Genomic DNA, 70,610 nt, shown 5'->3' on the forward strand with positions numbered 1-70,610 from the left:
GACAATCATTACAGGAGACAATCTGCAAGTGACATTCTCACCAGTGCTCACTCAGGAAAGCCAAGGATGAGATGCATCTGATCTATCTTCAGATGGCTGCCAGAGCACACAGGTCACTTTGCTTTGTGGAGAAAGAGAGACACTACTGCCAAGTTTAAATGCCTCCTCATATGGGACGTGTGTGTCTTAGAATAAGGGAACTCATCACTCTGGAGAATTGTCTCTGCAACCAGGTATGACAATCTGGAAAAGTAGCTCAGATGCATTCTGAACAGATAAACAGGGCCATATTTGAAAGATTCAGAAAATCAGTAACAGAGATAAAAACAGAAGCCAGACATCCCAGAACTACACTCACATTTCATTTGCTTCCCTAGAGACCAGATGCACAGCTTCACAACCCCACCAGGAACAATTCTCCTGATCAACCTGTCTCTTCCATGACCACAGGAAGATGCCAGCTGTGCTACTGAGGCATGTGGTCACTTTCCTGCCACTGCTGAGCAGGACAGAGCTAAATAAATCCCCTCTGCTATCAGAGCAGAACAGGTACAAGCAGCTCTGCAGCTGCCATGAAGAGACAGCAAGGAGCAAATTCCTGTCTTAAATGCTGATTGCAGCACAGGGGGAAATAAACCAAACATGCTGTCCATCAAGCAGATTACATGAAGGACAGGAATATCAAGACAAAAAGTCCACATTCAGATACCTGTTGACTGAAGTTGTTCAGGAATTGCTTTGCTCCTTACTACTCAAACTTGGCACTGTTTGAGGGTAAGAAAACCCTGATTCAGCCAGACCAAAGCACATGGATGAGAACTGCATCTTTGTGGAATGGCATCTTGCTTCCAAACTGAGATTTCTCATCAAAACACCCATCTGAAAAAGATTCCACTCAGATGAAAGAAAAGCCCCTTTTGAATTTACTTGTCCCAAGTCATGCAGCAGAAACTTGGCTCTCTCCCAGCCTCCACAACACTGCCCTTGCCACTGCACTGGATCGTCTGAGCTGCCACCAATGGGTGTCTGTTTGTCTCTCCATTTTTGTGGAAAACCCTCTAGAGAAGTTGTGTTCAGCACAATGCACAAGTAGACATTTTTTATCCTAGAGCATTTGTAGGGAAAGGAAACAATCTGTGGCATTGGTCATTTCTGCCAGACAGTTTTTCCTGAGGAAGAGGCATGCAAAGCTTGCCATGTGCTTTGTCACATCTGACAAAAGTGCTCAGTACCGTTTGCCAGCAGACAATGTGGCCTGGGGCTCCTCTGAGCCATCGTTCCTCTCCTTCACCGGCTCCTTGACAGATGGGCCTTCAGCCTTCTGGTTTTCCATCCCCGACAAAGACACAGAGAAACCCCATCAATCTTTAGAGTATAAAACAGGAAATTCCCTGTTGAAAACACAAGTTAAAACCAGGATCACTGCTACCAAGGCTTAGGGAAACATTTCCTAACTTACAGATGAAACAGACCAGAGATTCAGTGATGCCAACTCTTTGTTTTCAACAGCCCAAGGCAGGTCATGGGTGCTACCAGACTCAGCAGCAGTCTAAAATCCCAAATTCCTTAGTCTTGAGCAGAAATGGGAATAATGCAAACTGGCAGGCAATGAGTGTTCGTGAAGGAAGCAGCAGAACAAACTGGACTCTTTGGGGGTTGGCCCAGTGTGTTGGAAGTTGCTTTGGTTCAACACTCACTCTCCCTGTGCCTGCACAAAGGCAGGCTCCCTTCTATAATGTCGATAGAAAAAATAAAATCCCTCCCCCCCAAACAAACAAAGGATTTTCCCCTGGATGCTGCTGAATTCACCAAGCTTCTTCCAGCCCCACATGGCTGGACAGCAGGGCAGTATTCCCAAAAGACAGACAGTCATTGTAGTAACTAGGATTGACCTGGACATCTTTTGTAAATTTGGGAATTTTCTTGGCACTACTACTTCCAGTGTCCTTTGCAAAGACTCTGTTATCTTCAGAAGCACAATTCTCACTTAATTGCTTTACAGGGGGCAGAGTAGGGAGAGCATGGTGGGGGTTACTCTTAAATGTAAACCCATTTTCTCCTCTTTCCCTTTCCTCTTTGTGACCAATATTTAAAATATTCAAAACCCCACTTTTCCCTAAAAATATCAGTTCCTTTGTGGTCTGCAGATGAACAGGCTGAGGATTAACAGCTCATTCCCAGGAGCAAAATGATTCAGCAGAAGAGGAATGAGCTAAAGACAGATTGGGTATGTTTGATCTCATATTAGCAGAGGCAATACTTGCACAAAGGAGACATTTCTCCTGCCCAGCACTTACTTTCTTCTTAATTCTTGTCAGAATATCTTCCAGGTCATGGGGGGAAAGAGATTGTTCCAAAAGTGTTGTAAATTGTTGATGATTGAGCAACATCTTCACCATCTCCTGTCCATAATGCCTAAGGAAGGAAGGAAGGAAGGAAGTGAAAGAAAAGTGAACAAACACAGGAAGAGCGTAAAAAGAAAAGGCTGATACCTTAAACTCATCAGGTGCAATCCCTGCATAAGAAGGCATTGCCTACTCAGCAAAGAGGGAGATTTACCTCACTTGACACTGCACAGTGCTGTCAGCTGAACACAAGAGGCAAGAGGAGAATGTGGGGCCACAGAAAAATACCATTTCACTCTGAAACTGGGGGTGTGCTTCTGTGGCATCAAAGCATCCCAGAGACCAAGCAAAACACATCTGCTTTGTTGTCAGAGCCTGTTAGCAGTGTCTTGCTGCCATTGCAAAATAATTTGCCTTTCTTTAACTGGCAGGGAAGCCAGGAAAAAACACCTCATGCATCCTCTTGATAATTCTACACTCTGTGTATGCACAGGGACAGCTAGTTGCTCTGGTGTTCTTGGCAGCTATTCATGGGAATTTCATCACCAAAGGAAGGGGATTTTGGTGGTTTGGGTTGATTTTGCCACTAGGAAACCACAGTTTTCTTCAAGAAGAAATGTGGACCTCACTAAGCCACAGATAACAGCATTCTAGAAATCTGCAGAACAGGTTTAGAAAGACTGAATATGTTGGCTAAAGACCCCTGAAATATTTCTAGCAAAGTCTGAAGTTAATGGGAAATGGATGTTTGGGATCCTTCAGTGATGGACATTAGCCAACACTTTGGCTTTGTGTTGTGCACCTAAGGCCAAACAAAAGTGTTGGACTGGCTGATCTGAGCTCTTTTGATCTCAGTAAAGAATCCTTCAAGCCACAGGAAAAAGGTGGCAATGTTGCTTTTTGCTGGCCAACCTCAGGTTTCCCAGCACAGCCATTTGCCCAGGCAGCCCAGAGCAGTGGTCACAGTGCCAAGGCTGACAGAGCTCAAGAAGAGTTTGGAAAATGCTCTCAAGCACATGGAGCGACTCTTGGGGTCACTGCACATGGCCAGGAGATGGACTCGATGACCCTGATGGACCCTTCCAACTCAGCATATTCCATGATTCTATGACCCTTATTCACACCGTGAGGTAACTTCATATTCCCTTTAGTCTCCACTCTTGTGTGGTTTCACCTTTACAGCCAGACACAAAGCGGCTTTCCTGTTTTGGGAGGTGGAATGAAGATCATTACTTGTGTCCTTGTGGCAGTCCTGAGCAAGCTTCCCTGCCACGTGTGGCAGCCTCTCAGCCCTGGGGGTGCCTGCGAGCTGGGTGACTCCAATTCTCTCCACCAGGGACAGGAGGAGTTGGGCCGCACACTCGCGCACCGGGGCGGGGCGGCTGCTGGGGAGGAGAGAGCAAACCCTGGGCACAGGGACAAGGAGCAGCGGCAGCGCCGGCCTTGGCCAGAGCTGCTCCCTGCCCTTGCTGGGGGAAGGAGCCCGGGCTCTCCCTGCGCCTTCAGACACCTGCACAAGGCTCTGTCCTCAGCTAAACACAAAGGTAGCATTGCACACTAGGCCTGCCTGCACGGAAGAGGGAGGAATTCAGTCTCCCTGCTCTGTCTGATACTCAGTTTCTTTCACAGTATTTGCTCGGAGAAAGATTAAAGAAATAGATGACATATGAATAATTTAGAAATTAGGACAATTGATGCTGACCCATCAGAGGACACCCAGTACACAGAGCTACAGCAGGACTGAGGCTCTTTCCACCCATTTATCCCCAAATCTGCAGACCTTTGGAAAACAACAAATGCAGGGAAAACACGTGGTGGGCTGTGAAGTTGCAGAATATCCAGCAATGCAGCCTGTTTCTGCTGTGGGGCTTGGCAATGGATCCATCTCAATGTTTTACCCTATTGCAAAGCTGAGGAAAGGGTGGCAGGCAGTTTAGCCAGGCTGTCCTGCTCTAGAGAGTGTCTCTTGGGAACTATCAGGCCCAGCACCAACATTTAAGGCAGCATTTGCTCCAACTGTCCCATGGCTGTCAGCCTGTAGAGGTGCCTGTAAAGTGATTCATCTTCTAAAGGCTAACATGAAACATCAGTTTGCATAGAAAGTAGAGCTCTAAGCCAGGACAGTCATACAAGACTCCTTTGGCAGGAGCTGCACCTGCTGTGCAGGCTGTGCCACACCCAGCAGATTGTCCCCCATGTGCTCCACGCCCCAGCAAGGACCCTCCTCATTTCCCAAGTTAGTGGCATCATGAGGAGACATGGTTTTCCCAGGGCCTCTGTGGTTAGAGCTGTGAAATACCAAACACTGCTCACAGCTGCAATTGCAATTGCCCCTCTGCCCACAAAAGCACAAGGCTCTATCCTTGGCCTTTGCAGGCACTTTCCCTTCCCCATCAGTCACCACATCTAGGAAAATCTGACAGACTGGGAGAACTCCAGGGAGCAGCAGGAAGCTGAGTCAGAGGAGCTTTAGTTTGGGTATCAGGAAAAAGGGTTTTTCACCCAGAGGGTGGCTGGGCACTGGAACAGGCTCCCCAGGGCAGTGGTCACAGCACCAAGCCTGACAGGGCTGAAGGAGCATTTGGACAGCAATCTCAGGAACTTGGTGTGACCCTTGGGCTGCTCTGGGCAAGGCCAGGAGCTGGACTCCATGGTCCTGATGGGCCCCTTCCAGCTCCCCATATTCTACACTTCTGTGATTCTGAGAACTGATGGGCTGCAGGAGGGCAGAAATAGGTGACGAGAGGACAGAAGTGAGGTTGGTTGGAGAATCAAGTCACTGAGTTCATAGAAGATGCAGGATACAGGAACCTTCCCTCCAACCATTCCCATTCTCTGTCTCATCCCTTCTCCCTCCCACACACACAAAGGTGAAGAATATCACTAAAAGAAGAAGAACCTACTTGACTCCCATGTCCATGAGAGCAGTCATTGCTCGTGCAGGAGTCACATTCTCCACCAGGATCCCCAGGGTCTGACTGGCTGCTTTCTGAACAAATTCTGGGGAGCTGGACACCATCTGGAGAAGGACCCGAGCAACCTCATCCACCTCAGAGTCCATGTCCTTCTTCAAGGTCACAGAGAGCTCTTTCAGAGTGACAATGGCAGAGCAGGACACCTTGGAACGGAGGTTGGTCACCTGGGGAAGCCATGAGGGGAAACATAAGAATTACGTTGGAAAGAAAACCAGTTGCCTTCAGGAGAAGTCCCAGGAAATGACAACACATCCCACTGTGTCCAGGGGAACATACAAGTACAGGAAGAGCAGGAGAGCACAAGCACAGAAAGGCACTTACTCTGGCACCAATTTCTGGCCTCAGACCTGCTCACTGTGGGCCTAAAATAAAAATTTCATTCAGTGTTCTACTTAACACTTCTAAAATATCCACAGCTTTCATTTTAGGTCCTTTTACTAGAAAATTAAAGCAAGGGCTGCTTTCAAATCATCAAGGCACAAGTCATAAAGATAAAAGAGTCAGGTGCTCCTGTTCCAAAAAGCAACACCAGCAGTTGAAGCACTCAGCCAGGAAACAGAAAACACAGGCTCAGGTCTACAGAATAATTTGCATTGTTGAATTACAGCTTGGGCAGAAACTGGGACTCTGGGAAATAACATCATCAGTGTCTCAATTTCTGCCTTTGCACTCAAAGATGAGTGTCAGATACCCGACCTGCCAGTAAATACAGCTGCATGTGCCCACAGATCCTACAGATAGCTGACAGAAATTAGAAATATCAGGTCTAAAACCAGAAATGAAGGCAGACCCTGAGCACACATAGAGATGAACAAGCACATACCTACTCTACACACCGTGTATGAAGTATGGGGGACAATTCAGAACAACGTTCTCACCTCGCTGGTAACTGCCAAGCAAACCTCACGGAGGCTTCAAAGCAGGACCTTGAATGGGACCCAGCCAGGTGTTGGATGGTGAAGAGTCCCTTCTCGTTCAGCTCCCTGAAAGGCAGAAGATTGATTTTTCTCTCCACCAAGGCAGCACCCTCTGAAATGAGCAGCACTGGGACAGGTACATAGAGGTGTCAGGGATGGGCAGGGGCATTTGGAGCCTGCAGTTGCTCCTCAGCTTGGCCCCTCTCCTGCAGAGGCTGGTCCAGGCCAACACTTGGGTGGTGCTCCGGGGCCTAGAGTCAGGGGTGAGGTACCACATCTGTACCAGCTGTGCAGCAAGCCCGACGGTACCTCCATGGACGGCGTCTGGGGACCCTGGTCGCAGGCTCTGGCTGCAGAGACCCCCCACTCCTCCGGTGAGCAGCCATCCCCTCTGCAGGGTGCTGGAGCAACAGCAGGGAGGCACCCACGCCTGGGGCTGCAGGGCTGGGGGTCCTGTTGTAGCAAGGTGTGACTCCCAAGTTTTGGGGGGCCAAGGGGAAGCAGCCCCCTCCCTGTCCTGGCTCTCCCTGCCCAGGAGACATCGGGCTGTGCTGCAGAACCCCTCACCTGCGGCACGTGCGCTGCGAGCGGGGCTGGGACCCTGCAGAGCCCCACAGCTCCCACCAGCTCCTCTACCGGCCACCTCCGAGCGGGGCTGGCACAAGGTAAGGGGCATGGCAGGCAGGTGGCACCCATGCAGGCACATACCAGAGACCACTGGTCCTGCTGCGTCCCAATATCCCACACTGGGCCCCTTGCCCATGCCCTGCTCTGTCCTGCCCTTCCACCACCAATCTCATACCCCCTCACCACATTGCACCTCCAACTACAAGCAGCAGTAGCTTTCCTGGGGAAGAGCAGGAGGACTGCTGGCTGTGGGTATGCTTTGGTGAGACTGACTGGCTCCCCACTCCTCCCACAGGGAAGATGCATGGCAACAGTGCGATGAGGTAAGCAGGGCGGCACAGGGCACCTATGCCTGCACCTTCCAGCCCAAGGCTGGCAGTGCCATCTCTGTCCTGGTGAATGTCACCAGGACCCACATGCTGCCCACACTCAGCTACTTCAAGGAGCCCTTTTGGCTGCACCAGGCTGGTGAGTCCCAGTGCCACCGCAGCCCCTGCTTGGCTCACAGGGGACACAGTGTCCCCTGTCCCGTTTCACAGGAGCGACAAATGCCTATCCCCAACACCAGCAGTGCTCACAGATGCCCCACAGCTTGTGCAGGCAACAGCGTCGCAGGGCCGGCTGAGCCTGCAGTGGCTGCCGCCCCTGGAGCTGCCTGCAGAGTAGCTGGACTAACAGGTCCGCTAGGCCATGGAGAACAGCCATGACTGGAAGGCAAGGCCTGCCCAGGGTACCCCGAGCAGCGCTGACCCCTCCGCTGCTGACACACGGCAGGCGCGGGGTCGGGCCAAGCGGGACCCGCCCCTTGGTGCCAGCCCACAGCAGCCCTGCCTCCAGCTCGGCTCTGCCCCGCAGGTCCTGCAGGTTCCGCGAGCAGCGAGGAAAGAGGTCCTGGACCTGCGGCCAGGCTCCCGCTACCCCGCGCAGGTGCGGGCCCGGCCCAGCGGGCCGTGGTACCGGGGCAGCTGGAGCGCCGGGCCCAAACCCGTTGTGGTTGATGCCGTGGCCGATGCGGGTAAGGGGCAGGGCTGGAGGCTGCGGCCGCAGGAGCCACACGGCTGACGGCAAGAGGCGGACAGTGCTGGAAATGGGGAGGGGGGCACGGGGCAGGGGGCTGTGAGGGGCTCAGAGATGGTGGCTCTGGGAAAGGCTACAGTTCCGGCATTCCTCCTCCGATGCAGGCTGGCTCATCCCCAGTGTTACGGTGGTGCCGCTGCTCTTCTCAGCAGCGCTCCTGGGGCTGCGCTGCACCTTCCCCTCCCTCTACAGGTAAGGGCTGTGCCAGGGGCAGGCGGGGGGGTCCAGCACCAAGCCTGGGCACCTTGCATGGGGCATTAGGGCACCTCAAGTCTGAGGGTCAATTCGATGCCCCTTCCTGCGTAGCCAGCAACATGAAGCAGAAACTCTGGCCGCCCGTTCCTGAGCTGCACCGTGCTCTGGGCAGCTTCCTCCAGGAAAGCAGCAAGCACGGCCAGGTGAGTGGGTGGGCAGGGCGACTCAGCTGCTCCCGGGGGCAGCTCGAAGGGCAGCCCCTAACGCGTCCACTCCATGTCGCCCCAGGCCATGCCTTCGACAAGCAGCCGCCGGAGGAGACCGTCCTGCCCTGCCTGCTGGAGGTGCTGCCCGGCCCGCGGCGTGAGGCGGGCCCGCCGCCGGAGCACGCTGGGGGCTGCCTGTCCAGCACCGACATCGCCAACCAGTCCTACCTGCTCATGAGCGGCTGGGAGCCGCGGGCAGCCACGACCGCCCCCACCCCGCCATAAACTCCTGTTCCCCCCGAGCCCCGGCCTGGTTCCTCCTGCGCCGCCGCGCCCCTGGCCCGGATCGCCTCACCTTAGCAAGAACGCCCCGCCCTGGTCCCGCCCTGGTCCCGCCCTCGGTCCCGCCCGGTCCCGCCCTCGGTCCCGTCCCCGGTCCCGCCCCCTCACTTCACGAGCGGAGCGCTCCGCCCCGTCCCGCGGCTCAGCCAATCGCGTTGCGTCGCGCGGCCGTCGCCGGGCAGTGCGCGGCCGGTGGGTGTGAAGCGGCCAAGCGCGGCCCCGTCCGCCCGCCGTTTGAAATGCTGCGGGGCGGCCGAGCGGCGGCGGCGCCGCTGAGGTGAGCGTGCCACAGGGCCGGAGAGGCGGCCTGGAGGCGCAGTCCCGAGCGGGGAGGCTGTGGTGAGGCGGGCAGGGGAAGGGAGAATGTCGATTATCGGAGGGAGCCCCAAAGAGCGGCTGGAAGAGGTGCCGGCTGATCAAGGAGCCCCGAGGAGCGGAGGGAGGGCGTATCGGCTGACGGAGTGTCCCGAGGAGCAGCTGGGGAGAGTGGGGGTGTGCGTTGGCGGGGAGGAGCGGCCGGAGCGCTTGCACGGTCCGGTGGGGGGAGGCCGGCGGGCCTGTCGGAGTAGGCTCAGCCCGGCCGGTGGGCACGGCTAACCCCGCCCGCCCGCAGGACCACGGCGCAGTTCCTGTTGGAGGCGGACCTGCACGGGCTGCTGAAGCTGGACACGCTGATCCCGAACGCGCCGCCTGCGCGATGGCAGCGCAAGGCCAAGGAGAGCGGCCCCGGGCCCAGCCCCGTCGGCGTGTCGCCCGTGAAGCCGGCCAGTCGCTCCCACAGCTCCAGCAAGACGCCGTCCACCACAGCCGGTGAGCGCCGGCCACCGGCGGCCGAGGTTGAGTGTGGGAGCCTGGCCCAGGCTGCTTGTCCGTAGCCACGGGGCTCTGGGCTCCCTGCCACGCTGCCCTACCGGCTGCTGCTGAGGCAGGAGGAGGTGGGCTGTGCTCCTGACAGCCACCCACCTCCTTGCCAGCATGAGGGGCAGAGCTCTGAGCACTGGGGCTGGCGAGCTGCTGTTCGCCCAGCTGAGCCTTGCTGGCACAGCTGTATGCTAGGACGAGTGTGGGCAGGACTGTCAGCTGACAGCTTTACATCCTGTGAGCGTTTTTGTATCTTCCCCTTATCTCTGGACTCTGGAATTGTTGCACTAGACCCAAGGAGTTGCACCACACTGTCCCTAACCAACTTGGTGGCAGGGAGGAAAATATAAGTTAGTTGTGACTGTGTGGCATGAGACCTCAGAGTCCTACTTGTCTGGTGGGTGTGATGTGGAAGAGTGTTGGGTTTGCTCCTGTGAAAGCTCTAATACAGGCTGTTAAATAGCTGTAAGACAATATTTTCATACGTGAATGCAGGTAAATCTGGATCCAAAATTCAAAGCTACCCCACAAAGGCGGGGGGGATCGCTACATTCCCAAACGCAGCATTATGCAGATGGAGATGGCAAATTTCCTCCTAAGCAAAGAGAATGACCCTGCTGAGGATTCCCCTACCAAGAAGGTGAGCGTGTTGCTAAGTTACAATTACTTCAACAACCCGCTTCTCCTTCCTGCCCCTTTACAGAGCAGTGAACAGTAGGTTCTATCAAGGGGGCACACGGGACTGACAAGTCCCAGCCATCACTACTTGCAGCTCTGGGCTTCAGGAGCCTAGGATGAGACTGAAGCTGTAGAGACTGCCATGCACTCTAAGCCTATGCTGCTTCTGGTAGCAAAATTTAGCTTTTGACTAATGAGGCTTTAAAATGTAGCAGGCAACACAAACACAAAGCTGTGAGCCTATGCAAAGTGAAACTGCTGGTGGTAGCTATTCTAGGACAATGTCTGCACAGGGAACACTTCTGGAATGTTTTACACTGTCTTCTGAAATCTGTTTGTGAAGCATTTGGTCGCTTTGTGGCTGTGGCTTTTCGCACTGGCAATGACACTGAATTTGCCATTGTGTGAAAATGTGAGCAGGACGATGTATGAAAGTGTGAGGAAAAACTGCTTTGACCTGCCTCTGTGTGACTGACCCTTGCAGCACAGGCAAACATCTTCAGATTCTAAGAGAAGGGGACTTAGGTGTCTGTTTAAATTGCAGTGTGGGACTTGTTTAAATGCATTGCACTGAGGGTGATTTGTCTCTGTAGGAGCAACAGAAAGCCTGGGCAGTGAATCGGAATGGTTTTGATGTAGAAGAGGCAAAAATCCTCCACCTCAGAGGAAAACCACAGAATGCTCCAGAAGGTATGGTACAGGCTCTGTGTGAGCTGAATCAGCAGGAGAGATCAGGTCAGGGGAACAGCAACACAGAGGCTCTGTGTGTGGTCACAGGAGAAATCAACTGGTTTCTGAGAGCTGTACAGGCTGGAGTCTCCTTTCTTAAGGCTCCTGAGGTCGAGGGAGGGCATAACAGTTACAGTGAATTTATTTAGGAGAGTTGCTATGACTGCCAGTTGGTCACCTGTTAGAGGGCTTGCAAGGGTCTTCAGGGTGGAGAGAGAGACGAGAATCTTGACCTCATGTTCAGAAGATTTGATTTATTATTTTATGATATATATTACATTATTACTATACTAAAAGAAATAGAAGGAAAGTTCCCAGAAGCTAGCTAAGCTAAGAATAGAAAAAGAATGAATAAACAAAGGGCTGTGTCTCAGCAGAGAGCGAGACCCAGCTCTGCCTTGAGTGGTCAGTAAATCCAAACATCCACCCGAGACCAATCACACATCCACCTGTTGCATTCCCCAGCAGCAGATAACCATTGTTTACCTTTGGTTGCTGAGGCCACAGCTCCTCAGAAGGGGGAAAAATCCTAAAGAAAGGATTTTTATGAAAAGATGTGGGTGACATTTCACCTATACTGCAGGTTCCAAACCTTCATGAAGTCTGTAAGAGCATCAAACCCTCTGCTGTGCACTTTCTAGCTTAAACTGCAACTAAATATAATGGGATTCAAAAACCCAAGTGTTTGTCAAATTTGTTTCCATGAATGAGGAAATTGTAGCTCACCCCTGTTCAGCAGTTCATACTGCCCGTGATTTTAGTGCACTGCAGGCTTGTGAGTGTTTCTCTTAGGACTTTATTTTCACTCCAAGGGATTCCTAGTTGGGTGAGCAGCACTCAGCTGGGAGGAAACGAACTCAGGTTAACAAACCTGTTCCCCTGCACACAGGCTGTCAGAATAACCTGAAAGTGCTCTACAGTCAGAAAATGGCACCTGGATCCAGCAGGAAGAATAGCAGAAATATTCCCTCAAAGCCAGAACGGGTCATGGATGCACCAGAGATGTTCAACGACTACTGTAAGTAGACTGCAGGGTTGAGTGCTGGGCATCCAGAACATTCTGCACTGGATTGCTGTTCCTAGGACAGTGTAACTGGGCTGTCTGTATTATTTGGTGTACCCAGGCTAGCACAGCCCCCTTCTGGAGTGTCCCTGTGTGGCCTTAGCGGGACACTGGTCTAGGGCACGGTGTAGATGCCTTGGAGCAGGGTACCTGGCCCCAGCAGCTGGGCATAGTGACACTCAGAAGGCTGCCCCTCACCTGTACGTGTGTGTGTGCACATGTGCACCCACACCTGCTGCAGCAGCACGGGTGAAGGGCAGGGCTCTCTAGCCATCATGGTGTGACCTGCATTGCTCTTTCAAATTGTAGAACTGAATCTCATAGACTGGAGCTCCCAGAACTTCCTGGCAGTGGCTCTGGACAACACTGCTACACAGCGCTCTCATACCAGGACCTCAGTGCTGCCTCACCTGAGGATTTAGAGCTGCCTCCCGGCCTTTCCAGGCTAAGTGCAGGTGCTCAGGACTCTGAGGTTTCCTAGCTTCTTGGGAGAAGGTGTTTGCTTCATTTGGACTTCTTGGGGTTTCATTGGAGGTGCCAGGCACAGGCAAATTTCATCTCCACTGTGAGCTCTTCATTCTGCTTGTTCCCATGAAGCTCAAATGCCACCCTGAGCTCATCATTCCTCTGGTTCCCGTAGACCATCACAGCCCTTCCATGGCCTCTCCAGAGAGGAGCAGCTGCACATCTTCAGAGCTGCAGTTGCCGGCCCGCATCCCATCAGGGAGGGAAAGAGTTTCTACCCTTGCTTTCCAAGCAGGTCCTGGTTAATGACCCTTTAAAGTGTTTTCCTGCAGTGCTCTATCATGGGTAGATCTCAAGTGAGAATCAGGTAGAAAGGGTCAAGTCGCCTAGGAAGGGGGACCTTGAAAACAGAAAGACTCTCTGCCTGCTTTTCCTGTCCTTGGTGCAGATTTGGAGGGTGTTCTGGGCATTTTGCAGACAGCCTCTCTGTAGGGGTACAAGGGCAAGGTGGAAGATATTGCCTAATGAGTGGTCAGTGTTAGGTGCACTCTCCTCTTTCTTTGAATGAAGCCAAACTAGGACTCTGATAGGATATTGCAGATGTTTAAGACTGTCTGCCCTGCAAATCAAGCCGTGCCATTTGGCGCTGGCAGGGGCTATGTAGAAATCACGAGCGGGCCGGGGCTGCTGAGGAACGCGCCTCGAGCTGTTTGTTTTCCAGCATCAGTCTCATTACATGGTTATGACAATGGGAAGATGCCAGCAGCTCACATCCCAGGCAGCAGACAAAGAACTTAATGTTAAAACTTACTTTAAAAGTTTTTTGACCAATTACACAAAGTAAAAGCATATTGACAGTAGTTCTATCCAATCACTATAAGCACGGGTACCTTTGGTTAAAACAGTGCTTGTGTATTTCGAAGACAATACCTACTAGTAAGCCTTAAAACACAATGCACTGAGCTCCATTATTAAGCTTCAACATTCCCAATATCTTGCTAGATAAACTTTTCTGTAGCTTGGAGATTTATTCTAGACTAGCGTTAATACACAGACCATTGTTCTATTTGTCCTTGCTCTTCTGCAGTTTAAATAATTTTTCTGCTGACCTATCTCACGGCTGCTGCTTGGCTCTAATCACAGTTCTGCTGTATCTGAGACCTGCCTTTTGCAGCTTTCCCAAAACTCTCTAATTTTGTGGATTCCCTCAGAGGACTCAGTGTCAGAGCCTCTGGAGAAGCGTGGAGGGCAGGGCTCAGGCAGGCTGTGCCAGCGCAGGATTTGAACTCAAGGCACCAGGAAGCACCAAGGCTGCAGACAGGAACTCAACCCTTCTCATCTCCCTCCCTGCCAGAGGCAGGCTCAGAGCAGCCATCTGACCCCTCTCTAAACCAGTGGGGGCTCTGTCCTTACCAGGCTCCTCGGGCTCCTGGGGATTGTTCCCACAGCTCTCGGTGCCAGGCAAAGCTCCCTCTGCTGCAGCTCTGTCCACAGGCTCCCCTCCTGAAGACTCAGGGGCAACATTAATATTCCCCTTGAAAGAGAAACAGAAAGGAAGAAACCCTTCCCACCACTTACACAAAACACCTGGTCCAACAACTGCATGGCTCACACGCTTCATCCCTTGTTCCTAACAAGAACTCTGGGCCCCAAAGCCCTTCAACAGTCAGAAAAAATTGACTTCTCAAACACAGTCCAAAAGCTGTCAAAGCTGACAGTGACAGTGTTGAACATGGGGGTGACACTGAACACATGGAATGGCTGCTAAGGAAATCAGTTGCTGCTCTGTTCTGTAAGGTTGCATGTCTGACAGCACTAACATCAGTCCTCATGTCACTAATTGCAATGGAAGTAGCACTGTCTCCTTTCTTCAGCCAACACCCCAATCGGTGTAATGGTTTCAATGCCTCACCCAAGGCAAGTTGATGTAGAAATAAATTCAATGTACCTCATTTTGCAGGGCCCTAGGGTCTGAAATTGCTATTCCAGTTTTCTTGATAATGATGGGCAAATCTTTTTTCTCTGTGTTTTCTCTTGATGGCTTTTTTAACGATAGGTGCTATCACAGTGAGTTGTCTGATGCTACATGGGCCACTTTAATTTTTGAGGGAATGTCCTGCCAGGCTCTATCTCCACAAATGAGCCAATATTCTGCTGCTAATTGATGTGGGGACTCATCTAGGTCATCTACCCATCAGCAGTTTCACCCTTAGGGGGCACTGGGGTAGTACAATTGCACCACAAACTGGAGTATCTGTCCTCAGAATGATGGGGAGTAACATTCAACTGTGGATCTCCCTGGTACTGAAACTCAGCACAAAATTCCATCACCAATGAACCAAGAATTCCAATTCTTGAGGTTCAGAAGGTGCTTTAAGAAGATCAGGGGCCCAGTGATGTCAGCTGGTTATGGGATTGGTCTCGTTGGTAGCCTCACACCAATATTTGTCACGATTGGGTATTGGCTGCTCCTTGGCTGGCACAGGCACACCGACCAGACGGGTAGCAAAGGATTTGTCTGGGCTGAAATGGGTCAAACACACGGTGTCTGAGCCTGCTGACTTGGCTAAAGCAAGGCAAACATTCATTTTTGGTTGATCTACAGGCACGTATGCATGCAAAAGCAAGCAAGCAAAACCAACAAGTGCCAGTATATCATTTGATCAAGCTCCATGTTCCTGTTCAGCTGTTTTTTGGCAAAAGCTTCCCCATCTATTTCAGTTCTCAAGCAAATCTTTTAGCGCTTGTTTAGGGACTGGCCAACTACAGGACACTAAACTGTCCCTCTAACCTTCAATTTTTACAAATTTGGATATCTTAGAATTCTCTGGAACACAATGGACACCACGCTTTTGCTGAAAGAGCTCTATGATACAAACCATTTTCCCAGTCCAAAAATCAACATCAGACTCCAGAATTGTAGCTTTCACAGGTTGAACGTGGAACGCCTGGCATGCACCGTAGCTTCTCGTGCGGCTCACGTCTGCGTGCTCATTTCCCTGCTGGTGGAATTGTCGGTGTGCTCTTGTGTATGAGACAGTTTCACATCCTTCACCAGGACCCACTTAGGTCCAGCACCTGTGCAAATACAAGCATACCCTTTGCCCCAAGTGATTAGTGAAAATGGTCCTTCAGTTTGTCCTAACTCAAGGTTTCTGATCAAAACTGCAGGATTTTCTTTCAATTTTTCCTGTGTGCTGTTTGAAAAGTGCCTAAAAATTGGAGGATTAGTTCCTGCAAATGAGCTATTAAAAACAAAAAGACATATAAAGCTTTGCTCAACCTCATCTGGGGTGTTGCTTGGGCCACTCCCCGTTTTCTTGATGTAGAATGGTTTTAGAGTGTGGTGCGTCCTTTCAACAATTGCCTGACCTGTGTAGGAATAGGGAATTCCAAAATGTGGCGAACACCCCAGTCCATCAAAAATGTGGCCAATTTTTGAGCTGTGTATATGGGACCATTTGTCAGTTTTCATCTTGTGGGGGATCAGTTTGGCGAGCTCTGGGCCCAGTGACACTGACAAGGACAAAAGCAAAAGACGAAAGGCGCTCTCTCTTCCCAGGACCAAGTCCCACAGCTTTAATGGAGAACAGCTCCAGGAGAGAAAGGGAGTGTCCAGGAAAGGAAAGAGGATGTCCAGGGGAGGCAAGAGAGTGTCCTCCTCGTGGCAGGAGACTGTAAATGCTCGGAGAGGGGGGCAGTAGAAATGAACTGCCATAGTTCAGCATAATAAATCACCACACTGTAGTCTTCTGCATAAATTGCTGCACTTGTTGCAAACAAAATCCTGAAATCTCCCCAAACACAACTGTGCAGTCCCAAATGACCACAATGTGTGAGAAAAATCATTCAACCCCCCTGTATACCCAAGCACCAGGTGTCACAGGGAGCACCAATCCCTGCAACTAGAAAGTCCACACACACAGGCTCACCGGGAAGGGAGCATCTCTTTATGAGGGGACAGAGAGCTCACTCTTCTCAACACGACACACACCATACACCACATTGGCATCCACCCACATCATCTTCCTCAAACATTCACACACTGAAAACACAACCACAATTACAACACACAGGAAAAACAGCAGCAGTAAAACAGGATTTGCTCAATTCACCCCCAGAATTGCTAGCAGGTCCTTATTGACACAGCAAATCCTTTCTGCCATCAGCCAGACCCAAGCCCAAACTGCACAGGCGTACGTTGTGCACAGGACATCTCTGTGTGACTTGTGAACAGCCCTTCCCCTGCATACGCCTTAGGGTTACTTTATACAGAGTTAAACGTTCCTTTCTCCACAGTGCCAGCAGTCTTGTCTGTCCCCCACGAGGAGCAGCCAAGAGCGGAGGTGCCTCCAGGAAAGGAATGTCCTGGCAGCGCCCAGAGACGTCCAGAGCCCGGATGTTCTTGCTGGAGCAGGGAAGCGTTCCTGCCGCGGTCAGCAAATGAGGTGTGGAATAGAACTCCCCACAGTTAAAGGTAGAAAGTGGTGTGTTTATTACAGCCAGGCACAGGAGGAGTTGTCTCCTAAAGACATGTGTGAAGAATCACTGGCTCTCTCTCTCATCTCTACTCATCTAAAATATCTGACACATTCATATAAATCCCAAAAAACCTGACACATATTCATTAGATAACACTGCCTACCCTCCTTTGAATTAAAATGTATTATAATTGAGTCCAAAGTTCCTTCGCATTTCTGCAGTCTTTCACTTCAAATGGGTTGGTGGGTTTTAAAGTGGGGAATGGTCTCCTTCTGATGAAGGCCAAGACGTCTTCCTCAATTTGACCTCTTTCCTTATGATCTGTTGGCAGGCTTTCACACCCCTTGGCTATAGTTGTGGTTTCGGGGCCCAGGTGCAGGCTACGGTCCTCTTCTTTGTCACAAAGAAATCCGCATCCCATCCCGCTTCTTTAAACATAGTAAAGACAGGCAAGTGATATATTACCCTAGCCTTAACTACCTTATCTGATAAAAATTAACTATCCCTTATTATTTCTACTCTTCTTGCTATGCTCTTTCCCCCTAACTAAATCTTGCTAAAATTTTAACTCTTCCAGTTCTTTTAAATCCTGGATTCATGGCCTCATCTCACACACCAGCCATGTGTGAGCCGATGCTGTAACTGGGAAATTCCACTCCTGAGCAGGAGATCCCAGGCCTGGTTCTGAGCTGGAAGGGTGAGAAGGATGAGATGCACGTGGTTTTGCTCCAGGGGATGTCCTGAAAGTGCACTGCCTACCTGCCCCTGCTGCCGAGCACCACGCTCCACCTCCTTCTCCCGCTCAGCAGATTTTTAGGAATCCAGGGCTTGGTATGTATTATTTGCTACTGCAACAAATGGAATGAATTTGCTTTGCAAGCCCAGTTTTGTCCTGGGTTATTTTCTGCATGGGTCTCCTCCTGAACCTGGGACAATGACCAGTAGGGCCCTACAGGACACTCCTCTTGTCAGTAAATTCGGAGAAGTGATTTAAGTATCAAGAAGTCAATAAGTATCAATCAGTAAATCAAATAATTTGGGGGAATATTTAGCCTGTGAGTTTCAGCAAAGTATTGAATATGTCTTAGATCCATGGATACAAACTAGTAAGTGAGATTGCTGGGTGTGCACGTGTTAGGGAAGTGATTCCCCACACACCCAGTGCTGAGATCAAGGATTGCCTCTCTTCTAACCCTGAGCTGGCAGCAGGAATTGGGCCCTGCTTGGTAACGTTCATTTTGAAGACTTCTGTTGAGCAGGTAAGAATGGTCAAAATTAAATCTTTTCCAGCTGTTTTCCTTTGGTTTACCAGTTTGAGGGTTAAAATTGTGTGCTGCAGGTGTCCAGGGTGTGTGCAGAGCAGTGCAGCCCCAGACACCACTTGGCTTGCCCACAGGTTGTCATGCCTTGCTGCCAGGTGTGCCCAGCTGTGGCAGGAGAAGGAGCCCGCAGCGCAGTGGGCACCGTGCCCTGCCCAGCCGGGGCTCTCTGGCACAGAGCAGCAGCAGCGCCAGCGCCGTTCAACCCGCTCCTGCCTTGGCTTCCCCTGGCACACAGAAGCCTCTGGAAATCAGCACCGCCAGCGGCATTCCCAGCTGGGAGCAGCTGCTGCTGGCGGGCAGATGCTGCCAGTTCGACTGCTGCCAAAGGGGAAGAGAGGCAGAGATGTACCCGCACCGGAGCCCTGGGCATGTCCAATAAAGGTGCAAATATGTGGGGAGATTTGTTAGGAAACATTTCAGCTGTGATGCCAACAGTGGCTTCTCTCCTGGTTCTGTGTGTTCTGGACAAGTAATGCAATGGTTGGGTCTGACAATTAAGAAGCAGATGTTATGTGGATGTTCAAATGAGTAGTGATTATATTGTAATATATCCTCCCATAGTCCTCTTTCCCGTCCCCCTTGTAACAGCCTGGGTAGTCAGGGCATTTGGGGAGGGCTGGCTTGTGACCAGCAGGCAGCGTGTAACAACACCTGACCTCCAGTCGGGATGCAGGAAAGTAATCTCCACCAATGGGCAGCAGAGAAAGAGTTGACTGACAAAACTTTTGGAGGGGCTGAGGGTATAAAAGGCAGAGCATCCTTTTTGTAGATGAGCACATGGCTGCTAATCACAGAGACTCCCAATGATGCGACTTTTCCTTATTCAGTCCTTTGTTAAGGTTTACTAAACCTTTAAAATTTTAAAAGTGAGAGTCATTTCTCACACGTGCAATGCTGTGGGCCATTGTCTTGGTCTGGTTTCCTTTGCTTGTGTCCCATCTGAGTGCTCAGTTGGGGTACAGGCTGTAGGTGCTTGGGGCAATCCTGGAGTTCCTCTTGGATCCTCTGAACAACAGGGTTTGGCCCATGAGGGGAATTTTTGCTGCTTTGTGACAGATGAGAATTTCCCAGGCTCTTTTGTGTTTTCTGTAGGGAAGGTTGGTTATTGCTTTGCATAAACTCACAGACCAACACAGAGCTATCCCTTTGTGATGTCAGGGCATGGTTGCCCCATCGTCATAGTGGCATCAGAAGGTTGCATTGTTGCACGGAAGGCCTGAGTGTCAGAGCAGCCCTAGGCCTTGCTCAGATCAGGAGAACCTTCCTGGTCAAAGCATCTGTCAGTAGGCAGCTGCCCACTGACAAGAGGCTTGTTTTTTTAGCGTTTAGAAAAATTGCAGAAATGCCAATAATTAACCATCTGGCCACTGCAGCTTTTGCTGCATATGGCATTACTTATTCCATTTATTATTTCACGAATTTTGCACGTAAGTAGAGGTTTCCCTTCTGCTTTGTTAGGGTGTAAAGTAACCTGGCTTTTGTATGTCTTCCTGCTCTTTGTTGGGGGCTGAGTTTCTGATTTTGAAACAGAAAGAGCATTAGGATGCCTCTGCTTTGGTAAAGCTCCTGTCAAGAGGTTCAGCTAAAAGGGGGTGTCTGTAGCCACAGGGGCAGCATTTGCAGGGGAACCTGCAGGGCTTCCGTTCCCTGCACGGGAGAGTCTGTGGCAGCAGAGTCTGTCATTTCCTCAGGTTGCTGGGAGAAGCAAGACACCTTTGAAAATGTAGACTGGCAGACGTTCTTTAAGGCTTTCCAAAAACTCTGCAGTTGTTCCCAGAATTCAGAGAAAGCTTCTTTCTTTTTAAATTCTGTCATGAAAGTATTTGACTAACTTGATCTTTTACTAAATGCTAAAATAGTTGTTCCCTTTGAAAGGAAGTGCTGCTGTGCTTTTCCACAATAGAACTGCGGCACCTCTGGGGGATTTTGGGGAAGCTTTTCTGGGCAACTATTTCCTGCAAGTTAATCAGAATTAGTGCATGACACTGAGTGAAAAAAAAAAAAGAGTACCTGAAGGAGAAGATTTCAGAAGCTGTCTTATGTGTTTGGTAGAACAGGAGCATTAAGTGTTAAAAACACTTTGCATTTGCTTGATCATATTTGTATTCATTTCCTGGCTAAACTGGCTGCAGTGTAGGCACAACCAAGAATATTGTCCTGATCTCTTGCTGGCTGTGTGAATGAGATGTGTCTCCTGGAGGGATGTTGTGAAATGGGAAATCATCTCTGTTTGGGTTGACTTTTCTGTTGGATTCAGCAGCCCAGGCAGTTTTCTCACACCATCTGGTTCATTTTCCCTTCCCACTACAGGTCACCTGAAGTGTGTATTCAGCAGCACTGAAGATCCTGAGGTGAGTGAGAAAGGAACATTTCATGTTCCTGGTGTTTAGGAATTGTAGAGGAAGATGTGAGCTTGGCCAGTAGCAGTAGACTGAAGAGGGCCAGCTAGGAAGGCCGAAAGAAAAACCATATTCATGCCTGTAACAAAAATAATAAAGGCAGAGATAGATATTTTTAAATTTCCTTCTCAGAGTTTGAAGAACTAAAAACCTAGTTTTGAAAAGAGAAAAATGCTTGCAGACAGCAGATAGGGAAAATTTAATTAAGAGCAATTTCCTGTACAGTTGAATTAGATCACTTTAATTTAAAGAGAGGGACTTAGAATCCTATTCCTATCAAACTTTATGATATCCACTTGGAACATGAGGTGGTAGCACAGGAAGGCCATCTTGCAATGGTGCCTCTGTATCTGAAGTGCAATGGGCACCTTTGTGGCTGGGGAGCTGCGTGGGCCCAAAGGACGCAGGGCTGGCGGCCGTGAGCAGCTGGAGATGAGGCAGCGTGGGGCCAGGGGGCCCAGAAGGCCAAGGGCACGGTGGCTGTGCCAGCAGCAGTGGGGCAGCAGGAGCAGGGCAGGGAGCGTGGCCCTGTGCTGGGCAGCGCTGCGGCCACAGCTGGAGTGCTGTGTGCAGCTGTGGGCCCTGGGAAGCAGAAAGTCATGGAGGGGCTGCAGCGTGGGCACAGAGGGACAGGGGAGCTGGGCAGGGGGTGCAGCACAAGGCCAGGGAGGAGGGGCTGAGGGAGCTTTAGCCTGGACAATGGGGGCTCATGAGGGACCTTCAGGCAGACTTCCATAGATCCCTGCCTTGGATCCATAGAGCCAATGCTCAGCACGAGGGCTGTTTCCCTGCCAAACATCCCTTCACTGCATCCAAGTGCTTTAGATACTGGTGTGGGTAACACTTTCATATTTTGTTTGTTGATTTGTTTGTTTGCTAGAAGGAGAAGCCTTGTGCAATTTCTCCTTCTCCAGGGAGCTTTTTCTGAATCTCTCCTGGCCTTTTCCAGCCATGGCAGAAACTTTCAGGTTAACGGCTCCCGTGTCTTTTGGCTGCCCAGGGAATCAATGTGTGTTGTGTTTGGGAACTGAGTAGGAAATCAATGCCCTTGCATTCCAGCTGGTGCTCAGAGATTAGAGGAGCTGGGAGGGGCTGGGCTGCATTTCTGATTCCAGCCACTTTAGCACCATCAGTGTGGGCGAGTCCAAGAGAAGAACTTGCCCGAGCACAGATGCACAAAGGGAGCCGTTCCCAGTGCAATGCTCTGGGTCTGATTGCATTCCATAAGGACCTACATGCTCCAGATTCCCCAAGAGTGTGGGTTACTGAAGCAACAGGAGAGCAAGTTCAGGATGGCTGCTGGTTGGGGCACTGCTGCCGAGTGCTGATGTGTGTAGCGACAGAAAGGACAGGATTGATTCAGGGTGACCCCCACGTGGCGAAAAATGTGCTTTCACTCTATGATTTACAAGTTTAAACAAATGCTTTATTAAGCTATGTTATATTACACTGGTATTATATTAAAACTATACTAAAGAGATATTATACTAAAAACATATGAAAGAAAAACTCGTGACTGTCTCCACACAGCCTTTTATCTAATTATCTAATCAGTCTAGACAACTATCACTAAAATCCAATTAACAAATCACTTTCAGTAAACAATCACTATAACACATTCTTCATGTACTAAAAAACAAGAACAGCAAGGAGAGATAATAATTGTTTTCTCTCCTTCTATGAGTTTCTCACTACCTTCCCTTAAAAAAAACCTAGGAGAGAGAATTATATCTCTCTCCATTCAAAGAATGTAAATACTAGAGCACAGTAAAGAGAGATGATAAAAGTGAGATCTGTCTATCTATCTATTTTAATCTTCCTGGCTCTGCTCCAAAGCAGTGGAAGATGCAAAGCTCACCTAAAGGCATCCCTTCAGGAGAGAAGTAGAGACAAGTTCCATTGACTGATCCTGAGCAGGCAGAGATGTTTCCCCCTCCAGAGATGGTTGCTTTTTCCCGTCATGTTTTCCTACTCCAGCCTTTTCTGACCTGAAGCCTTCATTTGTCCTTTAAATTTTTGCATGTCTTAAGGGAGTGGAACTATCCCATGCTGTAGCTGGGGTCTGGTGACTCTGGTCATACATGCCATGCCATACATGACACATGGTTTCCTTCACTGGCATCCCCAGGGCTGTGTAAGTGCATTCGTTAATGGGGCCTTATGAGAAACTCTGTTACTGCTGGTCAGAATTCTCCGTTGACAAAAGAGGGAGAAGAAACACCTTGGTCCTCCTCCACATACTGAGGTGGCCATAGAGGTTCTCTGACTTCCATCAGAGATCTTTGCATGCATCCTTATCTCCTGAATGACCCGGTTTTCTAACAAGAGTGTGGATGTCAGGAAGGAGGAATGCTGGTGCGGGCCTGAAGAGAAGGTGAACTCCAGAAGTGTCTCTCACAAGGAGTGAGCTCACCCAGGAAGCCCCTGCAGAGCCAGGATGGAGCTGTGGGACAGGGCGGGGAGTCAGTCACTACTGAAAGACAAACAGGACACGGCAGAAGCAGAGGGAGGCCCTCACCAGACCCTTGAGAAATGCCACCCCTTCCCTGTCAGCTGCCTGAGAGGCGGCTGGAGCTTCAGTCCCAGATGGCCCCTGATTGTAGGGCCAGGGTCACTTTGGAATCTGTGCCTCCCCTCGGGCAGAGAACGACCCAGGAGAGCAGCAGCACAGTGCTTTGGGAACGTGTGAGCCCAGCAGTCTGTGAGTCTTGGCCCACAAAGGGCGTATGGGAAGTTGAAACCCATCTTCTCTTGCTTTCTGTGCAGGTGCTTCTAGAGAAAGAGCAGGAGCACACGGCCTCATCTGAGCTGCCATGCCAGACTCAGGGAGAGCTGTTCCCTGCCCGAGGGCAGGAAGTGCAGCTCAGGCAGCAGGTGGAAGAGCCACAGGAGAATGGCCAGGTAAGCCTGACTGGCCAGGGCACAGAGGGAAGGGCAGAGAGAGGGGCATAAACCAGAGCTCTTGGCACTGAGGAGGCCAGGAGTCCCACGGGCAATGGAGGCACAGAGCCTTGCAATCTGCAGAGATCAGCCCTGGGACAGGAGGTTTGCAATGGAGGCAGATGTGGGGAGGGAAGCAGAAAGAAGGGGCTGAATAAATGTGATTTTGAGGCTGCAAGAGGAAAAAAACTGAGCCTGATGGCAGCTCTCAGTCCCTTGCTCTGCTTTTGTGTGTACAGAACATCAAGGCAGAGCCACAAGCAGAGCTGCCCGAAGCTCAGAGTGACATCATGGCAGTGAAGAGAAAGAACAAGGAAGACATGGGAAGAATTCAAGAGGAGAATCTCCACCAGCAGAGGGGCGATCAACAAAACCAGGTGAGTGAAAGAGTGGCAGCCACTCCACTCATGAAATGTCCTCTCTTTTGTTTATTAGAGAACATGAAGGAACAGCTGGATGCAGAGCTTCAGACAGCTCACAGTATGATCAAGGCAAGGCATAAGCGGCTGGAGGAAGAAATGAAAATCATCAGAGAGAAACTTAATCGCTTCCGTCAGTCTCTGCAAAACCAAGTGAGTGAAAGAGGGATGCAGCCACTGCAGTCACCAATCTGGTGGTTTCTGCCCTTCTTGCCTTTCCAGTGCAGAGCAGCAGGGAGTGGGGCCATGCCTCTGAGTGCCATGCTGCTGTAGTGTGTGTATCACAGTCCCTCTGAAGGACATTTCCTGGTGTGCTGAATCTCAACTGCTGCCCTGGACAGTGAAACTTGTCCTTTGGCCTTTTGGCCAGCAGTCATCCAAATTGATTCCTGCTGGCCAGTTCCTGCTCTCCTTTTTTCTTGAGGTGTTTTTACAGTGGAACTTGGTGACCCAGGATGGAGGATTGAAACAAGCTGTTGTATCCCCTGTCAATCTGTTCTTTGCCTTTCCTCACAGTCGATGACTCCTGGCCGACAGGGACAAGCTGTAGTGTCTGACTGCTTTGTTCTGTTTGACTTGAGGTGCAAGTGTTGACATCTCACCGGGCAGCCTGCGAAGACTTGCAGGGAATGTGTGGCAATGAAGGAGCCCAAGTTAGGAGTGAGGCACAGGAACAGTGCCCACCAGAAATGCTCCAGGTCCAGCACATCATGGGCTCTGAACCTGCTGCTGCAGCAGCATCACCTGGAGGAAGCCCTTCTGTGAAACCTGGGAACTCAGGCTCGGGCACATCCCGGGAACAGGAGACTGAGGAGGAGTACCTGGAGCTGCTGGGTACGTCTGGGGTGTTTCTTATCTGAGGGACAGTGTGTTGTGTGCAGGTGTCAGCAGAGCTGTACCAAATGCTCCTCCTGAGCTCGGTGTCACAGGGCCATTTAGGACTCCCCAGAGGCAGTGCTGTGCTCCGGGGCAGCGAGAGAGCTCTGGGTGTTCCTGCTGCCTCTGAGGGCACCTGGCACTGGCTTGGGTTTGCCTGAGCTTCCCTCTCTGCTAAAGGCTGAAGCAGGGATTGTTCTTGGATCAGCAGAAGGCTGTGACCTAGCAAATGATCTAGGCAAGTCCTGTGTGCCAGTGGCCAAACTGAACAGAATTTTTAGCTTCCTAAATTCTCCTTAGACTCCTGACTTCCAACCAGTCATCACAGCAAAAAAACTTCACAGAAATAGACTGACTTTGGAGATTTGTCTTTTTGGTTGGGGATTTTTTTTTTTTTAGGGGGTGGGGTAGGATTGCTTTTCTGTTGTTCATTTTTGGTGGGGGTTTTTTGTTGTGTTTTTCTCCATCCTGAAGGAGCCCTTCTACCCCACGTTTTACTGATGTCATTTTTATGACTGTTCCTGTTACCACTACTACATCTGCAGTTTATTTTCATGAGAATGCTATATTTTTGTCAAGAAGAGAATGCTATCTTTTTGTCAATAAGAACTACTTTGAAAGAACATCAGGTTACAGGACAAGTAGAGAGCACAAGGTGTTTTCCATGTGCCCCCAAGGAAAAAACAGAGACTTTGATAACAAACTTTATTTAATCTTCTAGTTTTATGCTTATCAAGATGTGTCCAGGAGACACATCCAAGTGGTGTGATCAGATAAAACTGTACTGCAGGCATTTCTCAGGAGAGAGCCTCCAGCCCAGCCATGGTATATCCCTCAGATCCATGGCACTTTTCCATACCTGATTCCCACTCTTTCCCATGACTCTTAGAATCCTACCCATTGGCCCAGGCCCTGCTCAGATCAGTCTCTAGGAAAACACATCAAGCCCTTTGTGATTCTGCGGCACAACCCAATGAATCTGCTTCTTGCCCGTAACAGCTGCCAGTGCTGTGCTCTCAGATAAGAGACCTGGTGGGGCTGAGACCAGAGCCCAGTGGATTCTGTGTCTGCCATCACCTGTTGGGACAAAAAGGGCACTGATCTGTGCCTGGGTGTGGCTGATCTCAAAGCCCATCCTGTTGTGTCCTGAATGGGGGCAACAGCTTGTCTGGGGCTCAGGCTCACTCTGGCTTCTTCCCATCAGTGCCTGTCAGTGCTCATGCTTGGGCTTTGCCAGCCTTGTGGTCGCTGCCCTGTCCCTGAGGGCTGGAGGGACTGCAGAGGCTGGAGCCTTCCTTAGCTGGGAGAGGGGCAGCTTTGAGCTCAGCCTGCTCACAAACAGGTCAGGGTCCTGATGCTGAAAGCCCCGTCAGGATCGGTTACAGCTGGAGCTGCTCTGGTTTACAAATGGGACGGCATTCCTTTGGCAAACTGCTGAAAGGTGGGGAAGATGACCTCCTCTCCTGGGATTGTATGTCCCTGTGCTTTGTTTCCTGTCAAGAGAACTCTTCAAAGGACTGTACAAATCAGTCTCTGTGCTGGCCACCTGTGCTGCAGGGCTGTCTGCCTGGTTGTGGTTGTTGTTACCCAGCCGACCACAAAGGGCTCAGTGTTCCAGGCGCTGGGGCTGCCTTTTGTATCTCCTGGAAGCTGGGATCTCTGCTTTAAAGTCAGCATCTTGCATTTTGTTTCCCTCAGGGAGAATGGTGAACACCACTGAAAATCCCCTGATGAAATACACGCATCTGAATTTTATTGGCAGCGGGTGAGTCCAACAGCAGTTACTCCTGCACAGCCGTGGGCCAGGTGTTTTTGGGGTGGAATGTCTATCCAGCGTGAAGTCAGGCCAGCTGCAAAGATGATCACATGCTGGGGATAGATTGTCCCATCTCTCAATGCTGCTCAGAATTTGTGAGTGGGCTCAGAAGGCATTGTCAGAGATGCCTTGCTACCGAGGTCTTGCCTGCATCAAGGAACAGGACCTGGAAGGTCTCCTTGTCTCTCAAGTGTGGGACAGCTCTGTGTTAATTTCTTTAGCATTTTGTGTATGTCTCAAAATCATACTGGCACACTAATGAAAAGAGAAGAAACTTGCTTGCCTGAAAGAGCAACCTATGCCCTATCAAAGCTGTGAGATAACAGTTCCCAGGAACAATTCTTTCCCCTGGTTTGAAGAGGGAAACACTCTGTGGTCAGGATAGGAACCACACTGTTTAGACAGTGAAACCCAAGAGGAAAGACTAACCTCCCTTTAGAAATTGGACCCCAGTGCTTCAGGAACAGGCCCAGTGCCCATGCACTTGAGAGGAAAATGCATCATCTCCCTCCTGGCAGAGCCCTCCTGCATCCTGCAGGTTTTGACACTTCCAGCAGAGATCTCCTGTGTGGGCTGGCTTTCACTGCAAGATCTAAACAGCTTCTCCTTTCTCTGCTTCTGTTTTGTTTCTAGGACTTTTGGAGATGTTTACAGAGCACTCGACAGTGCCACAGGAGGAGAGGTAAATGTCAACAGCCCCTGCAGGCTCTGCTGCACTCGAGGGCTTTCCCCTCTGGTGTGAGCTGTGGCTGGAGCTTTGGGCAGAGCTGTGCTGAAAAGGCACAAGAAGCACAGACTGGTGCCAGCCCACAGAACACATTTGGGACTTTGTCCTCCTCAGCTGCCAGAAGGAAGGCACGGAGGGCAGCGGTTCCTTTCAGAGAAGGACGCGCTCACTCGCTCTCCATTGCTAAAACAAAGGTGGTGCCTGCGAGCACCTCACTGCTCTTTGGGGCTGCAGCTTCAGAGTCCTGAATTCTCATTTCTGGCTGCCAGCAAATCCATCTGAAAGTTACTGGTAGTTCCTTAGCCACCTGCAGTGCTGCACTTGGGAACTGCACGTAGGGAGAGATCTGCAAGGCGTCCCTGAAAGCCCTAAGCCCTGCCCATATCACAAGATGTACCCACAGAGTATTAAGGCATGGATTCCTTCTTCTGAGTCCCAAACAAAGCAGCAGAGAGTGTTGTCAGAGGTTTGTGGGTGATAACTGAGACACTGCTGTTACCAAGTGGTCAAGGCAAAATGCCAGTGGCCCCACGTGCCCTGTAACTGGCTCCCAAGGGAGCAGAGAAATGGGCTGTTGGAATGTCAGTTCCTGATTACTGCAGTGCCTAATCACAAGGCAGTTTGGCACAGCTCAGCTGTGTCATTGCAAAATCACTCGCTCCACGTGCCTTGTGGTCTCGTGCCACCAACCTCTCAAGTTACTGATTTTCAATGTCATTTTAGGTGGCAATAAAAAAAATAAATCTTCAAGGAGTGAGGAGGAAGGAGCTAACCTTTAATGAAATAATGATCATGAAGAGGTATAGGAGTCCCAATGTTGTGAATTATTTAGACAGGTGAGAGGTCATGGTCTTATCCCATGGATGTGTGTTTACATAAAGCAAACATGAGAGGTTCAAAACCCACTTTGGTCAGTGGCAGCAAGTAAAGCTGTTAATTTTTATTTATTCATATTTCTCTCCTCATCTCCAATGGATGAGAAGAGAGTGCATCTTGTCTGCATGAGTCTTCCCTGGCACACCTAGTTTGATAATTACTCCAAAATTATTCAAAACCTGGATCAGCTGTATCTTCCCAACTCAATAGCCTCAAAGTTCACTGCCTCCACATTTATTTGGGATTGATTTTTTAAAGTTTCTTAAGTGCAGATGAACCATCCTAAAGTGGATTTCCCTTGGATTGTTGCCCCTCTTTGCCATTGCTATGCATGCCAGGAAGACTAGGTGCTTATTTCCAGAAACACCATGCCTGACATGTTTTTATCTGGGCTGTTTCTAACTGCACTTTTCATTTGCTGCCCATCTAAGACATCTCCTTTTTCACAGATGTGTCTTTCTCTTTGAGACTGCACAGATTGCAAATAATGCACAGCCAAGAGGGAATGTCTATTCCTTTGATTCTGTCCTTGTCACAAAGGCATCTGGAAATAAGAAACCTGGAAGCAAAAAATCAACGTAGCCATGTATGTCCATCTCTACCCCCTTGTTTCCTTCTTTCAGCTACCTTCTGGGCGAGGAACTCTTGCTGGTTATAGAGTACATGGATGGAGGTGTCCTGAGCGACATCGTCAGCCAGACCTGCCTGTCTGAAGATGAGATGGCAGCCATCAGTCGGGAGGTCAGCAATCCCAGCTGTGTTTCCAAGGGCTTGGGCAGGATTGTCTGGGAAACAGGGGCTCAGAACAGGAGAGGTTTCCTGTGCCGAGCTTTGTTTCTGTGTTGCTGGATTGCTATGGGCAAGTAAAAGCATCTCAAGTGAAAGGCCTGCCAGTGCCCCTGCACTCCCTGTACTCAGTGCCAGTACTCTTATCTCCTGCTGTTGTATTCTCGCTCTGTCTCTTGTATTTGTATTTGCTGTTCTCCACCTTGCCTCTCTACATGTTTGCCTGGGGTCTGTCTTCACTGCATTCCTTGCCTGTAAAAGCAAAGGTGCTGGTGGCAGGATTTGAAACAGACAGCAAAGAAAGAAAAGAGAGACTCGTTTCTCTCAGTGCTCAGCTAAAAAGGATAGGAGTGCAGCTAGAATGCTCTTTGCTTCTGAGCACATGCGCTGCAGCAGGAGTCATCCTGGCTGGTTGGCAGGGGACAGCCTACAACAGCAGGTGCTGTTGCTCTTTCAAAAGCTGATGTGCCTTTCCTCAGAAAGGTCCTGCTCTGCAAGTGTTGGAGCAGCAAGCTCTTCCTCTCAGCGGCCATTACTCCCCATTCCCCTGGAGAGGGAATCTTTTAGATTCTTTGTTTCCTTTCTTGTGTGATGAAATTACATCACTCATTTTTGCCCTTCTGTTTCTGTTTTCTTGCTCAGTGCCTGCAAGGACTGGATTTTCTTCATGCAAACGATGTGATCCATCGAGACGTGAAGAGTGACAACATCCTTCTCAGAACCGACGGTTCTGTCAAACTGGGTCAGTATATTCTTGGTCAGGTGCAGCGTTCCAGGGATGTGGGTGTGGGGCTGCTTGGCGTGACTGCCAGCTCCCCAAAAATGGTGCTGGTGGCAGTGCAGGGACCCCTGCTGCGAGCTGAGGGCACAGTTGCAACGTGCACAGAGGTAGAAGGAGCCACAAGCAGTCAAGAGTGGCCTTGCTCTGTGTGGGTCCCTTCCAGAGGGAGGGAGTTACAAGTCTAAATTTTCCAAAGAACAAAAGCCACTGCTAGAGGCAGTGTAAAACATGGGGGATTTTTAAAGTCGCCAATGCCAGGAGATTCAACAGAGCAATTTCAAACTTCTGCTGGGGAATTCTTTTGCTTGCTTTCCTAACTGCACAGAATTCAGATAAAACCAGTATTTTGTTTTCTCCTCAGCTGATTTTGGCCTCGCTACTCAGCTCACCCCTGAGCAGAGCAGACGGTGCTCGGTAACCGGGACTCCTTGGTGGATGGCGCCTGAAGTGGTGACAGGTCAACCATATGGCCCCAAAGTGGACATATGGTCTTTTGGAATTGTGGGAATTGAAATGATAGAACAAGAACCTCCTTACTTGGGCGAAAGTTCTGGCACGGTAAGGAGCAAATACTCACTAATCCCACTGTCTTTCTCACCTGTCTCATGTCCTGTGTGCCACTGGACAAAATCCCATTGCCTTCTGCTGGAACTACTTCCACCAAGGTCCCTTCCTACAAATGTCCCTGCAACACATCAGCATCTGCTGTACTTTTGGTTGCATCAGTGGGGGAACTCAAGCCTTACCACATGCAAACAAACTCCAAACAAACTCCATTCTCACTCAACACTTTCCTTTGGGTTAGTGGTTCCAGTTCTTTTGTCTGTGTAGATGGCCTTAATAACAGGAAAAAAGCATCTTAAAAGTGTTGTTATCTTTCCAGAAATGAAGGAAGGATACCCAAACCCAACAAAGTTTCTAAAACCGTGGTCTTTAGAGAGGAACCTAACCCTGTGTGCAGTTTCTTCCCACTGGGAAACATGGGCATGAGGGTGTAATGCACAGAGTCTCTTCTGCTTCTTGTGCAGTGCTGCTGAAACACTCAGTGACCGTGTTTCTCTCCTAGCCCAAGCAACATTCTGCACATCACCAAGCCAGAGCCTGATGATGTGGAGAGCCTGCCAAAACCTCCTGTTTGTTTCCTGGCACTTTCTGGCATGGGCCTACCATTAATGCATTGACTTGAGCAGCCAAATGACTGGAGGGTGTCCATAGGGATGGAACCTCTCCTTCTTCTGACCTAGACAATTTTTCTTTTGCTGCAAAAATGGGAAGCTGAAATTTTCAGACTGCTGAGAGACAGAGCTGCAGGTGGCTCCTGTGTGCCCAAGCAGGCATTTTCATCCCAATACATTTGTGCAGGCATCTTAATATGTCTGTGTTGAAGAGGAGATTGTAAATGTTTGTTTCCCTACCTGGCTGTTAACTGATGGATTTCCTTTCTTTTCTTCCAATTCCCATTGTTTTCAAGAACAGCACAAAAAGCTTGATGAGTTTTGTTCTAGGGCACGTGCGCTTAAAGGACCAACAAGCACCGCAGAGATGCCTTTCATGTACTAACCCTTCAAATTAGCTAGTATAGCAAAGTCCCTCTTCCAAAAAGCCATCTCAAGCTGGCATGAATCCTCAGAGAAGCAAATGTCCTTTTGCTGAAGTAGTTCCCACTAACTAGGTCAGGCAATGAAATCAGCTGCCAAGGCAAGATCTGCAGGATGGTGGAAAAGCTGTGGCTGCATCGGGGTTTGGGTTTTTGGTTGGTAAAGGAAAGTCATCTCTGGGTCTGTGCCAGGGCAGAAACTGCCACTGAAGAACAGAGGTTAAACAAAGGGATGTGGGAGAGCCTTAGAGATGTGAAAGCAGGAGGTGGAGCCTGGTGTCTCCTTTCTCTCCAGGCTACATACCTGATAGCCACAGTAGGGACTCCACAGCTGCGGCAGCCCAAGCTCCTCTCGGCTTTGCTGCGTGACTTCCTGAGCTGCTGCCTGCAGACAGACGAGGAGCAGCGCTGGTCTGCCAAGGAGCTCCTGCAGGTAAAATGTGAAGGGGCTGCAGGTGAAACAGGCTCTGAGGGATGGGCTCCTCCTCCACTCAAGCCCAAGGCAGCAGATGAGCCCCCTTCCTCCTCACCTCCACTCTTGCTGCTCTTCAAGTGAAAATGGTGAGGAATCCTAGACTGGGCTGGGCTGGCAGGGCCCTGTAAATGTCCTCTGGTGCAAGTGTCCTGCAATGAGCAGGGACATCTTTAAAGAGATCAGGTTGCTCAGAGCCCTTTGCCACCGGAGCCGGAATGGTTGCAGGGATGGGGCACCTACAAGCTCTTGGGGCAAGCTATGCCAGGGTCACACCATGCTCCGAGTAAACAAGTTCTTCCTTAGACCTACTCTGATTAGGTGCCCTTAGTGTTTAAAAATATTTGTCCATATCCTATTGTAACTGGCCCTGTTAAAAAAGATGTCCCGCACTTTCTTCAAAGCCACTGTGAAGTCTTGGAAAGTGGCAATAAAGTCTCCCTGGGGCCTGTCCTTCACAAAACTGAATAACTCCAGCTCCCTCTGCATTTCCTGTGAGGAGACGTGCTCTGTCCTCTGACTGTGTCTGTTGCCCTCTTTTGTGATTTGGTGGAGTGTTCAGTTTTATCTAATGGCAAAAGAATTGAAGTAGAGCAATGCAGGGTACAAAGACATGAAATGGTGGTGGAGGAACCCAAGGAAGCCAGTCCCAGCCTAGAGGTCAGAGATTTGGCTGTGGGCAGGAGGGGCTGTGGGGGGCTCACTGTGAGCCTCTGAGGGGCCCTGGTTGGTGCCCCCCAGCCCACCCTCAGAGGTTTCTGCCACGCAAACAGGGACAGCTGGGAGGGACTTGTCCCAGCCCCATCTGCTGCCTGGCACGCTCAAGCAGACGGGAACTGTGCCAGGGTTACTGCCAGGTTGTGTGGCAGAGAGGGAACTGCAGGGCCCAGTGCCACTGGGCTGGCCCTGCTGGGAAGGAAGGTGCCATCCAGCACACGAGGGGCAGGGCATGGAAAGGCAGACACTGCTTTCTGTCCCTGTGGGAATCAGCACAGTGCCTGTCTTTCAAAGGCAGGGACCTATGTGAGTCATTGGAGTTTCCTGAAAGGAAGAAAACCCAGGGACAGAAAGCGCCATTTCTAGAGCACTTGCAGGGCAAAAATCCCAGCATGATGAAGACATCACAATAAACAGATGAGTGGGATTCTGGGCCAGGTTTGCCTGTGATGGCAAGGTCTTGCACATTGGGGATGACTGGGGAGCAGATGGTCCCATTGCTCCTCTTGCTGGGTCTTTCCAGGAACTTGATGTATCCTGATTGAGTCCCTGACGCAATGAGCTTGGAAAGTAATGGTTCACTGTTCTTTGTTGTATTTTTTTTTTCCGGTGGACAGCATCCATTTGTAACTTCAGCCAAGCCACCATTCATCCTGGCACAAGTCATCAACTCAGTGAAGAAGACGAATAACCCTAACCCTAAACTCTAAACCTAAAACCTAACTCTAACCTTAAATGCTAACCCAAACCCTAACCCTATCCCTATCTCTATCCCTTACCCTTTCCCTAACCCCAACCCTAAGCCTAAGCCAAAGCCTAAACCTAAACCCAAACCTGAACCTAAGTCTAAGCCTAAACCTAACCCTAAACCTAAGCCTAAGCCTAAGCCTAAGCCTAACCCTAACCCTAACCCTAACCCTAGGAGACAAGAACATAGCAATCATGTCAAGATGTTATCTCTGTTACCAATTTAGAGTAGGATTGTAGAGTAGGGTTGCTAAAGAGATTTGTAGCATGGAATTACAGATTAGAGTTGTAATTAATAAAGTTTCTGAAACATCAACTCACTTGGAAGATTCTCCTCCTTCTGACCCCTTCTGAAAATTCAACATTTCCTTCTGAATTACCAATTGTTTTTTATTGGTGCTAAGTCACACATTGGCTTTTTTTGTATGGTTTCATAAGTGAGGAGGCCTCTTCTTCATTCATCTTCTCCAGACCGCACTGCCTTTGGAATATGACCCACTGGCTGGTTATGGCGCAGCTGTGGTATTTCTAGTTGAGGCAGAAAGGGCAATGGCATTTGAAGGCAAAACCAAAGGAAGAATGAGGCAGCCCAAACACCCTGTGCAGATGCAGGCCTCCAGCTGTGACTGGAGAGCAATGGGGTTCCTGCCACTTGGATTTGTATCCCTAAATGCAATAATCTCTTTGTCTGGAGGAGAGCCTTGCTCAAGTGAGAAAGCAGAAAGATCAGAGAGGGTGCTCAGGAAGGTCTCCTGTGGCGCAGAGCTGTCAGCGCCTGTGAGGGGAGAGCGGGCCCGGCCTTGCCCGGGCTGGAGCCCCAGCAGAGCCCCGGCAGAGGCCGGAGCAGCCTGGGCCCCGGCAGAGGCAGGCTGGAAGGAGGCCCTTGGAGCTGCAAGAGGCAGCAGCCGGGCCCTGGGTGCCTCTTGCTGGGAGCAGGCGAATCCTCCGCTCTCAGGGCCCAGGTGGCAGCTGGCTGCTGCCGAGGGGAAGCGCAGCCGTGCTGGGCACAGCCCGGCCTGGAGGCCATGGCCATCTGGAGTGTGCCCAGGAGCAGAGAAAGGCCAAGGGCAGCCGCGGGCCGCTGGGCTGGCTGAGGATTCCTCCTCTTCTGCCGGCTGCCCTGCAACTCCTGGCAAAGGCCAGCAGTGTGTGCAGCACTCTGGGCACCGGGGCAGGGAGCCGGGCTGCTCGGCAGGCTGGAGCACAGGGCAGCTCCTTCAGGCCCGGCACTTGTGCCAGGGAAGCGAGGCCAGCGTGAGGCAGGGACAGCTTGGCAGGGCCCATCTGCAGGAGCCAGCGCCTCACGCAGCTCTGGGAGGAAGCGCCTGCAACCCTGCAGTTCTGCACTGAGCCAGAGCAAAGGTGTGAGATGCAGCGTGTTTGGCAGAAATATTCAGGCCCACCAGGCCGGCCTGCTTTATGCTCTGTGGTGCACAGCAAGCACTGTGCAATGCAGCTCTGAGCTGCTGGGAGAGAGGCAGTCGGGGATGTGCCTGAGGTGAGTCAAGGGGTTAGCTGAAAATGTAATGAGGATAATTGAAAAGTGCAGATGGGTTGAGGGCTCAGCTGGGAATAGAATTGGGATAGTAGAAGATTGCATATTTTAGTTAAGATTTTAAAATGAGGTAAGAAGCTAAGTTAGTAATACAGCTAGCAGAAATCATGTGCCTTAGTTAAAGAGTACCAAATATATTAGGAACATAATGCTAGGAGTGACAGGGATAGAGGAAGCAATTGTGAAGAAGCTGAGACCATAGAAAGACCTTGCCTTAAGAGTAATTGAACAGTTAGGAGAGCCTTGGACCATGAGCAGCAGGTCAAAAGTTCTTGTCAACTGGCCATGGGAGGAGAGTTCACCATGAGGAAAACTGCTTTCTTCCTCCTATACAACCACTCCCTCATTTCAAAATCCTTCCGATCCAGTTAAGGGAATACAATTGCGCAGCTGTAATAGATATTCAGCTGATAAAAATGCGAAGCAGGCAGGTAATAATTATGTATTATGGGTCCTTAGAAACCTAATGTGAAACCTTTTCTGTAGAAATAGAGAGCAGGAGTCTGCAACTCCTTGCACGTGTCTTTGGAAACTAGTTCACATGTGACCAGGGCTGCAATAAATACCCTTCTTTTCTACTATAATTAGCTGAAGAGTCACCGGTCCGTGCTTCAAGGGTTATGCTAGAGTAGTGAACTGGTTTGGATGGGAGCAGAAGAGTTTCAGCAGGCAATTTTTGGAAGAGATGGAAGGCTCTTGTGACTGAAGGGAAAGCCATTTGGAATGGAGAAATGATCCCAAAGTACATCCAATTGTATCTTTGTGTCTGAATTTAAATCAGAATGATTATAGATAGCTTCATGCAATTTGTCTACAAATTTATCAAAGTCTTCGTTCTTTCTTTGACAAATCTCTGTAAAATACATAGTTGTAACTTATCTGGAAGTGCAAGAAATGCATTACATGCTAGTTGTTGGCTCATCTGTAAGACTTGATCAATGCTCCTAGCCTGGGCAGTGGCAGCAGCCCCGGGCCCTTTGCCAAGTAACTGTTGTGCTGTTAAACCATACAGAGGATCACCCTGCACTCTAGGTCTTGCTGCTTCTTGAGCACACTTTTCCTCCCAGCTTTTATGAAACATCACCTGCTGATAGGGTGGCATTCTAAGTCTTATTAGGGTATGCACATCAGCTGGAATAAATGTGTTAGATGGAAAAATATACTGCAGAAGTGACTGTGCAAGTTTGCATTTTCAACCAAATTGTGAAAATGCAGCTCTCATCTTTTCTAAAATCTTCCAATCGAAAGGTTCTCAAACTCTACTTGCAGCATTAGTTACTACAAGAAAAGCTTCTACATCATTGGAGAGAAAAGTCCCTTCTACAATAGCTTCTGCAATAACTTTTTCTACTTTTGTTTCTCTTTGGTGGAGATAAAGCTTGGCCTGCAATTCCTCAGAAAGGATTAGGAGGACCATGCTAGTTTGGGAAATTGACACTGTTTGCCCCTAGCATTCAACAGATGCTTGACATCAGGCACAAATTCCAACGTCCAAAATGTAGTGAGCATCTATTAGGCTCAGACTGCAAGGATAATGTAGAATTGTGGAATTGGCCTTCAGTTATCCTGGCATCACTTTTTACACCAGGATTAGCTTCATCACAGGCCCTTACAGCATTCAAACAATTGGCTTGTTGGACAGGAAAACAAATTAACATTACATCTGCAATCCGGAATGAGCTTACCACTGATGTAGGTAGCATACACCACGCTGTGTTACAGGATAGGACTGCTATAAATTTTTTGTTGCTAGCACAAGAAGATGAGCGTGAAGATTTTGAAGGGATGTGTTGCATGAATCTCTCTGACCACTCTGGATCTATTGACAAGAAATTGTCATTGCTTAAGGAGAATATGAAAAAGCTCACAGTGGTTGAGAATTCTTTTGATGAGTTGTTGAAGTGAGGGGAGAACGACCATCCTTTGATGCATCGAACTCAAGTTTATTGATTGATCATCCATTTTAAATAATAGTGTTAACGAACTTCATGCATATTCCAAAATCCAGGTTTATGATAGGCTAACAGAGAAAACTCTAACCACTCCTTTTGTTTTACAATACCATTGATTGTTTACACAAAATAAAACCAGTGTTCCCACTGTGATATGAAAGGTTCCCAAAACTTCCATATCTGTTCCCAGGGTGCCATCTTTTCCCAGAGAAGGTGTTTCGCTTGTTATGGGAAGACTGCCTGTGAACCTTGTTGTTTATACAATTATGCTTGAGAGAGTCTAATTGTTTATAGAAATCAGGCTGGGAACTGCTTTTGGAACTGCTTCACAACTACCTGTTACTTTTCTCTCAATTGCATAGCTTCATGGCCTTTTTCTTTAAGCCATGCTTGAACTAAACTCTCCAAAATGAGTGGCTAAAATCCTGGGGAATAACAGGCTGGCTCAAGGATTTAGTCCCCTTTGGCATAATGATACTTTGTCTTCTTTTTTCAATTCTGCTTGTAGTGCCTTGCTGTGCAGAAAATAATTGAGCGTACTTTTAAATCAGTCTGTCTTGTGCAGAAACAAAACCGGGGAACTGTTGAGAGTTTTTTGCAGATTGAGGAGTTCTTGCTAGACAAGGGCCATATTCAGCCGATGCACAATCCAACCTGCTTGTACTAATGGACAATGGACACATTCACAAACAATGGATAATGGACATATTCAGAAATGGGGTTGGTATATCCTTGAGAAAAATACAAGAAGAGCCATCAGGACTCAGCAAGTTTGACAGCAAGCTTGGGAAAGAAGGAAAAAATTGAACCATGAGTGGGCCAGAAGACGACAGCAAGACGCGTGAAAAATTAGGTGATCCAATCAGCATTCTAATTTAGATGTGTAAACAGCTAGGATTAACCAATCATGTATTAGCTAGAGACACGTGGACAGTAGAGATTTATTATAAATATAGTCTTTTTAGGGATAATAAATTTGGCTTCACTGGATCATATGGGTTGTGGTGTGATATCCCTGAACCTCCGCACCCCGCACAAGGGCAGCTGGGGAGGCCCAGCCCGGGCAGCAGCAGAAAGGAATTTCCCTGGCAGGGCAGGGCTGTGGTGCAGCACGTCCCCAGCAGGAGCCTGGAGCAGCCCCAGGCTCTGTGTGGGCAGGCAGGGGCAGGCAGGAGGCAGAGCTGTCAGCAAAGGAAGGGCCCAGCCAGGTGGGGCAGCCGGGGGATGCCGACAGCCTGCAGGGACAGAGGCGCAGGGCAGGGACACCGTGGGACAGCCTGGGCTGCACAGGGCACAGGGATGGGCAGCAGCTGCAAGACAGCCCTGCCAGAGCCAACTTGGGCAGCACTTTGGCCATGGCTGCTGGCCCAGGGCCTGAGGCCACGAGGGGACAAGTGACCCTTGCAGGCCTGGAGCCTCATTGCCTCCTCGTCCCTGCTCAGCAGCCTGGCAGGGGCCGCCCCATGCTCCTGCCCTTGGCATTGCACATCCTCACATGCCAGTGCCCATCCCGGGAAGAGCCCTGAGCAAGGAGGGCGGGACAGGATCTGCCTGGCCAGGGGCTGGGGCTCAGGCCTTGGCCCTTTGAATTCCTCAAACACATCCAGGTGTGCTCAGCACAGAGATATCTTTGCCTTGCTTGTCCCCAGCTGTCATCACTGCCCCCAGTGTTCTGCTCTCCCTGGAACCTGGGGACACTTTCTCAGTCCTGTCCCTCACAGGGATCTATTTAAAGCACAAGAAACTTCAGTGTTTTAATCTCACTTTGAGCTCTTGAGAAGTTCTTTTAGCCCACTCTGAGGAACTGGGTCTGATGCAAAGAGCACCAAAGCCCCAGAGGGTCATTAAGTCCCTGTGCTGTGTCTGTGCTGCTGAGCTGGGCCGGGCTCCTGGCCCAGAGGCAGCTCCTGGCAAGGGCAGCGCTGCAGAGAGACAGCTCTGGCCAGGAGCAGCTCCTGTGCACAGCCCAGCAGGGCTGGGACGCTGCCAGGGCCCCTCAGGGACACCAGCAGGGCACAGACAGAGCTCACAGGGGCTCAGCACTGGCAGGGGCTGTGGCATGTCCCCGAGATGGCTGTGTCATAGAGGCACAGAGCAGCTGGGATGTCAGCAAGGGGCTGTGTGACAGCACAGAGTGGGCTGTGTGACAACACTGAGGGGGGAGTGACATCACAGAGCCAGCTGTGACATCCTAGAAGGTGTTTCTTTGACATCACAACGTGGGTTGTGACATAGAGTATGATATCATAAGGCAGCTGTGTGATGCCACAAAGAAGGCTGTGACATCACAGACAAGGCTGTGACATCACAGGGGAAACTGTGACATCACAAATCTGCTCTGTGACATCACATATCAGCTGAATGGCATCATATGGAATCTGTGTGACATAACAGAGTGCTTGTGTGACATCATAGGAAGCTGTGTAACATCACTGGTAGCCTGTGACATCACAGGGGCTGTGTGACCTCACAAGGATGCTGTGTGGCATCACACGGGGCAGTATGACATCACAGGGGGAGTGTGACATCACAGGGCCTGTGTGACATCACGGGGGCTGTGTGAGGGCACTGGGGAGGTCACTCTGCCCCGGCCCCCCTCACAGTTCCCCCCAGAGCAGTCCAACCCTGCTCGTGCACAGCGGGGTCCCCTGTCCCCCCGGGTCCCCCGGCCCCGCAGCCTCCCCCAGAGGATGTTCCACAAGATCGACCCCAGAGCCTGACACGGGGACGGGGGGCTGGGGCCCTGGGGGTGGCACAGGGGGACAGGGACCCTCCGGCAGCGTCCCCATGTCCCCCAGGGCCAGAGCCTGGGCCAGGGCTCCTTCACCCTGTTACAAACGAGGCCTTGAGAGCGCTGAAAAACCCCTGGCAAGGGATCAGCCAAAACCAGATTTAATATTAAGGGACAGCAGCACAAAGTTCCTTGGCAAGAGTCACTCTGTTCCTGACTGGGCACTTCAGGCACACCAAGGAAACAAAGCAACTACAAAACCAAACAGAATCCAGGCAATAAAACCAGAAATGAACCATGAACTCTCCGTGTGTGTGTGCGTGCATGTGTGTGTGACTAAAGGACAGTGTGGGCAAGGATAAAAGGAATGCAGCCAAAAAGCTAAGCTGAGCTCAAACTTAACAGACCTTGATTGATACCTTAGACTTCAGCATTTAGCAAAAGAACAGCACTTGACAGTATTTAACCTTACTTAGAACCTAGGACTTAATGATTTCACAGTGGAATAACTCTTAACAATATTCAACTTATCTTATAACTCATACTAAACTTCATTACTTAGTAAAAGAACAACTCTTAGGAGCATTTAACATAGTTTACAGCTTGTGACTCACCCTTCCTTGCAGGCCTGACTGACTCAGCTATCCAAGGCACTCAAGCCCCTCAGAGTGCAGCATTTCTGCCACATTTCCCCAGCACAGGCACTCCTGTGTGCACACAGACACAAAGAGTCAGTGCAAGGCACCTGTAAGAAATTCCCCTGAGGGCAGGAAATGCTCACTGTGGGTCCTTTGGCATCTCCCCAGCGGGTGAAGGGTTGAGCCTGGAGGAGTGGGGGGATTGGCCCAGGCTCCGTCGTTGTTCAGGATCCCCGAGTGCAGCAAACGGGAGAGTTCCCGGCTGGGAGAGGCCCCACTCAGAGGGAGTGGCTGGCCCAGGAGAGCTCCAAGGGCTCCTTTTGGAGCGCTGTTTGCAGGGCCCCAAGAGAGGGGCTTCAGTCCCAGCAATGGCTCATCCTGGCCGCACTTGGCATCAGCAGCTTTCTTTGGCAGTGTGAGAACAGGGATGTTGTGCCGCTCAGGGAACACAAACAGGTCCCAGGGCTGCTCCTACAGGAACCAGGAGCTGGTTGGGCAGCAGCAGTGTCTGGAGCAGAGAGTGTTTGTGATGAGCTGCAGAGGAGCTGAGCCTGGGGCTGTTGGCCAAGGCCGAGGCCCAGGGAGCATTTCTCAGCTGGCAGGACGGCCTGAGAAGGGGAGGGGGGAATGCAGCAGCACAGGGCCCATGGAACCAAGGGAGCATTGTGACCCTGTGGGGCCCTGTGAGACCAAGGGACCGTTGTGACACTGTGCGCCCTGTGAGACCAATGAACCACTGTCACACTGTGTGCCCTGTGAGACCAAGGGACCATTGTGACAGTGTGGGCCCCTGTGAGACCAAGGGACCATTGTGACACTGTGGGGCCCTGTGAGACCAAGAGACCATTGTGACACTGTGCGCCCTGTGAGACCAAGGGACCATTGTGACACTGTGGGGCCTCATGGAATCATGGAGAGCACTGTCACATTGCTGCGCCTCATGGAACCAGGGGAACTGTACTGATGCTGTGTGACTCCATGGAATGTAGGGGTCCTTGTGACACTGAGAGGCCCCATCAAACCAAGGGGCCCTTGTGACATTGCTGGGCCTCATGGAACCCTGAAGACCATTATGGCACTTGGGGGTGTCATGGAACCAAGGGGCCATTGTGACACTGTGAGATTCCGTGGAACCAAAGGTCCAGTGTGCCATTGCAAGGCCTCATGGAACCATGGAAAGACCATTAACTCACTTCACAGCCTCATGGAACCAGGCAGCCATTGTGACACTGAGGGGACTCATGGAATCATGGAGACCATTGTGACACTGTGGGGCCTTGTGAGAGCAAGGGACCATTGTGACACTGTGGGGCACCATGGAACCAAGAGGCCTTTGTGACACTGCAGGGCTGCATGGAACCAAGGGGCCTTTGTGACATTGCGAGGCCTTCTGTCCTCAGTGGTCCATTGTGACACTAAGAAACCAAGCAGGACCATTGTGACACGGCAGGGCTGCATGGAACCAAAGCTCCAGGGTGACACAGAGTGGCCTCCTGTCATCAGTGGTCCATTGTGACACTGTGGAGCCAAAGGAGACCATTGTGACACCACAAACCCCCATGGTCCAAAGGTCCATTGTGACAGTGCAGGCCTCACTGAACAGAGGAGTGACATGACATTGTGGGGCCTGTGGAACCACAGAGACTATTGTGACACTGCAAGGCCCTGTGGAATCCTTGGGACCATTGAGACACTGCAGGACCTTCAGGAACCTGGGGGCCATTGTGACACTGTGGGACCCCATGGAACCAAGACACCCTTGTGACACGTCAGGGCCCCACAAAACCAAGGGAAGACAGAACAGCTCTGGCTGGTTTGGCCTCCCGTGGGCCACCTGACTGGTCCAGCTGACCTTGGCATGTTGAGGGTCTCTTCTCATCTGCTGCTGAAACACTGGGGCTCTGTGCTTTCCTTCCTATGGGAAAGAACTGTCCTTCTCCTCCAGGCGCCCTTGGCCAGAACTGGGATTTCACCTCCAAATTTCCTTATATCCAGGGATTGTTCCCACAGCAATATTGCCAGGACAAATCTGTCTGGCAGTGGTTTCACAAGGGTCACCTCTCATCTGTCCCCAAAACCCTGGGGAAGGCTCTGTGCTTTCCTTCCTGTGGAAAGGAACTGTCCTTCTCGGCCAGGTGCCCATGGCCAAATTTGGGTTCCATCTCCAACACTGCCTATTGTGACAAACTGGAGGAGATTGTTGGCTTGAATCATTTCATGTGTGGGGAGGAAGGGGCAGGTCCAGCCTTGCCCTGCCCTGGAACCCCAGCCCTGCCCTGCCCTGCAACCCCAATCCCCCCCAGAGCCTCTATCCCAGCCCAGCAGTGTCTGCCAGTGCCTGGCACAGCACAGGCAATGCTCCACAGCCACCTCTGGAGCCCCCAGCCCAGCTCCTGAAGGACCAAATGACCCCAAGGCCCACCTGGGGGCAGGGCCCAGGAAGACCAAGGGGTATTGAAGGCTGACCACAAGGCAAGCACACATTTTGACCCTACCTCCTCTTGGAATTTCCGTCTGAACAACACTGGAATCCGGGCATAGGTGCTTCTCTATATCTTATTTTTCTTTCTCTCTTTCTGTGTCTACTTCTATTTCTTTCCCCTTGCAAAGTTTGATTAACTTAAAATTGAAAAGGCTTGGGCTCCTGAAGTTGAATGGGCCAAGTTAATGCTTTGAGAAGTGTTTGTTGATTGACTGTCATATTAAATCTTTTGCCAAAGTTTCACTGATTTTCTAAATTTCTCAGTAAAGGCTGTTTGGTTGTTTTGAGCTCCTGAGAATGTCTTGTTGGTATTTCTGCAGTACATCCAACTCAGAGGACACAACAGGTAATAAAACCTGTGCTCCTTTCCAGGCAGACATCACTTGTTCTGATGTTCTGTTCATCCAGGCAGTTCTACTTGTAGGGCCGATGTGCCCTGAGGTGCCAAGCTAAGATTGGCCCCTTGCAAGCTGATGAGTCGGCTGGAATTCCATCCTGTCCCATCCCTCAGCGTCCCTGCATTTCCCATCTGTAGCCCTGGTCTCCAGCACGGCCATGGAGGCTCTTTGGGCTCTGGACTGTTCCTGCAGCCCCCAAGGACAGCTGAGCTCTGCCTTTGGCACAGTCAGGCCTGGCCAGCGCAGGCCATGCTCAGCAATTGCTTCTGTGTGCCTGGCCTTGCTGTCAGCCCCGGTAGCGGCTGCACGGCCCCTTTGTGGCCCTGTGCTGGCCCAGCCATGGTGGCCCAGCCCCTGTGCAGGCCCAGCCCAGGCCAGGAGCATTGCGGCTGGGAACGGCCCCTGTGCCGTGGTGCCCACAGCAGCCTTGGTGCTCTGTGCCCCATGGCCTCCCTGCTGGGCAGCCTCTGCCAGCTCCTGCAGAGCCCGTGGCACCTGTGGGGCTGCACAGACAGCCCTGACCCGGGCTCTGCCGGCCCCTGGGCCAGCAAAGAGGCAACCAGGGCTGGCCATGGCCGGGAACAGGCCCTGAGCCCCGCAGGAGGATGGAGCTGGGCCACAGCCAGACTCAGCCCAGGCCAAAGCTGGGCTCATCAGCCAGGGCTGCCAAGGACTGGGCACAGAGGCTGGCGCTGACAAATGTCCTGGGCCCCTCCCTGCTCTGTCCATGCCTCCAAGGGCACAGAGCAGCCTCCTCTCTGGGCCACTTGCCTGTTTGCAATGCCTTGCACAGGCGCTGGCCTTGCCCCACAAGGCCTGGCCTGAGTCCTGCCCCTGCACGCTCAGCCAGGCTGAGATAGACATTGATGGTTTCTGGGCCAGGTTCTCTGAGCCCAGCCCAGCTCCCTGCAAGATCTGCCCGCTGCCCTGAGCTCTGGGCAGCACCAAGGGCCTCTTCCCAGCCCAGCCCAGCCGCCTCTGGCCCCACAGCTCTGCTCAGGCCAGGCTGCTCTGGGCACTGCCCCACGGCCTCAGCCCCTGGCAAGGGCACAGCAGCAGCTGCAGCTGCCACAGGACTCAGCCCCAGCCATGGGGGAAGGTGCTTGGCCAAGGCCAAAGGAGGCTCCCTGGCTGCCCTGCTCCCCTCAGGCTGAGGCGCTGAGAGCTCTGCAGCCCCTGCTGCCATCCCATCTGCCCAGGGCAGCACAAGAGCCCCGGCCTTGGGGCCCTCAAGAGCTGCTCCTGCTCCAGGCCCAGGGCCCAGGCCAAAGCTGGGGCAGCCACAAAGCTGTGCCCATTTCTGTTCATTGCTGCTCTGTTGGGGATGGATCCTCAGCCACTTGAAGGTTGCTGATGAATTTTATTACTCCACAGGCCACTTCTTTCTTGGGCTCTTCAGTTCAGGAATTCAATGAGAAAAGTTCATAAACATTTCTTCTAAACACCCAAACAAGACAAGCCCTTGGGAATAATTCAAGTCTTTAATCCTTCTGTGGTTAATTACACAGCTTTCACAACTCTATTCAATGTGAATCTACTATATTGAAAACAATGAAGAGAGAATTTTGTCCTGTTCAGTTTTGTTCTCCTGTTCATAGACTGAGATCAGCAATGTCCAATTGATATTGACCCCCAGCACCTCCTAATGCAGTTTGAACAGATATGAAAATCAAGACCCTTCATGGATGAAAATCACTCAGATGTTGTCCCTACCCCCACCCCAATATTTCTCCCATCCAAGCCCTGGGACTCAGAGCAGCTGAGGAATGGAGTCACATCCAGGGATGTCACCAGGGCTCAGGATTGGGGCTAGGTCAGTTAAATCTCTTTATTGCTGATCTGGAAAGCTGCCCTGGGCCCTTGCTCAGGGCTGGTGTCAGTGCCCAGAGCCAGAGGGGATCCCTTGCTGGGGGCTGTGCCATGGCCACCTGCCCTGTGCCGCGCTGGCCGCTCTGGCACCAGGAACCAGCAGCCACCGGCACTGCCAGGGCCAAAGGCCAGGTCAGCCAGACAGAAAGGGGCAGGGCTGGGCACTGTTTCCATGGCAACCGGCACTGGGGGGACACCTGGGTCACCTGGCCTGGCAGTTGCCATGGAAACCCCCGGCAGGGACTGAGGGCACAGCCCCTGGCACTGAGACACTGCTGGGCCGGGTGCTGAGCACAGCGCTGAGCACGCAGAGATGGTTTTGTTCTTGCTGAGCTGCAGCACAGCCAAGGCCTGTCCTGCCCCTCGTCCAGCCACGCTGGGGAGGGGCTGGGGCTGCGGGGGAGCTGGGCAGGGGACACAGCCAGGACAGGGGACCCCAACTGACCCCCAGCATAGCCCAGAGCAGAGCACATCATGCTCAGGGTATTGGCAGGGGGGAACAAGGAGGAAGGGGGGAATTTTGGAGGGAGGGCTTTTGCCTTCCCAGGGAACACTTAGGCAAGAGGGGGCCCTGTTTCTCCAGTGGGCAGGGTCACTACCAAAGACACAGACACCAAGTTAAGGAATTGTGTCATTTATATCATGCACAGCTGCAAAGATTTACAAAAGGATAAGCTCAACAAAGCACATCATTATTAGCAAAGAATTACAAAAGAAGCTCAGCAATCCATCCAGTCATGACTACCAAAGGTTGCCTGCAGTGATTAAACAAAGATCCATCAGCAGTTCCCCTCAGGCTTTACCATCACCCACACCCACACATCAGCTGGGGAAGCCAAGGACTGCAGAGCCACTCCCAGACACTGGGAACTCCTGCAGGTGCCTCCACCTTTGCAGGCAAGGAGGCTCCAACCCCACTGGGAGAGGACACAGCTTTTCCACTGTTAAACAAACAAGCTGACATCACTGCTACTTGTGGCAATATCTGGTTTCATTCTCCTCATTGGTTCCTCCCAAAGCCTGGCCAGGACTCCAGGAGGAACCAAGGCAGTTGACTTTGATCCTTCAGCCCCAAACAAGGCCAGATGGGGCCAGGTCTGGTTTCTCAACACAGAAAGATGAATCCTTGTTTTATCAAAGAACGCATACACTGATCATGTTGGTAATAACGCTTCCTTAAGGATTGGATACAAATATAACATTTGGCTGGAAGGTTCCTCTAGAGGTGAACTTTACCTCAGGGCCTGTTCAGGCCATGATCACAGCCTGCTCAGGCCTTGGTACTTTGATCAGTCCTGAGACCTACAATGAACTACAACCTTCCTAACAATTCTTTCAATAACACAGTTAAGATTGAGGTCAATAATTGTGCTACCCTGTCATGGGGTTTAATAATCCAATCTTGTTCATTATTGTTTAACAGAATTACTGTAATTTCTCCTGAATATTCTGCATCAATTCCTCCTGCCATGACAGGAACACTTTGCAAGGCCAAGCTCCAAGGGCGCAGTTACCAAAGCAAAGTGTCCTGGAGGAATCTGAATTCCTGTTCCAGTATTGATAGCTCTCATTGGCTTTGAATTTATACTAATGAATTCCAATGCATGAAGGCCCAGCCCTGCAGCCTCTGGGCTGGCCCTGCCAGGGGCCATCACAGCCAGAACAATTTCCCAGGCACCCCAAGTCTCACTGCCCATGGCTGGATTTGCAAATTGGGGACAGCCGTGCACACCCAGGGGGTTTCCATTTCCCCCGTGGGCCATTGTGAAGGGCATGGAGCACATCTAGGAGATGGGTTCTCCATGGGCAAAGGTTCCCATCTCCTCATTTTTTCAACTGCTCTTTTAACAACCCCTTGAGCCATTCAACCAATCCTGCAGCTTGTGCATAATTTGGTACGTGAAAAACCCTGCAGGCAAAATCACTGTATTTTTCACAGGAACAGACAAAGCACTCTGCATCACAGTATCAGCACACCCTGTAAAAATAGCCAATTTCCTCCCTTTCTCCTTTTTTCATTGTATACAATCTCCCAAAGTTGACCACTGACATTAGGGTCCTGGCCAATCCTGTTCTGTAGGGTATTTTGTGTTACATCCCTGAGCAGCCAAAGATACCAAATTAGTATTGTCAGCACTATTTCACATTATTCTTATTTTATATGTACATATTGATATAGAAATATAGATATAGATACATAGATATAGACATATATAGATATAAATCTATAAACATGAAGGTCTTATTATCCTCTAAATATGTATATAGTTATTTATTATATTGATATTTCACTTGCACAAGTGCATCTGAGCTCAAGATTAAAACCTTCTTCTGTGGCTCCATGTGGGAGCATTCCAACAATAATTGCTCCTTCTGAAGGTGCTGTTTCCTATGTACTCTCAACAAATTCATCTTTGTCTGCCCAAACCCACAAGGTTGTTTCCTTTTCCGTATGCAATTTTCGGATGCATTTGAAGACATCCAGGGGTGCAGCTTCTTTTACCCGACTGCCCCACTACTCCCACAGGGCTCCAACCTCAGCCCACTCCAGAGCCAGGGAACTCCAGGGAAGGGCTTCCCAGCTGGCAATTTCTGATGGGACTGATTCCTCACATTGACACTGAACAAGTGACATTTTGTTGGCATCTGGCCAGACTGTGCCAGTTTTGTTTTACCAGTGGGCAGGGTCAGCACCAGAGACACAGACTCCAGCTGAAGGAATCAGTGTCATTTCCTGCAGTTCAGAGCAGCAAAGAATCACAAAAGGAGCAGCTCAGCAATGCACCCAAGCATCCCCACCAAAGATTGCCTGCAGTGATTAACAAAGATCCAGCAGCATTTACCCTCAGCCTTTACCATCCCCCAGACCCACACAGCAGCTGGGGAAGCTGTCACAGCCAAGGGCTGCAGAGCCACTCCTGGGCACTGGGAATTCCTGCAGGTGCCTCCAGCCCCAGGTGAGGCTCCAACCCCGCTGCAAGAGGGCCCAGCTCTGACAGTGCTGAATGAACAAACTGACAGCACTGCTAGTGTGGCAACATCTGCTTTCATCCTCCTCTTGGGTCCCTCCCAAAGCCTGGCCAGGGCTCAAGGAGGAACCAAGGGAGCTGACTTTGACCATACAGCCCCAAACAAGGCCAGATGTCAGATTTCATGGCCTTGTCTGGCTTCTAAATACACAAAGGTCAATACATGTCTCACTAATGAGTGGCTACATCTATCTCAGTGCTAATGACCATGCATATTTCATCAGGGAGCAGATACAAAGATAACCTTTGCTTGGAAGGTTCATCCAGAGGCCACCTTTGGCTCAGGGCCTGCTGTCCAGGCCTCACTCAGGGCTGGTGTCCAGGCCTTGGCACTTCAGAGACGTGGTTTAGTGCTGGGCTTGGCACTGCTGGGTGACCGGCTGCACTGGGTGAGCTCAGAGGGCTTTTCCAACAGAAAGGATTCTGTGATTCCATGATTCTATCCACTGCATTCAGCTGGGGCTATTTTAGCAGCATTCCTTTGCTCCAAAAGTTCCCTCTTGCCCAGCTCCTGTGGCCTGAGGCTTCAGCTCCTGGTGCTGAGCTGCTCATGCTGAACGAGACGGCTCGGAGAGAAAAACACAGTCCATGCAATTCCTTCTGGGACACAGAGAGGGGAGGCTGTGCAAACAGGAGCATTGCTTGCTGTGGCCTCCTCTCTGCCCTTCACGCCTTTCACTGCTTTGAACCAGCCAAGAGCTTTCTCCAAGAGTACAATGGAGCAGCTGTTCCTGCTCCCAGGCCTGGCTCTCTCCGGTCTCTGCCCTTGCCTGCTTCTGTCCCTCTTGCTGTGCCCTCTGTTCCCCCAGGGCTCGCTGGCTGCTGCCCAGGACTGTGGCACTGGCACAGATCCAGTGCTCCAGAGCCTCCTTTCTGTGCCCTTGCAGCTGCCTGGGCACAGCAGCCTTTTCCATCTGGAAGCTCCCCATGCACAGGGAGTGCCCAGCTCCGTTCCTTGCACAGCCTCCAGGAGCCCAGGGCTGCCATCTCCAGTCCCTGCTGGCCCTGGGGGCTCCCAGGTGCCTCAGGCTGCTGTGACACCGCTGCACACGGGAGGGAAGAGGGGCAGGGGCTGTGCTCAAAGTCAGCTCCATCTGCTGCTGCTGCTGCTGCTGTGGGGTCATTTGTGCAGCCCTGGCCCAGAGTCAGGGATCAGATCCTGCCAGTCTCTTCCAGCCCTGGATGCTCAGAGTTTGGGCCTTGGAGCCCCAGGTGGCCAAAGGCAGCTGCTGCTGGTCCCTCTGTGTGCCCGTGTTCAGCAGTGCTGCTCCATCAGTCTGTGCCCAGCAACGGGGAAAAGCCTCAGCCCTGCAGGGCCAGGAGCTGCCGGGCTCTGCCTGAGCAGCTCAGCCAGCAGGAAGGGAGCTGCTCCACATGGGAACCAGGAGCAAAGGACGTTCCTTTTATAGGACATGTTTTCTATTGAAAGGAAAAAAAAGGAAAAAGTAATCAAAAACTATATGAAATGTGAAAGATAAAAAAAAACCCCAAGTGTGCAGTGAAAAGTCATCTCTAACTTTGAATTAAGAGGCAACTGATCTTTTGAAAAGAAAAGTTATTTACTTTGTAAATGTGCTGATGGCATGGATCCATCTTACTGACCTCAGCAGTCTTTTTAAAAAGTTTTTGGGGATTGTTTCCAATATTGTTATTTTAAATTGTGGTCGAGGCAAGAGGAAGTTGCTTTGTGCCCTTCCAGCTCCAAGCAGGACTGGGAATGGAAACTCTTTCAAAGCCCAAATCCTTTACAAGACGACCTTCCTTCTCAGCCTGGGAATGAGCGGAACATTCCCATTGAAACTTTCAGGGATTTCTTAGAGTCACAAAGTCCCTCTGACAGCTTTTTGCTCTGGTATGGAAGTGCAGAAGGGCAATTCTCCATCCACCAGCTCCAGACTGCACTGCCTCAGGAGCACGGCCCACTCGCCAGCTTTGGCCCACTCGTGGCACTTCTAGAGGAGGAAGAAAGTGCAATTGCACAATTCCAGCCAATCAAGAAGGAAGAATGGGACAGACAAAACACCCTGTGCAGATCCAGGCGTTCAGCTGGGACTGTGGAGAGTTTGGGTCCTTGCCAGTTGGATGTGTGTCCCCAGCTGCAATCTCTGGGCCTGCAGCAGAGTCTCACTCACCTGCCAAAGCAGAAAGCTCAGGCGCTGTGCTCACAACGGGCTTGTCTGATGCAGAGCTGTCAGAGCAATGTGAGGGCAGAGCCAGCCCAGCTGGGCCCAGGGCTGAGCCCAGCTGAGCCCTGGCAGAGCCCAGAGCAGCCTCAGCACCCGCAGAGCCCGGCTGCAAGGAGAGAAAGCAGAAACCGCCCGTCAGCTGAGGGCTCCTGTGCCCTTGTGCCAAGGCCTGCGGTGCCCAGGCCATGCTGGCAGTGCCCAGAGCTGCCCATCCCTGCTGCCTTTGGCAGCAGAGCAGGAGGGCAGCACATGTGCCCAGCCTGCAGCCAGCCAGGGCACATCCAGCCCTCAGCAGCTGCCCAGAGCCAAAAAGCAGCTGGGCAGCTGACTGAAGAATTCATTGTATCTGCCCCAGCAAAGGGGGAACCTTTGGTGCCCAGCTGTGCCATGCCCAGATCCGGGAGCAACCCCCTACCTATAGACTCACCTGCAAATTGGACCTGGAGCCTGGCTTTGAAGAAGGTGCCAGAATCCAAGTCCATCATCTTCAGCTGGCCAGGCCAAGGAAGAGATTATCATCCTTGAGGTTGTCCTTGGTGTCTCCAGCACCAGCCCCATTTGGAACAGCTTCTCCAGGGGCTCCTTCTCCTTCCCTGGGGTCAGACCAGGCTGTCAGGGCTCTGCCCAGGGCCCCAGCCATCCATGAACCATACAAACAAAACCAGGGGGATGGTGGCCACCAGTGCTTGTCACACCGGGTCTCCAGCTCAGCTCCAGCCCAAGAGCTGCATGTTCCCTTCTGCTGACCCCTGCTCAGAGCTACAGGCAGGACAAAACCAGCCTGGTTTGCTTTGCCACTGATTGCCAAGAGATGTGTGGAGCTGGTACCTGCTAGGTCCCTGGATCCAACTGTGCACGTGGATTTCTTCAGTCTTCTAGGGCAGGGAAACACCCTTCACCCAAGGATGACAGAAAAGCTCTTCTAAGGATGGCCTGTCCGAGGGTTGCATGGACAAACACCTCTTAATAACATCTTGGCACTCTGGGGAGAGAAACCAGAAATCACCAGTCAGTTGGAGAAGTTGCCCTCCTGTTCCCATGCCCAGATCATGCTGGGTGTGACCAGAGCTGGGCCTAAACTTCCCCATGGATGCTCTGTTTGGAGGACAGCAGGAGAGCAGGACATGTGCAACCTCCTCAGCAGCTGCCAGAGTGGTTTGCCCATGAGCCCGCTGCTGTCTCCCAGCACTGGTATTCCCCCCGTGCCCAGAGATGAGGATCCACCTTGAGAGAGCCATCATGGGAACAAGATTCGCCCCCGGATGATCTCCTGGCCCCTCCTGAATGGGTGCTTCCCCATGACCAGGTGGCACAGCAGGAGGCCCAGGGACCAGATCGTGGCTGCCTCGCCGTGGTAGCGTTGGTGCTGGATCCACTCTGGTGGGCTGTAGGACAGGGTTCCTGTGGAACACAGACACAGCTCAGCAGGGGGCTGCTGCTGCTCCCAGAGCCCAGCCCCAGCATCCCTGGGCATGTGGGGGCCGCCCCAGAGGCACACGGGGTGAGCGCTGCCCTCTCACCAGCACTTGGGACTTGTGCACAAACTCGCGGCTGGAAAAGAAGCCACTGGACTGGAAGAGGGCAGCACAATCCCTGGGAAAGCCCAACCATGACACACAAAGGAAAAACCCACCCAGTAGTGGAGAAAATCCACTCTCCTCCCCACCTGCATGGCCCCCAAAAATGTTAATAAGCCAAGGTGAACAAGGAGAGCGCAGCAGTCCAGCCCTTCCTTGCCTGCACACCAAACCATCCGGGGAATGGGGTCAGACCCCCCTCTCTGCTGCCCCCATGGGGGTTTGTGTCAGGCTGGCTGCCCCAGCTCCAGCCCCAGCCCAGGGCACAGTGGGTGCTGAAGGCTGTCAGCAGGGCTGGGAGCTGGCCGCCCTCACACCCCACCCAAATCAACTCGGCTCTAGCATCAATTCCATCCCGGCTGCAATAGGGGGAAGCCCCAGTGCTGCACCTAGGCTGGGCCACGAGATGCCCAGGAGCACCCCCTGCGAGGGCTCACCTGCAAATTGGGTGTAGGCTGTGTCTTGGAGGAAGGCGCCACAGCCAAAGTCGATCAGTTTCAGCTGCCCGCTGGCCAGGTCGAGCAGGACATTCTCGGGCTTGATGTCCCGGTGCAGGACCCCGCAGGCGGTGCAGTGCCGCACGGCCTCCAGCACCTGGCGGAACAGCTCCCGCGCCTCCTCCTCCGGCAGGAACCCCCGCTCCGCCAGGAAACCCGAGAGCTCCTGGCACTGCTCCGGACGCTCCAGGACCAGCAGGAAGCTGTCGGGGAGCTCAAGCCACTCCAGGAGCTGAATGACACCGCCACAGCCACCGGACACCTTGGCCAGCAGCACGATCTCCAGGGGTGCGCTGGTGCCGTCGGGCTGCGGGAGGAGCACGACGCCGTCAGTGGGGCCGAGGCCGTGCGGGGCTCTGGGAGCCCTCAGCCAGCCCGGGATGCTCTGCATGCCCCGCTCAACCCACGCCCGCTCTCCCCGCAGGGCTCACGGCGGCTCCCACCGCGCCGGGCCCCGGCTCCTCCTCGCCCGGCACGGCCCGGCTGCTGCCGCTGGCTCCGCTCACTCACCAGCTCGCCCCAGTGCCGGATGCGATCCCTCGGCACGCGTTTGATGGCCACCTGCGAGCGAGGGAGAGCAGTGGGGTGAGCTCGCCGCCCGTCCCGCCGCGCCCCGACCTTCTCCTCCTCCTCCCTCCTCCTCCGCCCCCTCCGCCTGCGCCCGCCGCCGGCCCCGCCGCTCACCGGGGCGCCGTCCGAGAGCCGCGTGGCTGCGAAGACGCTGCCGAAGCCGCCGCGTCCCAGCAGCGATCCCAGCCGGTACCGCTCCTGCAGGGCCTCCTGCGCCTTCCCTGCGGGCGGGACGCGGCTGTCAGCGCTCGGCCCGGGTCCAGCAACGGCCCCCGAGCGCCCCTCACCCGCCCCGGGCCCGGCATCCCCACCCGCCCCGGGCCCCGGCGGCTCGGGGCCGGAGGCCGCGCTTCCGAGTGGCGGAGCTCGGGCCGGGGAAGCCGCAGCGGAAGCGGCGGGAGCGGCCGCGCCGCGTGTGTGCTCCGCGGGCCCCGGGAGAAGCCGGGGCCGGGGTCGGGACTGGAGCCTGCGTCGGGTCCGGGGCCGGGCTCGGGCCAGGCGGAGCCGAAGGGCGGCGATGCCGCCCCCGCCCCAGGCACTGATGCCCGCCCAGCAGCGCCACCGCCAGTACACCCAGAGCCGGGCGGAGGCGAGACCGCGGCGGGACGGCCGGGGCCGGGCACGGGGCAGCCCCGCCCGGGGCCGGGGGCGGGCCGGGGGCATGGCCCTGCCCTGCAGGGGAGAGGGAGGCGGGGAGAGGAGAGGGACGCCGGGCAAGGGACCCTGAGAGAAGGGTGCCCGACAGCGGGAAAGAAAGAGAAATAAAGAGACAAAGAGAAAGAGAAAGAAAAATAGGGGAAAGCGTGTTTTAAATTATCTGTTTTGCTGCTCTCGCCGCTGCTGTCGCCGCTGCTGCCGCCGCTGCCGCCGCTGCAACTGAAGCACCGGGGCCGTTCGTCCCCGTGTCCGTTCCCCGCTCGCCCCACGAGCCCCACGTTCGAGCCCCGCGCGCCCCGGGGACAGCCCCTCCGTCTGCCCAAACACGGGAACTTTGCAGCCTTGAGCCCAAATGCAGAGCCCTGACTCCTGCACACTGGCACAGCGATCCCCTCGCTCGCTGCTGTGCATTGTCCTTGCTGAGGGTCAAACACTGTCGGGACACCTTCCCTTGGGGTAAGATTCCTACCTGACCCAAGCACTGCACTTACATCTCCAGTGTTGCTTCCCTGTAAAAACAGGGGAAGGAAATTTGTGTGGCTCATGGTATTTTAGAGTGTCTAAAAATCCCTAAGTCAGCGATCCTAGAGGTGAGATGCATCTGGAATTACTGGGATGCAACATAGAAAAGGGGAGCATAGAAATAAATAGAGGAAAACACCTTGGATTGTTTCTTTTATTTCACATCTGGAAAGCTGTTTCAGTTTTCCAGGAGTCTTCTCCTGTCTGCTCTTCCCAAAAATCTCTCATGGAGAACAAGGTTGAGCTTCTGTCACAAGATTTTCCATCAGGAAATTATGCCACTGGTGAAATTTTCATTGTGACTGTTTGTGCTGGCTTAGGGCAAATTTGGGGAGGAAACCTCCAAAAGGGGTCTGTCTAAAAAACAAGTTCAAGCGGCCCCTCCCCCTACTAGTTCAGGAAAAGACTTCCCTTGAGAAAAGTGAAAAAAATCTCAGTTTTTTTAACGAGTAAAGTATTCACAAGCACGAAAAATGAATAATATTAAATAAAACCTCTGACAGTGCTGAAGAGATGGCAAATTCAGAAAGTCCTTTTTGTGGGTTGTAGTTGACTCACTTCATCTCTTCTAAGTCCCTCTGGTGCTGGAATGCAGCGTCCCAGAGCTCAGGGGGCCACAGGTGTGAGCTGCTGCTGTCGGTGTTTGTCTGGGTTTTCAGTCCAGAGCAGGTTTAAACAGTTCCAAGAAAAAGGAAAGTCACAGTCTGAGGAACTTCTCTTCCTAAGCTAGCTAACACCAAATTGCTAGACCTGGGCTGTGAAGGCACCGGGAAATTTCCAAATCTGGGCACTGGCAGTCCCAGCAAACACCAGATCTAGGTGGAGTCATTGCCAGCAACAGAAATTTGCCAGATTTGGGCTCTGCTGGAACTGAGAAATTTCCAAATCTGGGTTCTGGTTACATGAAACACAAGATGTGGGGGTGGTGGCAGACCCAGTAGCAGGAAGCTGCCTCAGTATTACTGGGACCTGAGTGGGTCGCTGAGGGTGAGAGATGGACGGTGAATCTTGTTTCTTGATCAGAAGGCTGGATTTATTGATATATGATATATAATACATTATGACTATACTAAATAGAATAAAGAGAGAGAAGTTTTAGATGCTGTTGCTAAGCTAAGAATAGAAAGAAAGAATCTATAACAAAGTTGTGTCCAGGGACTCTGTCCCTAGCTTGTTCCTGTGATTGGCCCTTATTTATAAACATGGGAACATGAAACAATGACAGGTCAAAATAGGTGCATCCTATTGCATTTCACAGCAGCTGATAACAATTGTTTACATTCTCTTCTGAGGCCTCTGCCTTCCAGAAGAGGCAGAAATCTGAAAGAAAGGATTTATGTGAAAAAATGTCTGCGACACCTCGGCTTTTGGATTTCTGTGCCAGCAAATTGCTGCACTTGGGCTGTGCCAGAATAGGGAAATTTCCAGATTTGGGCACTGGCAGTGCCAGCAAACAGCCCATTTCAGGCTCCAGGCTCCAGGAAGGACTGGATCTGGATGCCTTCCTCTTTTCTTTCCTTCTTTCCTTCCTTCTTTCTTGGGATCCTGCTGCCAACAAACTCCAGATTGGGCAGTGCTGGCAAGGGGAAATTGCCAGGTTTTAGCTTTCTTTGCCAGTAAATTCTGGATATGGGTGGTGCCAGATGAGGAAAATTTCCAGATGTGGGCACTGGCAGTGCCAGTGCACACCAGATCTGGGTGGGGAATGTGCCAGCACCGGGAAATTGCCAGATGGTAATTTTCTGTGCCAACAAATTGCTGGAATTGTGCTGTGTGCCCAGGTGGCCAAGAAGGCCAGTGGCTCCTGGCCTGGATCAGGAATGGTGTGGCCAGCAGGACCAGGGCAGGGATTCTTCCCCTGTGCTCAGCACTGCTTGGGCAGCGCCTCAAGTGCTGTTTGCAGTTCTGGGGCCCCAATTTAGGAAGGACATGGAGAGTGTGTCCAGAGAAGGGCAATAAGGTTGATGAGGGATCTGGAACACAAGAGATGTGAGGAGCGGCTGAGGGAGCTGCTGAGATTGTTTATCCTGGAGGAGAGGAGGCCCAGGGGAGACAAGGTGGTGTCAGGGCACGGATTGGACTTGATGATCTCCATGGCCTGTTCCACCCTTGCTGATTCTGGGATTTTCTGAAAGAATACTTGGAGCAGTTGCAGGATGAGCCCTGGGCCTCCTCTTCAGCAGCTCCAGCAGCCCAGGACCCTCAGCTTCTCCTGCCAGCCCCAAAGCCCATCCTGTCAGTCCTGCAGAGCCTCTGCAGCTCCTCCTCACTGCCCAGAACAGGGAGCCCCAGAGCCAGACACAGCAGCCCAGATGTGCCCCCCTGGCCTGGGGTGCCTCTGGCAAGGGAGCAGCACCAGGCACTGCAGGAGCCTGCAGACAATTGATCTGAACGCCAAAGCTCCTTAGCTCCTTCTGAAAGAGCAGGAACAGTTCCTCATTGCAGTGTGGTGGAATGCTGGGCACTGCAGCTCCGGGTGAGGACTGGACACAAGTTTGCTCCCACTGAGTGCTGTGATGGGTTCTGCAGGAGCTCTGGGCTCCTGTGCTTGCCAGGCACAATGAGGAGAGAAGGAGCCAAGTGCACTGATGTGGGAAATGGATTTGTAGAAAGTTTTTAGGGCCTAATAGAAGGCCCACACAGTATGAATCTGTATATAAATCTTGAGACAAGAAACACTAACTTAAAAATGCCATGGAATAGGACAGATATTGTTGAGAGAGAAATGGAGCTGGAAAAGTTCCAAAAGATGGCCTAGCAAATAAGATTTTGGAAAAACAGAGCTATGGAAGATGCATTGTTGTGGGACCCACAAAGAGTATTTTTAAAGAATTGGCTTCAAGGCATCTACAACATGGCATGGCAAAAGGCTGATAGACCAAGAAATGCTTATAATGTATTATAATTAGGAAGTAGCTGGCTTCTGATGGTGATGGCGTGAATTATAACATCTGTATTGTCTCACCATTCTCATGAGACTGAAAATAGAATAAAAGTTTTGAAAACACCTCTCAGTTGCCCCATCTCTAGGTCAAGAAAAGAGTATTATCCAACACACTGACACACCTTTGCCTCGAGCATAGCCCAGCCTGGACCAAACACACTGAAAGGTTTCCCCTGTGGCCCATGTCTCGAAACATCAGGTCTGCTGTTTGACAGCTCAGGTTGGTTTGGTGTCAGGGAGTTCCCTCAGAAATACTGGGTTTGTCTTCCTCTGTGCCTTCCCCTCAGCAGCCTTGGGGATGCTCCTGTGTGAAGCCATCTGTCTCACACAGTTTCAGACAACTTCAAACAGGATATTGTGCAAGAAGTTGTCTCCTCTAAAGTGTGCCAACAATCCCTTTCCAGCAATAGGAAATTATTACTAATGGATGGAAGTGGAAAACCCCCAACAGTTTATTATCAAACAGAATCCCCCATGACACGCGTTCCAAGAAGGCGCCGGGGTCTCTCTCGGAAGAACAGGAGCTGTCACGGAGCAGTTCCAGCAGCTGATGGAAGCTCGGGGACTCATCCGGTGTCGGCTTTCTCCCACGGCAGAGCTCCATGGGGCGGGCAGGGCAGTGAAGCAGCTGGGCTGGAGCCCCTCGCTGCCTTGTCTCCCCGGCGTGGCTCAGCTCACAGACTCTCGGGCTGGGAGCGGGGCCGCTCCGCTCCTGCCGGCACCGTGTCCCTGGGCTTGGACAAACAGTTTCCTGCCAGGAGAGCCCTGCACACTGCTCCACAGATCTTTCATACAGGCCCAAACCAACTCCGTACACTCTGTCTGCAGCAGCTTTGCACAAAGGGCTGCAGCAATCCGGGACAGCTGCAAGTGAGTGTCGGAAGGCTCTTGTCTTGTTCCTGACAGCAGAATTCTTGATGATCTGATGCAGTTTTATTCAGATGTAACATGAGAGCGGAGGTTTTTTGTTTAAATATTTCATGATGAGTAACAAGCTGTGGGAGCATGAGGTACAGGACTGACATGCCAAAGCATGAGCGTATCCTCCAAAGTGGCCAGTTTAATTGTCCATTTTATTACTCTTGTATTTACTCCAAACTAATAAGGAAAACCAAGCTCTGCTTGGAGGCAAAACAGGCATGGGATACACTACAGTCCCTCGCAGGCTCAGCAGGGCTGGCAGTGACAAAGCAGGCCGTCTGCTTCACTGTGAACCACTACAGAGCTGCATCCCAATCTGGTTTAAGTAGCATGGTATTATTAAGAGCTCCTTTTCTGCATGAGACATAAAAAAGAGATCCCAAATGATCTTCATGCAAGCATGCAGTAAAGAACTGCTCTTGCTATCCCAACGAAGTGTTTGCTTTGGCCATTACACTCTTCCCATTCATCTTTTGATGCAGACACGTCAGGTTTTCTCTCACACCCCTGCAAGGCTGGCAGTCGCTGTTTCCCAGTTCCAGTTCTTCCCTAGGGATGGTGCAGTGGCTGCTTTGAAAAAAAAATCCCTGAGATTGGACAGCTTGAAGGAGCATGAAATGCTAATTAAGTGCTCATATTGGTAATACCCAGGCCTGCCCTGCCCAGTGCTCTGGAGCAGCAGCAGCAGGACCATGCATCATTCCTGTTGGTGGATGTTCATGTTTCTGATGTGCAAGAGCAATGACTTTGAGGAGGGACAAAAATGCCCCCCTTCAAACAGAGGGTGTGCAAGGAGATGTGAAGTTTCACAGCCTTTTACAGGATATTTTAGAAAGATCTAAGAGAATATTGTGGCATGGAGTAGGTCCCTAATTTTGTCTCCAGAGGAATCCCCAAAGGGCACATTCACTCTGCTGCTGATGGCAACCCCATAAGCTCATGGACCAGTTTTCCCTGCAACGTTCCACCCTGCCTGGGCTTTGCTAGGCCGGGACTAGACCCAGAGCCAAGCAAACACAGGCAGCCAGGTGACATTGTGTAACATCAGAAGCTGGCAACTGTGGAGAGTCTGGTTCTAGCACGGCTTAAAGAAAGAGGCCATGAAGGTATACAGTTGAGGGAAAAGTAAAAGGTAGTTGTAAAGCATTTCCTAGGCTTGATTCTATAAATAGTTAGGCTCTCTCAAGCACCACTTTATAAACAATAAGATTCTCAGACAGTCTTCCCATAACAGGCAAACATTCTGTCCTTGGGCTCTCTGAGAACACTGATCCTGTTTTCAATAGACAAACCACAGGTATTGTAAACAAAAGGAGGGGTTAGAGTTTTCTCTGTAACCTATCGTGACCTTGGATTTTGCAATATGCATGAAGTTAATTAACACTGTTATATAAAGTGGCTGATTGGCTTCCTTCGCTTTCAACAGGCAACCACAAGGACTTTGCTGCCAAAAGGTTACAGTTTGCACTGGGCCCAAAAGTGTTTTCTCCTAAGGCAAAGCAAACTGAAATGTGAAGTTTAAAAGCTTCAAATGACTATGAAAGGAAACTGCAGAATAATTTCTGGAAGGGCAGCACTGTCAATGATCATGCAGCCCACCAAGAGCTGGAGCTGAATCCAGAATTGCTTCTTCAAGCTGTGCAGGAATTCATTCCATTGGCAAGCACTGGTCCACGTGAACAAATGATCCCCTAGCTCTGGGCTGAATGGCAGCCAGGCTGCAGTGCAGATTTGAGGAGCCCTTGTCACTTGTTATTGGCCTCCCAGGGCACTCATCCTTCTGCAAACAAGGTGCAAACAACACAGCTGCACTGCTGTCCCGGGTAAATATACATACAGGTGACTTTGCCAAAGCAGTGCATCATTTCCCAGTGAAATACATGACCTCTTCTTACCTATGGAATTGTGATTGAAGACACCTGTGAGCCAGATCAGTGGGAGATTGCAAAGGAGCAAAGCTTTGGGATTTGGGCACACTTCTCTTGGTTTCTTTGCTCAGGCCTTTGGTGAGCACAGAACACACCTAGGTAGAAAACCTTTGACTAGACAGGATCTTTTGGATCCATTGTCCCCCAAACAGGTCAATGGTGGCCCTGCTGTATTGCCAAGTAACAAAGAGCAGCACAAATGACACAAAGAAAAGATGGCCAAAGAGGAAGAGGAGAGGCCCAATGAGGAAAGGATGTGGTGAGACACTGGCACATCGAGTGAGCTGCACTCCCATAGTCTCTAGGCTAGCAGGTCCTGGTCTCACATTCTCCTTTTGTTTTTTTTCAATTTTTTTATTTATTTACGTTTTTCATCATCAAAATAAAATATATAGAATTAAAAATATGTCATCAAAACTTAAATGCAGAATCAAAAGACATTAATTCAAAACTACACCTAAAGATCAGAACATATGTACAGCTGTAACTATGAAGCCTAATGCATCAATCCTTTTCTTCAAACACTCTTCATACAGGCGGCAGGTTCTTCCTGAGCTTGGAGGAAAGAGAGCTCTTCTGGACGGGAGGCGAGGACTTTGTGGGTGAGGGAACATCGGAAGTGTCCAGAGAAAACTTCTCGGTAAGACTGTAACCAGCCAGATCTGCAAAATGGAGACACAAAGTTTAACAGAGAGGCAAAGTTTAACAGAGGCCACAATGCAAACCTAAAGCATCTGAAGCTCTGTATTTCATGGGACACATTTCCTGGAAATGTCCAAACAGCTGCACAGGGAAACATGCTCCTGCTGGCAGACACTGAGGCAGGCCAGGGCAAACCCTGAGCCACTTGCCCAGAGCTGGCACAGGCCCAGCCTGGCCTCTGGGCTGCCCTGGGACAGCGGGGAGCCCAGAGCCCTGTGCTCCCCAGGAATGGCTCAGCTGCACATGCACCCTCCTGCTCCTCTGCCTGCCCCACAGCTCAGCAGCCCCACAGCTCCAGGGGCACTGGCAGCAGCACAGCTCATTGCAGGGGCACATGCAGGGCACAGCTGTTCCCTGGCAATGTGCACAGCCTCTCTGGGCTGCCACAAGGCCCTTCCTGCCAGCAGAGATTGGCCCAGCTCCCCCCTCACCTCTGTGTGAGGCTGAGCCATGATTGCCTTCACCTTGTCCTCCATCTGGAGCTGCTTCAGGCCCCCCATGCCATGACTAGGAAGGGCAATGGAGAGAGTGGGGCAGATGCACACCCTTCCTTAGGATTTTGTCATTTTTGGCACAGCTCAAAAGGCAAATCCAGAGGTGTCCAACTCAGCGCTTCCTCAGCCTTCTGGAGAACATCTCGCCTTCACCAGCCCAGCATTTTGGAGAGGTTTTCCCGCACATGTGGAGGCTTGCTGGCAGCACATTCCTTCAGCTGGGTGCCCATCACCTTGCAGAGGGCAGAGGCCAGCTTGGTGGCCACGGTGCGGACGCTGGCGCTCCGCACAGGCAGCGCCTTGTTCTCCAGGCAGGGCCAGAGCACGGGCAGGGCGTCGCGCTGGGCGACTCCAGGGCTCCTGGCATGAACCCCCTGCACAAGCACTGCCGGGACAGAGACACAGCTCCTTACCCACCAGCCTCCCTGCAACAAGGATCTGCCTCTGCTTCTGCTTCTTGCCAGCCTCTCTGGCCAAGAGCAGCAAAACAGCACCCAGAGCCCCTTGGTCCAGAAACAGGCAAAGCAGCTGAGCATCCTGGAAACAGAACCACCCACCCCTCAGCACTAACTGCTCCAACCAGAGCCTTGTCCCTGCGTCAGACTTCCTACCTTTACTAAATTAGTACACAATCTCTGCATGAACAATGAATGAAATGTCCAATTGCCTTTGATTTCCATTAAGAAGATGTCTAAAGCCACACTGAAGATTTGGAAATACACCATAAAGAGGAAATTGAGAGATTTCTAATAAAAGAAATTATTCCATTTTTGTAGCTTTGATGTCAAGTGCCAAATGTCTAATCTGGCTCTTCCCTGTGCTCAGTGGCACACAGCAAAGGGCAGTGTTAGAACACACCTCAAAACTCCAGCCCACCAGAGATGGCTGCTGCCTGACAGCTGGATGAGAAACATCAGTGGCCAGCTGGGGTCTTTGGCAGAATGCTTTTGGGGCTTTCAACAAAGAGCTGTTTCAAACCTCAGGGTGTCTTAGATAATTACTCAGACCCCATTGCCTTGGCATTTGGGCATCTCCACATTTTAATGCCACTTCCCCTCTCAATCTTAATGGCATTTTTTCTTATGATGTCCACTTGAATAAGGGCATAGAGAAAGAAAAATGCTACACAGGGGACTCAAATATAACCAAAACACGAGTGTTTTCTCATATTGTCTCTGAAATATCTCTGCTCATTTTCTGAACTGAACTATATCAAACACAGACAAAAAGTTACTACCAACAGGCTTCTTGCATGGCAGATTTGGCTGAGAGATCAAAACCTGAAATGCTGTGGAGACCATTCTTGTTTTCTGATCAGACAAAATGTTATCTACCAGCCATTTAAAATTCTGTGGTGGAAGAGACTTAATTTTCTCTATGCTGTTAATCCACCAGCAGTCAGCAACAATGAAAGAGCTCCTACAAGTACCCAAAACCAATTCTGCTTAGCAGGAAAGGGTTATGGAACCCATTTTAAAATGGGAATTCATTTGAGTTTAAATGCAATTAAAGACATTGGTGACTACTGAACAGGAGGAGCACCTGTCTGTTCCTACTATATTGCAGAGAGAGCATCTGCTCTTTCTAAAGTACTCCAAATTTATGGTTAAATCGTTTTTTTGAAAAAGATGACCTCTTTTTCAAAGAACAGCTAAACTAAATTCCCTATTGCTGGAGATCTACTTTATTAAAATGCTCTTTAAAGGGCCTTTGACATTCCCAATCGCTGAACATGCCCTTTTGAGATTCCTAATGAAGACACAAAGTGTATTAAACCTTGCATTCAAAGATGTTGGCATAATTAGCAGTGGATTTAGCCCCAGTTGAAGCAAGGCTATCAATCATCTTCTCTGCTATATATTGAGATTATCCTTTTTCCATTCCTTGGCTCTGGCTGACACAGCAAGCTCCTCTGAGGAATCAATTATCAGCTGCATTTGTAGCATTTTGGGCAGCGCTGACCCAGGCAGACACTGTTTGCACACCCTGAAAGGCTCAGTCCAAGGCCCCTCTGACAGCACAGGCAGGAGCCTCAGCACTCTGCTTCTGTCCCTGTGCCCCAGAGGCTGCCTTGCACTAAACCCGTGCCTCTGGTACCTCTGTTGAGTTCTGGCCTAAGCTGTGACCCCCAGGCCCTGCACGGTTCAGCCTCAAAACTTTCCAAGAGAAAAACAAGAATTCTGTGAGGACAAAACAAACTGATGCCCTGAAACAGCATTTGCCACCATTTCCCCTCAAAGATCACAGATGTCCCTGAGCTCCCCAGAGAGGAGCCAGCTGGGGCATTTTTAGCCCTCCCTTTGCTGGAGGTGGTTCTGAGATGCCCCAGTGAGAGCTCAGCCCCAGGCCGAGCGCCGCCCCCATCTCAGGTGCTGCCCAGCTCTGCAGCAGCCAGGGAAAACCTGCCAAACCCACCTGCCTTGGCCATGGGGCAGCAGGGACACGCTCAGCACCTCCTGGTTTGGAGGAGCTGCTCTGCTGTCTGCTCACAGGCATTCCCTGTAAATGCTCCCTGGGAAGAGCTCTGGGCTCAGAAGGGGAGGCCAAGCCTGTGATACGCTCGGTGACATCCAGCAGGGCTTGGCCACTCAGGTGATTCCATTGGTAGCTGAACTCTTTCAGCAGGGACACTTTATCTACAAGGGAAACACACGTTCCTGCTCACTTTGCTCAGGTCATAGGAGAAAGGGCAGGGCCAACCCCATTTTATAAAATAAAGTACATTTCTGTGGATTTTTGAATCCTTTTCTTCTTTCCTTCCAGCCTACTTGGCAGGGTTTTAAATTCCAAAATAAAAGCTCTCCTTTTGTCGGTTTCTCGGCTGTTTTATGGCCTGGAAAGGCTCGGGGATGGTCTTGGGCAGCCCGCGCTCCAAAGGATGAAAAGTGGCTTCAGGTTTTTTCTCGGTCTTCAGTGTTTATTAGTTGTTTATCTAAAAGATTTTCTCTCGGCCCGACAGAGGTCTGCACAGCAAGTCAGCCATGAGCACACTGCGAGCCCCCGGGGCGGTCACCTATCTTTATACTCAAAATTATGTATACAATATTTATCAATTTTCCCCAATACCTTCTACCCTTATTAACCGGTGCACTTTTAGTAATAACCAATCCCAAAGTGCCAACATCACCACAGAAGATGGAGGCTAAGAAGAAGAAGAAGAAGAACAGGACACACCCCAATTCCTCCATCTTACTTCTTTAGACCCCCTGTACAGAAATCCTAAACCCTGTGTTTCACACTCTAATTAACTTATCCCTTCACCATTTACCCCAGTGAAATCCTCCCATCCTCATACAGGTGTCGTCTCCCGTGTAGGATCAAAGTCCTGCCACCAGACACTTCTGGCAACATTCCAGGACTCCCGAGCCCCCCAAGGGTGGTCTCACTCTGCACATGAGTCCTGAGGTGCTGAGATCCCACATCCTTTCACATTTGTAAATCCAAAGTTGTCTGCTGTAGCTGGAGCTGTGTTAAAACATTTCACATCAGGGACCTCAGGAGTTCAGTCACATGGAAGCAGTGAAAAGGTTTTGCATCCCAGAGCACAAAGGAAGAGCCCCATACTTGGGTCACAGAAAGGCACTGAGTCAGGCAGTTCCTGAGTTCACAGAGCAGCTGGGGAGGAGAAAGTGGAAGCTCCCCTTGAAGACCTGCCTCTTCAACACTCCTTTTTTCAGACATATTTCCCCACTGCAGCATTCTCAGAGCTGAGATAAATGTGTGTGGCAAAGGAATTTAGAGCAGCCCTTGCCTATGTAGTTAATTGCTGTGGCCATCTTGCCCCACGCAAAACAACACGTGGAACAAGGCACCATTGACAGCTGGGTTTATACCTGTTTGTTCTAAAGAAATGAACTTGGTGAATCACAAGTTCCATTTGAACATAGAAGACAAAGAAGAAAAGTGGAAAATAGGCAGTAATGCCTCTAATGTAGAGCCTTGCAGGTGGCTGCCCTGCAGAAGCTCTGATGGGTCAGTGTCCCTTCATGCCAACAGCAAAGCTGTTCATTTGGGAAGTCAGACGGGGCCCAAGCAAACTCCAAACCCCCTTTGCCTCTGAACTGTAGCAGAGCTGCAGTCCAGGACTTGCTCTTCAGACAAGCAGCACAGAGCCAAGGGCTCCTGGGACTGTTGGGAAATGCTGATCCCATTCCAGCCTGTTGGGGATGGTGCATAAGGACTGCACCTGCACAGCCTCTGGTGGGTGTCAGCTGCAGTGTTCCCCAGACAAGAGCAGCTGTCGAGGCACTCAGCGCTCTCTTGTGCAGGAGAGACAGAGACGAAGCTGAGGAGAGTCCCTGCCAGGGCTCAGCCTTACCCAAATGAGCAATGGATTCTCCCAGTGCTTTCACAGCTGCCCCACGAACCCTGCGATCCTTTGAGTTCAGGTTCTTTGTTATTCTTTCCACCAAACCAATGATCACCGGGTTCAAGGCATCTTTCAGGGCCCCTGTGATTTCAGCCATCACGTCCAGCACCCTATGCTTCACTTTCTTGTGGCTGTCAGATATTCTCAGGACAAAATAATCAAAAATCTGTGAAGAGAACAAGCAATGTGAAAGCTGGATTCAAATGCCCCTGTTTGAAGAGTGGCTGTAGCAGTCAGCAATGTCAAAGATGAAAGTGATCCTTTCTGTCAGGTCAGCACTCGCTTGCACAATTTCTCTGTTTTCCTGTGGGCCACTCACTGGAATGGTGGCGCAACCTCATGCTGGTTGAAAGATTTTCTTCTGTTTTTAGGAGGTTTGGCTGGGGACTGAATGGTTGCTATGGTATTTCTCTCCATCTATAAATCATTAAATCAATTCCATTTATTAATGCTAAAGAGTACCTTTGCTTTGAATGGAAGCAGATGTTTACAATGCCTGGTTTTCTATACAGTTGCCTCAAGTACTGAGGGCAATTATGATTTTGCCAAAACAATGGCTGGAGGAGATCTAAGTTTTCTTTGTTTGTCTCAGAGCCAGTGTCTGGAGAAGAGCAGGGCCCTGATCAGCTCTTCCAGGATCCAGACAATTTCTCTAAGTAACAGGTGGACTTCTGAAATGTAATGTGCTGTACAGCTCTCATTAGAGCAGGTTCAGTCCCTTGATAGCCTCATTATCAGGCACCTTTCTCTGGAGAAAGGGAAAAAGCAGCTACTGGGAGGAGAAGGCAGAGATGAGTCCTTAGCTGTTTTCCTCCTTTTCCAAAGAGAAAAAAGACCCCCAAGAAGGGTGAGCACTGTCTTTACCAAGAGGAATAGGAACAAGGATGGAAATGAGTAGCCAGAGCTGTGCCTGTGTAAGACAAGATGGAGTATATAGAAGTATTCTTAAATAAAACAACTGGGTTTAAACCAACCCAGCCTGATACTTCTCTTCCTTGTGCAAACCCATTTTTGGTCTAGAGAACAATTGCCATGCTTTCAGGGGCTGGATTCCCTTCACTTCACCCAGCTGGGAGTAGGAGAGAGCAGCAGTTACACCAGCAGAAAATTCTGCCATCATCTGATGAACAGCATCAATATGCACCTGCCAGACAAATACAGCTGGACTGAAATAACTTGTCCTGAAGCCTGGACCTGAATTACATTTGTCTGGGTGAGAGGGACCAGTGTGTCCCAAACAGCCAGGACAGAGTGCCAAGACACACTGAATTAACTTTGCTGCTACAGGCTTTGGAAAGGAGCTAAAGGAAAGTAGCAGTGAAGATACCCCACATACTTGGGCAATGTTAGTGGAGATGAGCTGGGGGCTGGTTGTGCACAGGTCTAGGAGGAGTTCCACTCCTTCCATCCGTGCCTGAAACCCCTTGGCTTCCAGGAGATGGTGAAGCTTCTGGAGCAGCTCCGTTTCTTCCACAGCTGGAGGTGACGTGACCTGGGCTTGTGCACGGGGTAGGAGGTGTCCATCAGAGGGAGATTTCACCCTGGGAAATAAAACCAAATGAGGACCTGGTGGTGATAATTATCGTAGCATGGCATCCCCATAGTGGAAATAATTAACACTGACTCCATGATTCCAGAAGGCTGATCAATCACTCTATCATACTATACTATACTATACTATACTATACTATACTATACTATACTGAAACTCATTGCCCTCACAGACAGTCTGATACAGACAGACCAGATTGGGCAATTGAATCCAAAACACCATCACCAGTGGCCAATTAAGAAATTACCCTTTGGTAAACAAATCTCCATAACACATTCCAGGTGTTCACAACAACAGGTGCAGCAAGTGAGGATAAGAATTGTTTCTCATTCTTTTCTCTGATCTTCTCACAGCCTTCCCCAGAAAAATGCCTGGGAAAGTTGTGCCTGCTGCACTCTATGGAGACAGTTGCAGCCACAGACAATACCTGCAGTTAATTGTGAGCAGAACATCTTGAGCAGCTTTCCTAATTATGTGATTTCAAGCTGCAAAGTCATGGGGCTCTGAAGAACAACATGGACCTCATGACAATCATTACAGGAGACAATCTGCAAGTGACATTCTCACCACTGCTCACTCAGGAAAGCCAAGGATGAGATGCATCTGATCTATCTTCAGATGGCTGCCAGGGCACACAGGTCACTTTGCTTTGTGGAGAAAGAGAGACACTACTGCCAAGTTTAAATGCCTCCTCATATGGGACGTGTGTGTCTTAGAATAAGGGAACTCATCACTCTGGAGAAGTGTCTCTGCAACCAGACATGACAATCTGGAAAAGTAGCTAGATGCATTCTGAACAGATAAACAGGGCCATATTTGAAAGATTCAGAAAATCAGTAAGAGAGATAAAAACAGAAGCCAGACATCCCAGAACTACACTCACATTTCATTTGCTTCCCTGGAGACCAGATGCACAGCTTCACAACCCCACCGGGAACAATTCTCCTGATCAACCTGTCTCTTCCATGAGCACAGGAAGATGCCAGCTGTGCTACTGAGGCATGTGGTCACTTTCCTGCCACTGCTGAGCAGGACAGAGCTAAATAAATCCCCTCTGCTATCAGAGGAGAACAGGTACAAGCAGCTCTGCAGCTGCCATGAAGAGACAGCAAGGAGCAAATTCCTGTCTTAAATGCTGATTGCAGCACAGGGGGAAATAAACCAAACATGCTGTCCATCAAGCAGATTACATGGAGGACAGGAATATCAAGGCAAAAAGTCCACATTCAGATACCTGTTGACTCAAGTTGTTCAGGAATTGCCTTGCTCCTTACTACTCAAACTTGGCACTGTTTGAGGGTAAGGAAACCATGATTCCGCCAGGCCAAACCACACGGATGAGAACTGCATCTTTGTGGAAGGGCATCTTGCTTCCAGACTGAGATTTCTCATCAAAACACCCATCTGAAAAAGACTCCACTCAGGTGAAAAAAAGCCTTGTTTGAATTTACTTGTCCCAAGTCATGCAGCAGAAACTTGGCTCTCTCCCAGCCTCCACAACACTGCCCTTGCCACTGCACTGGATCGTCTGAGCTGCCACCAATGGGTGTCTGTTTGTCTCTCCATTTTTGTGGAAACCCCTCCAGAGAAGTTGTGTTCAGCACAATGCACAAGTAGACATTTTTTATCCTAGAGCATTTGTAGGGAAAGGAAACAATCTGTGGCATTGGTCATTTCTGCCAGACAGTTTTTCCTGAGGAAGAGGCATGTAAAGCTTGTCATGTGCTTTGTCACATCTGACAAAAGTGCTCAGTACCGTTTGCCAGCAGACAATGTGGCCTGGGGCTCCTCTGAGCCATCGTTCCTCTCCTTAACCGGCTCCTTGACAGATGGGCCTTCAGCCTTCTGGTTTTCCATCCCCGACAAAGACACAGAGAAACCCCATCAATCTTTAGAGTATAAAACAGGAAATTCCCTGTTGAAAACACAAGTTAAAACAAGGATCACTGCTACCAAGGCTTAGGGAAACATTTCCTAACTTACAGATGGAAACAGACCAGAGATTCAGTGATGCCAACTCTTTGTTTTCAATAGCCCAAGGCAGGTTATGGGTGCTACCAGACTCAGCAGCAGTCTAAAATCCCAAATTCCTTAGTCTTGAGCATAAATGGGAATAATGCAAACTGGCAGGCAATTAGTGTTTGTGAAGGAAGCAGCAGAACAAACTGGACTCTTTGGGGGTTGGCCCAGTGTGTTGGAAGTTGCTTTGGTTCAACACTCACTCTCCCTGTGCCTGCACAAAGGCAGGCTCCCTTCTATAACGTCAATAGAAAAAATAAAATCCCTCCCCCCCAAACAAATAAAGGATTTTCCCCTGGATGCTGCTGAATTCACCAAGCTTCTTCCAGCTCCACAGGGCTGGACAGCAGGGCAGTATTCCCAAAAGACAGACAGTCATTGTAGTAACTAGGATTGACCTGGACATCTTTTGTAAATTTGGGAATTTTCTTGGCACTACTACTTCCAGTGTCCTTTGCAAAGACTCTGTTATCTTCAGAAGCACAATTCTCACTTAATTGCTTTACAGGGGGCAGAGTAGGGAGAGCATGGTGGGGGTTACTCTTAAATGTAAACCCATTTTCTCCTCTTTCCCTTTCCTCTTTGTGACCGATATTTAAAATATTCAAAACCCCACTTTTCCCTAAAAATATCAGTTCCTTTGTGGTCTGCAGATGAACAGGCTGAGGATTAACAGCTCATTCGCAGGAGGAAAATGATTCAGCAGAAGAGGAATGAGCTAAAGACAGATTGGGTATGTTTGATCTCATATTAGCAGAGGCAATACTTGCACAAAGGAGACATTTCTCCTGCCCAGCACTTACTTTCTTCTTAATTCTTGTCAGAATATCTTCCAGGTCACGGGGGGAAAGAGATTGTTCCAAAAGTGTTGTAAATTGTTGATGATTGAGCAACATCTTCACCATCTCCTGTCCATAATGCCTAAGGAAGGAAGGAAGGAAGGAAGTGAAAGAAAAGTGAACAAACACAGGAAGAGCGTAAAAAGAAAAGGCTGATACCTTAAACTCATCAGGTGCAATCTCTGCACGAGAAGGCATTGCCTACTCAGCAAAGAGGGAGATTTCCCTCACTTGACACTGCACAGTGCTGTCAGCTGAACACAAGAGGCAAGAGGAGAATGTGGGGCCACAGAAAAATACCATTTCACTCTGAAACTGGGGGTGTGCTTCTGTGGCATCAAAGCATCCCAGAGACCAAGCAAAACACATCTGCTTTGTTGTCAGAGCCTGTTAGCAGTGTCTTGCTGCCATTGCAAAATAATTTGCCTTTCTTTAACTGGCAGGGAAGCCAGGAAAAAACACCTCATGCATCCTCTTGATAATTCTACACTCTGTGTATGCACAGGGACAGCTAGTTGCTCTGGTGTTCTTGGCAGCTATTCATGGGAATTTCATCACCAAAGGAAGGGGATTTTGGTGGTTTGGGTTGATTTTGCCACTAGGAAACCACAGTTTTCTTCAAGAAGAAATGTGGACCTCACTAAGCCACAGATAACAGCATTCTAGAAATCTGCAGAACAGGTTTAGAAAGACTGAATATGTTGGCTAAAGACCCCTGAAATATTTCTAGCAAAGTCTGAAG

The 70,610-nt window shown here is 50.8% G+C and overlaps 1 protein-coding gene and 1 pseudogene across 1 annotated transcript; one reads left to right on the forward strand and one right to left on the reverse strand.

Moving 5' to 3' along the window:
• The first annotated feature begins 29,768 nt into the window (after positions 1-29,768).
• Positions 29,769-33,414, forward strand: LOC131562202 (serine/threonine-protein kinase PAK 1-like). Its single transcript, XM_058811787.1, has 4 exons — positions 29,769-29,865; positions 30,266-30,462; positions 31,797-31,934; positions 33,308-33,414. Exons 2-4 carry the CDS (start codon positions 30,340-30,342, stop codon positions 33,398-33,400), a joined length of 354 nt encoding a protein of 117 aa, XP_058667770.1. The 5' UTR covers positions 29,769-29,865; positions 30,266-30,339; the 3' UTR covers positions 33,401-33,414.
• A 17,290-nt stretch (positions 33,415-50,704) lies between these two features.
• Positions 50,705-61,095, reverse strand: LOC131561677 (serine/threonine-protein kinase pim-1-like; annotated as a pseudogene).
• Positions 61,096-70,610: the final 9,515 nt, after the last annotated feature.

Source organism: Ammospiza caudacuta, chromosome 10 (genome assembly GCF_027887145.1).
Source record: "Ammospiza caudacuta isolate bAmmCau1 chromosome 10, bAmmCau1.pri, whole genome shotgun sequence".
Lineage (NCBI taxonomy): Eukaryota > Metazoa > Chordata > Aves > Passeriformes > Passerellidae > Ammospiza > Ammospiza caudacuta.

Coding starts and splice junctions, on each gene's coding strand:
- LOC131562202 (XM_058811787.1), top strand. CDS start 30,340: ATGGCGCCTGAAGTGGTGACAGGTCAACCATATGGCCCCAAAGTGGAC. Junction 30,463..31,796: donor TGGGCGAAAGTTCTGGCACG/GTAAGGAGCAAA, acceptor CTTTCTCTCCAG/GCTACATACCTGATAGCCAC. Junction 31,935..33,307: donor CTGCCAAGGAGCTCCTGCAG/GTAAAATGTGAA, acceptor TCCGGTGGACAG/CATCCATTTGTAACTTCAGC.